The sequence below is a fragment of the Nomascus leucogenys genome, chromosome 17 (genome assembly GCF_006542625.1).
Source record: "Nomascus leucogenys isolate Asia chromosome 17, Asia_NLE_v1, whole genome shotgun sequence".
NCBI lineage: Eukaryota > Metazoa > Chordata > Mammalia > Primates > Hylobatidae > Nomascus > Nomascus leucogenys.
The window spans coordinates 94,302,447-94,361,862 of NC_044397.1; the positions used below are offsets into that span (position 1 = coordinate 94,302,447).

The following is a 59,416-nucleotide window of genomic DNA, read 5'->3' on the forward strand; positions in this document are numbered from 1 at the left end:
GAAGCAGGCTAATGCAAATAGGCCAGACTAGTTCGGGCGGGAGGAGAGAAAGCACTGTGGTCAAGGACAAGCATTTCTGGTGCTTGCACCCATCCTAGCCATGTGGGTGGACCTTGAGTGGGTGAATTAACCTCTGGGCCTCAGTCTCCTCATCTGTATTATGGGGCTGGTCGGCACAGCTGGGATTCATGCCTGATTAAATGGGACGGTGCCCTCGTAGCCCCTCCCCCAGGCCCCCGGCACACGTGGCGCGCAGGTCTGGTCTGGGTTAGCTTTATTGGAGCCTCCTAGCAGGCCAGGTGTTGCAGGCACCAGTAGTGCCGCAGGCACGGGGGCCTGTGGTGAGGCCAGCTGCAGGTGATCTCGGTGGTGGACTCCGAAGTGTACTCTAGAGAGGTCCCGGAGTGGCAGGGGACCAGCTCGGGCACTGAGGCGCTGTTGGCAGGCTGTTTCGAGGATTGCTTCTGGCGCTGTCCGCTGGTCTTGGGGGCTGCGTCCTCTGGCTCGCCAGAGGGCTCGCTGGGGGGCTGCGTGGGGATGTTGCTGCTGCTGGGAGACTGGACCACGGGTGAGACCGGGCTGGAGGTGACGTTGGGTGGCTGCAGGGGCCCCGAGGACGGGAGGGCTGACTGGGAGGGGCCGGAGGAAGTACCAGGCGGCTGGGTGCGTTGCCGAGACCAGTGGGAGCTGCCCCGTGCCCGACGCTGGCCCTGGGCCTTGCTGGACAGGCGGGAGCCACGGCCAGAGCCGGAGGGCAGCTGGCCCTGGGATCCAGAGCTGGGGGTGGCCGAGGACTGGGACTGGGACTTGCCCGAGGTGGCATTTAAGGAGACCTCCAGGGTCTTGCCTGGATCCGAGGGACTGGCGGGGGCTGCTGGCGGGGGATGTGCTGAAGACTCTGTGGAGGCCTGAGAGCCTGGCACAGCCCCCTCTTCACCAGCCAGGAGGTCCTTGCGAGGCCCAGGGGGCTGCTTCACTTGTCCTTCGGCTGTGGGGTCTGGCTTGGCTTGACTGCAGAGAGAGGGGTGGGCGGGGGAGGGCGGTGAGGCAGGCCTGGGCTCCACTGAGCTGCTCGCAGGCGGGACTGAGGCTACTGGTAGTGAGCAGGGAAAGTCGAGGGGCCAGGCAGCCACCCTCAGCAGAGACGGTGTCGACCACATGCGCGCTTTCATGGTCAGCCATGCAGAGGGGTGCACACAGAGCACGCACATGTGCAGCCATGCACACATACACACGCACTCACACACACACGTGCACACGTGGTCACACGCACACAGATGCACACGTGGTCACACATACACTCAGATGCACACGTGGGCGCACACACACATGCACACGTGAGAAAACATGCTCACTCCCTTGCTCACTAATACACCATACACCTGAGCCCATGCACACACACTCTCTTGCACATGACAAAACATGCACACACAATAACACGTGCACACAGCAAACATACGCTCAAACACATGCACACACACACATGCACACACAGCTCCTATCTCCCCACAGGGGTTACGTACGGTCAGCTTCCAGGGGAGTGGAGGGCCCGGCCACAGCCGCTGGGGTGACGCCTGCCCGGCTACGGGCCAGGGCCTGCAAGACTGGTTCCCGGAAGCGTGAGAGAGAGAGGCAGACAGTGAGAGGGGGTGGCCAAGATGCCAGACAGTGGGCGGTCAAAGTCAGAAAGGGAGGCAACGTGGAGAGAGACAGGTCGAGACCCAGGAGATGGCCTGAGGCAGCCGGCCGCCTGCGAGCACCCACCGTTCCTGGTTATTCCGGCCGCCGCGTCCAGGGCTCGCCCGCTGAGGTTGTTCATGATTCTGTCCACAGCGCCGTGGTGCCTTAGGAACATCGGGCGCACGACGCGCTGATACAGCATGAGAGCCCCGTTCCAGGGCCTGGGAGCCATGCAGAACAACAGGAAGGCGCACTGCAGGGCAGGGCAGGAGTTACACGCGGCCCCACCCAGCTCTGTGCCCCTGGTGGGGAGAGGGGCTGCACCCTCTACCAGATGCCCACCCTGGACAGGAGCTGGGTCTCCACCATCAGACACCCTTTAGGGTGGGCCCTCCACCATCAGACACCCTGTAGGGTGAGCCCTCCACCATCAGACATCCTACTGGGACAGGCCTGGGTCTCCACCATCAGACACCCTTCAGGGTGAGCCCTCCACCATCAGACATCCTGTAGGGTGAGCCCTCCACCATCAGACATCCTGTAGGGTGAGCCCTCCACCATCAGACATCCTGTAGGGTGAGCCCTCCACCATCAGACATCCTGTAGGCTGAGCCCTCCACCATCAGACACCTTCAGGGTGAGCCCTCCACCATCAGACACCCTTCAGGGTGAGCCCTCCACCATCAGACATCCTGTAGGGTGAGCCCTCCACCATCAGACATCCTGTAGGCTGAGCCCTCACCATCAGACATCCTACTGGGACAGGCCTGGGTCTCCACCATCAGACACCCTTTAGGGTGGGCCCTCCACCATCAGACACCCTTCAGGGTGAGCCCTCCACCATCAGACACCCTTCAGGGTGAGTCCTCCACCATCAGACATCCTGTAGGATGAGCCCTCCACCATCAGACACCCTTCAGGGTGAGCCCCCACTATCAGACATCCTGTAGGGTGAGCCCTCCACCATAAAACATCCTGTAGGGTGAGCCCTCACCATCAGACATCCTGTAGGGTGAGCCCTCCACCATCAGACATCCTTTAGGGTGAGCCCCCACCATCAGACATCCTGTAGGGTGAGCCCTCCACCATCAGACACCCTTCAGGGTGGGCCCTCCACCATCAGCCCCCGGACAGGACCCGTTTCCCTAGGCAAGGGACTGAGTCTTCCCCTCACATCCCCCATCTGGTATCCTCCAGACCTTCTGGCCCCAAGGCCTCCCAGGAGTCCCCGAGCCCCGTGCGCTCCACGGCTGCGCCCGCCCTGGCAGGGCCCACCTTGCCCACGTAGTAGAAAGGGAACCAGGACAGGAGCAGATCGCTGAAGAACTCGGCCAGCCCGAAGAGGGCGTACACCACCCAATAGGTGAGCCACACAGTATCGTCGTCCTTGCTTGGGCTCTCGATAGCTTTGATTCTGCGGGGGAGGGGGGGCGCAGCAGGGTCAGGGGCTGCCCGGGAGCCCCCAGAACCCCCCACGTGGGCAGCCAGCCGTGCACTCACGAGGCATATGCGGGGTAGACAAATCCGATGACATTGCACAGCAGAGACGCTCCGTAGCCGAACAGCAGATACAGGCTTAGCAGAGTGACGGCTCCTGCCGGAGAGAGGCGGTGGTGGGCCAGGGCCGGGGACCCACTGAGCCCCCACGACGGTACCCAGGCCTCCTTTCAGTCGACGGAGACTGCAACCGTCACCTCCTCCCAGGAGCCGCCTCTAGGATGTGTCCACTGCCCCCGATGTGCCTGTGCATCCCCCATCGTGCCCCTAGGCCCCGAGCCTTGTGCCTGTAACTGGTCAACGTGTCCACGTCCCCCACCGGGGTTGAGAGCTCCCCAAGGGCAGGCAGGAGCTCGACGCTGGACAGTGCGGGTGGATGCAGAATAGCTGCCCAACAAAGCATTTGCGGCCGGGCGCGGTGGCTCACGCCTGTAATCCCAGCGCTTTGGGAGGCCGAGGCGGGTAGATCACGAGACCATCCTGGCAAACACGGTGAAACCCCGTCTCTACTAAAAATACAAAAGATTAGCTGGGCATGGCGGTGTGTGCCTGTAGTCCCAGCTGCTGGGGAGGCTGAGGCAGAAGAATGGCGTGAACCTGGGAGGGGGAGCCTGCAGTGAGCCGAGATCGCGCCACTGCGCTCCAGCCTGGGCGACAGAGCGAGACTCCATGTCAAAAAAAAAACAAAAAAAAAACATTTGCTGACTGAATAAGTGTAATCTGGTCGGACACAGTGGCTCACGCCTGTAATCCCAGCACTTTGGGAGGCTGAGGTGGGTGGATCACCTGAGGTCAGGGGTTTGAGGCCAGCCTGGCCAACATGGTGAAACCCCGTCTCTACTAAAAATAAAGAAATTAGCCAGACTTGGAGGGCGCCTGTAATCCCAGCTACGAGGGAGGCTGAGGCAGGAGAATTGCTTGAACACAGGAAGCGGCGGTTGCAGTGAGCCGAGATCGCATCAGTGCACTCCAGCCTGGGTAAGACTCCATCTCAAAAAAAAAAAAAAAAAGTGTAATCTGCAATGATAGCCATCTCATTCCAGGCCCTGTGGGAGGTGCTGGGAAAACAGGCCAGTGTTTCAATGTAAGGGATGGCAGAAACCTGCAAGGGAGGCCAGGCTGTCATGAAGACTTGATTCTAGAGCTGAGAAAGGCAACTGTTTCATCTGTTATCTTAGCGCAGGGTTTCTCCGCCTTGGCACTGCTGATGTTCGGGGCTGGGTCATTCTTGGTTGTTTTCGGCGGGGAGGGGGAAGTGGCTGTCCTGGACACTGCAGGGTGCTGAGCAGCGTCCCTGGCCTCTGCCCACTCCATGCCATCAGCTCCCCAGTCATGACGACCACAGATATCTCCAGACATCACCAGTGTCCCCTGGGGCAGGGTGGGGGGCAGGGCTACCCTCTTTGAGAACCCCCTGTCTTGGATGCAGCAAACCCCAGCATCTTGATCCCCCAGGTGGCGGAGAGCCCTCTGGTCGGCTGTGTACTCGCCAGCTGGCACTGAGGGAGGCTGTGGCTGCATGGAGCCTCAGTTTCCCCCTTGGTAAGTGGGAGTAGTAATGGCCCCTGCCTCCTATGGTTACAAGTTAACAGAGAGCACGCCTTTCTGCACGTTTATTTGTATTTATTTATTTTCGAGAGGGAGTCTTGCTCTGTCGCCGGGGCTGGAGTGCAGTGGCGCAATCTCAGGTCACTACAAGCTCCGCCTCCTGGGCTCAAGCGATTCTCCTGCCTCAACCTCCTGAGCAGCTGAGCGCACCACCATGCCCAGCTGATTTTTGTATTTTTAGTAGAGACGGGGTTTCACTATATTGGCCAGGCTGGTCTCAAACTCCCGACCTCAGGTCATCCGCCCGCCTCGGCCTTCCAAAGTGCTGGGATTACAGGGGTGAGCCACCGCCATCAGCCTTTCTGCACATTTATTAAGTGCCTTCAGGCAACTATAACACAGTCCCAGCAAGGCGGGTGTTCAGAGAAAAACGTGGGTGTGTGTGTGTCCAGCTCAGCCCCAATCCTGAACCTGGCTCTGAAAAGAATGATTACGACAGCTGCATTTATTAAGCACCTACTGTGTGCCAGGTTTTGTGCTTTCCCTGAATTATCTCATTCAACATCCAGAACTGGGGGTGGGTGGGTGTTGCCCAAGGTCACACAGGGAACCTCTGTGCTCCAGAGAGCTTGGACAGCCTCCTTCCTCCTCCCCTGGGGCTGCTATCTGCAGAGTGAGATACAGGCCACTTCTGGACCAAAGGGCAGAGGCCCAAGTTCCCCCAGCCCCTCCCATCTGCTTTAGTCTTTATCCAAAAGCACCCGAGGTCAGGGGTAGGAGGAGTCCCCCAGCTGGTCCCAGGAGGCTGTGTGGCCTCCCAGTCACTGTCTCCTCTGTTTCTTCGTGTGTTACCCAGGGGTGTGGGATTTGTCGATTTAAAGGAGGTGGGAGAGGGGGGATGAGGGAATGCCATCTCTCCCCGGGCCTGGCTTGTGGGGAGGAGTGACTCTCCCAGGGCGTCCCTCCCCTAAATCCCTTTTCCTGCAGCTTCAGCGACGGGAGGATGACCTTGGACATCAGAACTGTGGAGGGAGGCCCAGCCCCCACGATTAGCAGCAGATGGGACTGGGGGTGGGCGGGGTGGAGGGGTGTATGCTTCAGACAGAACAGGCACAGTGGCAGCCCCTGCTTCCCTGTGCCTCAGTTTCCTCTCTGGTGACAAAGTGCCCCAGCCAGCCCCTCCCTGCTGCCTGCCTCCTGGGCGCTCTATGACCTAAATTCCTGCCCACTGGCCCCAGGGATGTGGAAAGGGGGGGCAGAGGTCAGGGACCTGCTCCCAGAGGCAGGCACAGCCGGGCCATGCCCATGCCACCTGCTGCGCTGCACATGCGACCAGGCACCTGGGGACCTCCAGGGTCTAGGCACAGATTTCAGACTGTTCTGGGGCTGCCTGGCATGGGAACCCCCAGATGGTGGGAAAACTGGAGGGGAACTGGACTCTTGGGATCCACCTGCAGAAGGTGCTCAACAAAGTGACACTGTCCTTCACCCAGAACACCCCAGGCCCAGAGCAAGGCCTTGTGAGTCATTCCGCAGAGCTTCCTGGAAGAGAAGGCAGAGCCAGTGGGGCTGGGAGCACCACACAAAGGGAAGAAAGGCTGGGTGCAGTGGCTCCCACCTGTAATCCCAGAGCTTTGGGAGGCTGATGCAGGAGGATCGCTTGAGCCCAGAAGTTTGAGACCAGTCTGGGTAACATAGTGAGACCCTGTCTCTTAAAAAAGTTAATTTTAAAAAGTTTTAGGCCAGGCAAGGTGGCTCACGCCTGTAATCCCAGCAGTTTGGGAGGCCGAGGTGGGCGGATCACCTGAGGCCAGGAGTTCGAGACCAGCTAGCCAACATGGTGAAACCCCGTCTCTACTAAAAATACAAAAGTTAGCCGGGCATGGTGGCGTGCACCTGTAATCCCAGCTACTTGGGAGGCTGAGGCAGGAGAATCGCTTGAACCCAGGAGGCGGAGGTTGCAGTGAGCCAAGATCACGCCACTGCACTCCAGCCTGGGCAGCAGAGCAAGACTCGGTCTCAAAAAAAAGTTTTAAAGGTGGGGAGGGAGGCATTTAAGAAGCGCTTACTACATGCTCTTGCTAGAGTTTTGGAAAGGGGAAGGGGAGCGCAGCGTCACCAAGGGTGAAAGTCCCGGAAGAACTGTAATGGAGTCACAATCGGGGTGCCTGGATCTCCGGCTCTGTGGGCCCCAGTCCAACCTCCCCACATCACAGCCGTCAGACAACCCAACTCCGTCTTAACAAATATTTACGCGCGGTGGCACTAAGCCACTGAGCCGGCGGAAGGTGAGCTAGGGCAGGAGAAGAGGAGGAAAGGAGGAGGGTCCTGGGCAGCCCCCCAGGACGGTCCGTTCCCCTCCCCGCCTGGAGCCTCCCCCCAGAAAAACGGAAAGATCTCTACTGTTGCAGCCAGGCCGGGGTCCACGGGGGGAGGAGGACGGCGAAATGCGCAGGACACTGGCATCCCGACCCCTCCGGGGCTACTGGGCAACTGGAAGAACCGAACTTCGGCATGGCAGGCACCCAGCGCCCGGAAGGAGGCGGTGGGGGGCGGCCAGGGGCGGAAGCTAGAGAGGGGTGGCCCGGGAGCAGGGTCGCAGGGCGCGGGCAATGGAGGGGCTGCGGGCGGACCGCGAGGTCCCGGTCACCCCGCGCGCTCCACCGGCCGGACCGGACCCCGTAGCCGGGGAGGGAGTCCGGTCTGCGACCCCTGGGCCCATGGCCTCGGTGTGCCCGTCGGCGAAACGGGCTAGCGCCGACGGCTCACCTGCAGCCAGATACCGCTTCTCCACCCCGGTCTTGGCCTCCAGCGCACCCAGCACGTCGGTGACCAGGTTCCTTTGCTCCAGGAAGCGCTCCATGCGCTGGCTCAGGCCGTCCATGGCCCCGACGCGCCCGGGGTTGGCTGCTCGAGCTCGCCTGTGGACCAGAGCACCCACCCGACTGCACGCGCGCCGCTTTCCCGCAGCCTGAGCCGCGCCGCTCCGGCCCGGCGCCGGTGTCCGGCCCCGGCCCCCCACTCGGACCAATAGGAGGGCAGGGAGGACAAAGGAGGTGGGGCCTGCCCCGTCTCCCCCGCCTCATAGCCCTCGGCCGCGGCCGCCTCTGTCCAGACCCCGCCGGGAGAGGGCGGGGCGCGCCGGTCCAGGGCACCGATTGGCCGGGCCGGTGCGAGACGTAACTGATTGGAACGGCGGTGTCAGGGGACGGGATTATTGGCTGCGACGCTGAGGGGGTGGAGCCAGGGCGAGAAGAGGCGGGAGGTGGGGGGGGGGTGGAGCCGGTGGGAGGGGCTAAAGAAAAATCCGAGCCGATTGGAGAAACGGGACGCGATTCATTGGCGAGATCAGTGGAGGGAGGGGCTGATCACAAAGGAGGCAGGGCGGAATAGTAGGGGCGGGAACGGGGCGGGGCTTATCGGAGCAGGCGTGATTACGCGAACGATTCTGATTAGGCCGGATAGGAGGCCGGGCTGCTTCTCGAAGGAGGGGTGTGTTGGAAAGTGGGCGAGGCCAAAGAAAGGGTAGGACGCATTACCGCAACAGTGAACCCGCTTCTCTAGGTTAGAGTCTTGTCGTTGTACAAATGGGAAAACTAAGGCTCCCGAGGGTGTAGGTCTGCGGAAGACGGGCAGACGTGCGTCCCTCCCCCGCTTCTCTTAGATTCTCGACCTCCTCTTGGCTGAGTAGCCGCAAGGCCCCCTGGGAGTCGAAGCCTTCTGCGTTGCTATGGCGCCGGGGGCGGGGCGGACGCCTGGGCCCACTCGGCGGTTTGGTGGGAGGGAGTGGCTTTGCGCAGGCCCCGCCCCCTCCCCGCCTCCATGCTGCCCGCCCCGATTGCGCTGTGGCTGCGCCTGGTCTTGGCCCTGGCCTTCGTTCGCCCCCGTGCTGTGGGGTGGGCCCCGGTCCGAGCCCCCATCTATGTCAGCAGTTGGGCCGTCCGGGTGTCCCAGGGTAACCGGGAGGTCGAGCGCCTGGCACGCAAATTCGGCTTCGTCAACCTGGGGCCGGTGGGTGGAACCGGGATGGACGGGAAGTGGGGGCTTGGAGGGAACTGGACGAACCTAGACCCCTCGACGAGTGGGAGGGAGCCCACAAGGTCTCCTAAATATCAACAGCCCCAGCCCACCCCTGCCTCAGCCAAGCTCAGCTTCTGGGACTCCCAGACAGCACCTGGTGGGGGAAGGACAAAGAAGGGGGCTGTTACCGGCCCTCGGGGGCTCCACCAGGGGAGCCGGTCCCATCGGTGTGGCCGTTTCCCCACATCCCCAGATCTTCCCTGACGGGCAGTACTTCCACCTGCGGCACCGGGGCGTGGTCCAGCAGTCCCTGACCCCGCACTGGGGCCACCGCCTGCACCTGAAGAAAAACCCCAAGGTGAGCCTGGCCTGGAGGCCACACCCCCCTGCCGGGGTCTCAGCCGCCTCCTGGGGCCACTAGCCATCGTCTGTGGTTCTCGTGGTTGTTATGAACAGCTGTGCTTTCTGTGGCTCAGACCCACCCGGACCCCAAGTCTATACAGCAGGAGGAGGCAGGGAGACCCAGATACGGAAATCATGTTGCCTGCCAGGGCCTGGTACACAGTGGGCACCTCTTGCTCTCTCCCTCCCTCCTCTGGGCCCCAGGGGCTCTGGTAAGGAGGGACAGACGGCATGCCTTCCCCACCATCTAGGTCATGGGATGGAGGGAAGTGGATTTGATGACACCGTACTGGGTTCCAAAGAGTAGGAGGCTTGGCCGGGCGCGGTGGCTCACGCCTGTAATCCCAGCACTTTAGGAGGCCGAGGCGGGCGGATCACAAGGTCAGGAGATGGAGACCATCCTGGCGAACACGGTGAAACCCCGTCTCTAGTAAAAATACAAAAAACTTGGCCGGGTGTGGTGGCGGGCGCCTGTAGTCCCAGCTATTCGGGAGGCTAAGACAGGAGAATGGCGGGAACCCGGGAGGCGGAGCTTGCAGTGAGCCGAGATCGTGCCATTGCACTCCAGCCTGGGCGACAGAGCGAGACTCCATATCAAAAAAAAAAAAAAAAAAGAGTAGGAGGCTTAAAGTCACCCAGTGGCCCTCAGTACGCAGTGTCTGGGCGCTCAGAAAGGGGCCTGGGTCCCATCGGGCTGGGCCCTGTCTAGAAAATGCCTGGGATGTCCAGCTGAGGGGTTGAGATGGAGCCTGGGAAGCCCTTGGAGGCCAGGAAGTGCCTGGAACAGGACTGGACAGCTGCCTGCTTATAGCACCGGGAGGGAGAGCAGTGGCCGGTTCCTGATGTGATTTGCAAGAGAGAAGCCAGGCCTGGCGTGGTGGTTCATGCCTGTAATTCCAGCACTTCATGTCTGTAATCCCGGCACTTTGGGAGGCCGAGGCAGGCAGATCACTTGAGCTCAGGAGTTCGAGACCAGCCTGACCAACATGGCGAAACCCCATCTCTACTAAAAATACAAAAATTAGCCGGGCATGGTGGTGTGTGCCTGTAGTCCCAGCTACTTGGGAGGCTGAGGTAAGAGAATCACTTGAACCCAGGAGGCAGAGGTTGCAGTGAGCCAAGATTGCGCCACTGCACTCCAGCCTGGGTGACAGAACAAGACTCTGTCTCAAAAAAAAAAGGAAGTGATGCAGGAGAGAGATAGAAGGATCTAGAACAGGGATGGGGGAGGGAGTGGGGTGGGGACCTGCAGTCACCCGGGGCAGTGGCAACGCGTCTGTGGGCCCAACGACAGGTGGGCCTCGGCTACCTCTGACTGGCCTCGGCCCCCTCTGACTGCAGATAGAGCCCCAGGCACATGGGGACCCTGGAGAGCAACCCCCACAAACACAGGGTCCCAGGGCACGGGGCTGCCTCACTCCCTGAACCACGAGGGGCCCCAGGGGCAAGCAGGGGACAGGCCTGATGCACCCTCTGCCCTGCAGGTGCAGTGGTTCCAGCAGCAGACGCTACGGCGGCGGGTGAAACGCTCTGTGGTGGTGCCCACGGACCCCTGGTTCTCCAAGCAGTGGTACATGGTGAGCAGGCAGCCAGGGTGGGTAGGCGGGGACAGGGCCGCTGGCACCCTCAACCCCAGGCCCTCACAGGGTCACAACCCCGCCTCTCCCTGCAGAACAGTGAGGCCCAACCAGACCTGAGCGTCCTGCAGGCCTGGAGTCAGGGGCTTTCAGGCCAGGGCATCGTGGTCTCTGTGCTGGACGATGGCATCGAGAAGGACCACCCGGACCTCTGGGCCAACTACGTGAGACAGCGGGTGGCTGGGGGCGAGGGCTGCCCCAGGTGCCAAGGCTGGCTCCACCCTAGGGACGCCTCCCAGCCCCCTCATATCCCCACCTGCCCCCAGGACCCCCTGGCCAGCTACGACTTTATTGACTACGACCCGGACCCCCAGCCCCGCTACACCCCCAGCAATGAGAACCGGTGAGCAGGGCTCCCACAGCACACGGGGGAAGCCCCAGTGTCTGGCAGGGGGATGGAGGCCATGACGGGAGCCCTTCTTGGCCCTGGCACCAGGCATGGGACCCGCTGTGCTGGGGAGGTGGCCGCGATGGCCAACAATGGCTTCTGTGGTGTGGGGGTCGCTTTCAACGCCCGAATCGGAGGTACCCGGGGTCCCCCACTGGCACCATTCCAGGACAGAGAGGGAAGGGGGTGACTCTGGCGGGGAGCTGGGCCCACAGACCAGGGGAGGACTCGGGAGCCCACCCTCTCACTGCTGGGTGGTGCTAGGGCCCCAGACTCCAGGGCTTGGGGGGTGCTGAGCCAATACGAATGATCCCACTCCAGGGAGCAGAGAGAGGGCCCAGGTGGGGCTGGGGAGTGTGTGGAGTGGCGTGGGGTGGGCTGGGGTGTGGGGAAGGGCAGGGCCGGTGGCAGGGCCCTCCGGCCCTGGCTCTGCAGGCGTGCGGATGCTGGACGGTACCATCACCGATGTCATCGAGGCCCAGTCGCTGAGCCTGCAGCCGCAGCACATCCACATTTACAGCGCCAGCTGGGGTCCCGAGGACGACGGCCGCTCCGTGGATGGCCCCGGCATCCTCACCCGTGAGGCCTTCCGGCGTGGCGTGACCAAGGTGAGTGGCAGCCCGAGGAGGGCAGGGGTGGCAGGCCAGGCCGACGCCCCCTCCCCACCCCTCCTGGTTTCCCAGGGCCGCGGTGGGCTGGGCACGCTCTTCATCTGGGCCTCGGGCAACGGCGGCCTGCACTACGACAACTGCAACTGCGACGGCTACACCAACAGCATCCACACGCTCTCCGTGGGCAGCACCACCCAGCAGGGCCACGTGCCCTGGTACAGCGAAGCCTGCGCCTCCACCCTCACCACCACCTACAGCAGCGGTGTGGCCACTGACCCCCAGATCGTGAGTGCAGCGCCCCAACAGGGTCCCCTCCCCAAGCCCTGCCATCCCAGCCCGGCCTCCTCACCTCCCTCCTGTCCCCACCACTGTGACTTAGCACCCTCCCAAAGCTGCTTTGAAAATGCAAATCCAGGCCGAGCAAGGTGGCTCACACTTGTAATCCCAGCACTTTGGGAGGCCAAGGCAGGCGGATCACAAGGTCAGGAAATCAAGACCATCCTGCCTAACATGGTGAAACCCTGTCTCTACTAAAACTACAAAAAAAAAAAAAAAAAAAAGGCCGGGCACGGTGGCTCACACCTGTAATCCCAGCACTTTGGAGGGGCTGAGGGGGGCAGATCACGAGGTCAGGAGATCAAAACCATCCTGGCTAACACGGTGAAACCCCGTCTCTACTAAAAATACAAAAAATTAGCTGGGCGTCGTGGCGGGCGCCTGTAGTCCCAGCTACTCAAGAGGCTGAGGCAGGAGAATGGCATGAACCCGGGAGGCAGGGCTTGCAGTGAGCCGAGATCGCGCCACTGCACTCCAGCCTGGGCCACAGAGCGAGACTCCGTCTCAAAAATAAATAAATAAATAAATAAATAAATAAATAACCCAAATCCAGGCCAAGCACAGTGGCTCACGCCTGTAATCCCAGCACTTTGGGAGGCCAAGGTGGGTGGATCACCTGAGGTCAGGAGTTCAGGACCAGCCTAGCCAACATGGCAAAAACCCATCTCTACTAAAAATACAAAAAAAATTAGCCAGGCATGGTGTCAAGCGCCTGTAATCCCAGCTACTCAGGAGGCTGAGGCAGGAGAATCGCTTGAACCCAGGAGATGGAGGTTGCAGTGAGCCAAGATTGCACCACTGCACTCTTGTTTAGGCCACAGAGCGAGACCGTGTCTCAAAACAAAACAAAACAAAAACAAATCCAGCCGGGTGCGACAGCTCACTTTGGGAGGCCAAACTGGGAGAATCACTTCAGCCCAGGGTTTCTTTTCGTTTGTTTGTTTTTGAAGATGGAGTCTCGCTCTGTTGCCCAGGCTGGAGTGCAATGGCGTGATCTCGGCTCACTGCAACCTCCACCTCCCGGGCTCAAGCAATTCTCATGCCTCAGCCTCCCGAGTAGCTGGGACTACAGATGTGTGCCACCATGTCTGGCTAAGTTTTTTTTTTGTGTGTATTATTAGTAGAGACAGGGTTTCACCATGTTGGCCAGGCTGGTCTCAAACTCCTGACCTCAAGCGATCTGCCCGCCTCAGCCTCCCAAAGTGCTGGGATTACAGATGTGAACCACTGTGCCCAGCGAGCCCGGGGGTTTGAGACCAGCCTGGGCACCACAGTGAGACCCTATCTCTACAAAAAAATAAAAAAATTAGGCTGGGCGTGATGGCGCACATCTGTGGTCCTAGCTACTCGGGAGGCTGTGGTGGGAGGATTGCTCTAGCCCAGGAGGTCGAGGCTGCAGTGAGCTATGATCGCACCACTGCACTCCGCCTGGACAGCAGAGCAAGACCTTGTCTCAAGAAAATAAATACACAGATGAAACCCAAATCCGACCCCACCAGCCCAATCACAGCCCTCCTCTGGCCCTCCAGGGTTCTTAGATGAAACTAGCTCTGGGGCCTCAGCCACCTCTGTGCCGTCTCAGCCCCTTGAGGAATGTTCCCCCTCATTTCTCCAGGCCCCTTCTGCCTCAAGTTCTCCTTGGGGAGGCTCCTGTGCCCGATCACTGCCCCTCTTCTGCCCCTGCTGACTCTTCCTTCAGACCCCCACCTGGGGCTACTGCCCCCGGGAAGTCTCGTAGGCCTTTCCCCACCTCATACACTTGCCTCCCAGTGTTTGAGAGTCCCTGAGGTAGTGACCAGCTCCCCTGCAGGGCTCCTCAGGCCATAACCAGGAGGGCCTGGTTCCCCTCTCAGGCTCCGGGGCCAGGCACATAGCAGGTGCTTCCCTGAACACCTCCAAACCCAGGCGAGTTTCTGCCAGGGCTGCCTTGTGGTCCTACTGCTGCCGTCCCATCACTGACCTGCACATCTCTCAGGCAGGGCCGGCTTCCAGGCATATGACGCAGCAGGTACCTTTTGAGCTCAATCTTTAGTATTTTTCTTTCTTTCTTTCTTCTTTTCTTTTTCTTTTCTTTTCTTTTTTTTTTTTGAGACGCAGTCTTGCTCTGTTGCCCAGGGTGGCGTGCAGTGGTGCGAGCTCGGCTCACTGCAAGCTCCGCCTCCTGGGTTCACGCCATTCTTCTGCCTCAGCCTCCTGAGTAGCTGGGACTACAGGCGCCCGCCACCACGCCCGGCTAATTTTTTGTATTTTTAGTAGAGACGGGGTTTCACCGTGTTAGCAAGGATGGTCTCGATCTCCTGATCTCATCATCCGCCTGCCTCGGCCTCCCAAAGTGCTGGGATTACAGGGGTGAGCCACAGTGCCCAGCTCTTTCTTTTTTCTTTTGAGATGGAGTCTCGCTCTGTCACCCAGGCTGGGCACAACAGAGTGAAGTGGCATGATCTCGGCTCACTGCAACCTCCACCTGCTGGGCTCAAGCAATTCTTGTGCCTCAGCCTCCTGAGCAGCTGAGACCACAAGCATGCCACCATGTCCTGCTAATTTCTTTTGTATATTTTGTAGAGATGGCATTTCACCATGTTGGCCAGGCTGGTCTCCAGCTCCTCAGCTCAAGCGATCCACCAGCCTCGGCCTCCCAAAGTGCCGGGAATAGCAGGCCACGCCACCATGCCCGGCTAATTTTTTTGTATTTTCAGTAAAGACGGGGTTTCGCCATGTTGGCCAGCCTCTTCGTACTTTTTGAGCTTAGTCCTTGTTACTTCTTGAACTCTTTCTTTGGAGTCCTTGGTACCTTTTTTTTTTTTAAATTTTTTTGAGACAGAGTCTCACTCCGTCACCCAGGTTGGAGTGCAGTGGTGCAATCTTAGCTCACTGCAACCTCCACCTCCCAGGCTCAAGCGATCCTCCTGCCTCAGCCTCCTGAGTAGCTGGGATTACAGGTGCACACTACCACACCCAGCTAATTCTTGTATTTTTCCTGTAGAGACGGGGTTTCACCATGTTGCCACAAGCTGGTCTCAAACTCCTGAGCTCAAATAATCTGCCCGCCTCAGCCTCCCAAAGTGTTGGGACTACAGGCGTGAGCCACTGCGTGGCCAATCCTTGGTACTTTTTGACCTCAGTTCTTGGTACTATTTTTCTATTTTTTTATTTTTTTTGAGATGGAGTCTTGCCGTGTTGCCCAGGCTGGAGTACAATGGTGTGATCTTGGCTCACTGCAACCTCCGCCTCCTAGGTTCAAGTGATTGTCTTGCTTCAGCCTCCCAAGTAGCTGGGATTACAGGTGCCTGCTACCATGCCCTGGTAATTTTTTTGTATTTTCAGTAGAGACAAGGTGTTGACCAGGCTGGTCTCGAACTCCTGACCTCTGGTGCTCCACCCACCTCGGCCTCCCAGAGTGCTGAGATTACAGGCATGAGCCACCGCGCCCACCCAGTCCTTGGTACTTTTTGAATTCAGTCCTTAGTACCTTTTTTTTTTAAATCCAGAGTCTCGCTCTGTTGCCCAGGCTGGAGTGCAGTGGCGTGATTTCCACTCACTGCAACCTCCGCCTCTCGGGTTCAAGTGATTCTCCTGTGTCAGCCTCTGGAGCAGCTGAAACTACAGGTGCCCGCCACCATGCCTGGCTAATTTTTGTATTTTTGTAGAGATGGGGTTTCACTATGCTGACCAGGCTGGTCTTGAACTCCTGACCTCAGGCGACACGCCCGCCTCAGCCTCCCAAAGTGCTGGGATGACAGGCCTGAGTCACTGCGTCCGCCCAGTCCTTGGTACTTTTTGAAGAAGGGCTGTATTCTCACTGTGCACGGCCCCCTGAGTCCCACCCCCCTCTGCCCTCAGATCACCACCGACCTGCATCACCGGTGCACGGACCAGCACACGGGCACCTCGGCCTCAGCCCCACTGGCGGCCGGCATGATCGCCCTAGCGCTGGAGGCCAAGTAGGTGACTGCGGGGCCCCGCCCAGCGCCCTCGCCCCCAGGCGCGGCCCCGCGGCTCACCCGCCCCCGCCCCCCGCAGCCCGTTCCTGACGTGGAGAGACATGCAGCACCTGGTGGTCCGCGCGTCCAAGCCGGCGCACCTGCAGGCCGAGGACTGGAGGACCAACGGCGTGGGGCGCCAAGGTGCGGCGGGGCCGGGCGGGGGCGGGGACCCCGGGCCCACGGGGCGAGTGACGGCTGCCCTTCCGCGCAGTGAGCCATCACTACGGCTACGGGCTGCTGGACGCCGGGCTGCTGGTGGACACCGCCCGCACCTGGCTGCCCACCCAACCGCAGAGGAAGTGTGCCGTCCGGGTCCAGAGCCGCCCCACGTGAGACCCCTGCGTGCCCCTCCGCTATCACCGCTGGGGGTGTGGGGGGGCAGGCCTGAGGCCTCAGTTTACCGATCTGTAAAACGAGGGCTGGACCCCGTGACCTCTGAGCCCCGACCTCGCCTGCTGGCCGCCCACCCACCCACCCACCCCCCAGCAGGCCGCAGGAGGGTCCTCACCCCTCGACTCCCGCAGCCCCATCCTGCCGCTGATCCACATCAGGAAAAATGTATCGGCCTGCGCCGGCCGCCGCAACTCCATCCGCTCACTGGAGCACGTGCAGGCGCAGCTGACGCTGTCCTACAGCCGGCGCGGAGACCTGGAGGTCTCGCTCACCAGCCCCTTGGGCACGCGCTCCACACTCGTGGCCGTACGGTGAGCGGCCCGCAGAGGGGAGGGGGCGGCCTCATGCCCTGTGGGTAAATGCTGCCATCTACCCGGAGTGTCCTCAGGAGTCGCACCGCAGCCTAGTGGGTGGGACCCCGAGTCACGCCCTCACCCACACCCAGAGGACACCCGGCCACCAGCACGTGCGGTCAGACACTTCATGGAGCTCTGCCGGCTTCACAAAGCCATCCCTCTTGACACCCCCACCCCTACCCACCCTTCTGTCCCAGGCCCTTGGACGTCAGCACTGAAGGCTACAACAACTGGGTCTTCATGTCCACCCACTTCTGGGATGAGAACCCACAGGGCGTGTGGACCCTGGGCCTGGAGAACAAGGGCTACTATTTCAACACGGGTGAGGGCGGGGCGGGGCTGTGGTAGGCGGGGCTTGGCTCTCCAACCTCCCCCCAGGGGCTCTGGAGCTAGCCTTGGTGACCCCACTGCGAAAGGGGTTCCCAGTGGCCTTCTCCAAGAGAACATGCACACAGGTGTGCAGTTACCCGGGAGATGGTGTGCAATGACAGGCACACAGTAGGTGTGCGGTAACACAGTAGACGTAGGTGCCCAGTGACAGGCGCACAGTAGGTGTGCAATTCCCTGAGAGTTGTGGACCAGTCCAGGGCCCCGCGTGGGAGCTGAAGGGGAGGGAGCCCGGGGACTCCCAGGACCAGGCCGCCAAGAGCCTCCTCCTCCTGTGCCCACCCGCGACCCCTGTCCAGGGACGTTATACCGCTACACGCTGCTGCTCTATGGGACGGCCGAGGACATGACAGCACGGCCTACAGGCCCCCAGGTGACCAGCAGCGCGTGTGTGCAGCGGGACACAGAGGGGCTGTGCCAGGGTGAGTGCCAGCGGGGCAGGGCCCACTGCTGGGAGGCGGTGGCGGCCACCGTGGGCAGCGTGCATGTGGCCCCAGGCGGGCGGGTGGCGGGTAAAAGGCTGTGGGTGGCGAGCTGACATGCGTGCGTGTCCCCGAGCAGCATGTGACGGCCCCGCCTACATCCTGGGACAGCTCTGCCTGGCCTACTGTCCCCCGCGGTTCTTCAACCACACAAGGCTGGTGACCGCCAGGCCTGGGCACATGGCGGCGCCCGCGCTGAGGGTCTGCTCCAGCTGCCACGCCTCCTGCTACACCTGCCGCGGCGGCTCCCCGAGGGACTGCACCTCCTGTCCCCCGCCCTCCACACTGGACCAGCAGCAGGGCTCCTGCGTGGGACCCACCACCCCCGACCGCCACCCCTGGCTTAGAGCTGCTGCCTGTCCCCACCACCGCTGCCCAGCCTCGGCCATGGTGCTGGGACTCCTGGCCATGACCCTAGGAGGCCCTGTCCTCTGTGGCATGTCCATGGACCTCCCACCATACGCCTGGCTCTCCCGTGCCAGGGCCACCCCCGTCAAACCCCAGGTCCGGCTGCCAGCTGGAACTCGAAGTTGTCAGCTCAGAAAGCGACCTTATCCCCGCCTGGGTCCCTGACGGGCACTGCTGCCCTGCTGCCTCCCCAGGCTGGCCCCAGAGGAGCAAGCACCAGCCCCCGACGCCTGGCCTGCCAGGGCTGGGCCCCGTGGAACCCCGCAGCCTGGGGAGAGAGAGAAGTCTCCCCTGCATTTTGGGTTTGGGTGGGAGTGGGCTGGGGGGAGAGGCTGGAGCACCCCAAAGCCAGGGGAAGGTGGAGGGAGAGAAACGTGACACTGTCCGTCTCAGGCACCGCGTCCAACCTCAGAGTTTGCAAATAAAGGTTGCGTAGAAGGTGCTCAGTCTGTGGCCTCCTGGCCCCAGGGCTCAGGTGGTTTCTGCTTGGGGTCCCCGGATATCAGCCCATGGAGAATGCGGCCGGCCATGGAGAAGGAGTCCGCCCAGGCCCAGGGACCCCAGGCAGTGGGGACAGCAGGGAGCGGCTGGGGGTCAGCACTAATGTCCAACCCCAGAACATGGCTCACCATGGCCCAGATCCTCTCCTGCCATGGTTCCTTTGTTTTTTTTTGTTTTTTCTTTTTTTTTTTGAGACGGAGTCTCGCTCTGTCGCCCAGGCTGGACTGCAGTGGCGCAATCTCGGCTCACTGCAAGCTCCGCCTCCCGGGTTCACGCCACTCTCCTGCCTCAGCCTCTCCGAGTAGCTGGGACTACAGGCGCCCACCACCACGCCCGGCTAATTTTTTGTATTTTTAGTAGAGATGGGGTTTCACCGTTGTCTCGATCTCCTGACCTCATGATTTGCCTGCCTCGGCCTCCCAAAGTGCTGGGATTACAGGCGTGAGCCACCGCGCCCGGCTTTCTTGTTTGTTTTGAGACAGGGTCTCCCTACGTTGACCAGGCTAGAGTACAGTGGCGCAATTGTAGCTCACTGCAGCCTTGAACCCTGGCTTCAAGCAATCTTCCCTCCTTGGCCTTCCAAAGTGCTGAGATTACAGGCGTTAGCCACTGTGCCTGGCCCTTTCCTACCTCCCTTCCTCCCTCCCTCCCTTCCTTTTCTTTACTTCCTTTCTTCTCTTTCCTTCCTTCCTTCTTTCCTTCCTTCCTTTCTTCCTTCTCTTTCCTTCCTTCCTTTTCTTTCCTTCCTTTCTTCCTTCTCTTTCCTTCCTTCCTTTTCTTTCCTTCCTTCCTTCCTTTTCTTTCCTTCCTTCCTTCTCTTTCCTTCCTTCCTTCCTCCCTTTTTTTTTTCTTTTTGAGACAGAGTCTTGCTGTCACCAGGCTGGAGTGCAGTGGCGCCATCTCAGTTCACTGCAACCTCCACCTCCCGGGTTCAAGTGATTCTCCTGCCTCAGCCTCCCGAGTAAGTGGGATTACAGGCGCCCACCACCATGCCCAGCTAATTTTTGTATTTTTAGCACAGATGGGTTTCACCATGTTGGCCAGGATGGTCTGGATCTCCTGACCTCGTGATCCGCCCACCTTGGCCTCCCAAAGTGCTGGGATTACAGGCATGAGCCACCGCACCTGGCCTCTTCCTTCCTTTCCTTCCTTCCTTCCTTCCTTCCTTCCTTCCTCTTTCTTTCTTTTCTTTCTTTCCTTTCTTTTTCTTTCTTCCTCTTTTTTTTCTTTCTCTCTCACCTTCCTTCCGTTCTTCCTTCCTTCCTTCTCTTTCCTTCCTTTCTTTCCTCTCTCCCTTTCCTTCCTTCCTCTTTATTTCCTTTTCTTTTTTCTTTCTCTCTCCTTCCTTCCCTTTTCTTCTCCTTCCTTCTTTCCTTTCTTTCTCTTTCTTTCCTTTTCCCTCCCTCTGTCCCTTCCTTCCTTCTCTCTCGACAATTTTTTTTTTTTGAGACAAAGTCTCACTCTGTCGCCCAGGCTGGAGTGCAGTGGCGCGGCTCACTGCAAGCTCTGCCTCTCGGGTTCATGCCATTCTCCCGCCTCAGCCTCCAAAGTAGCTGGGACTACAGGCGACCACCACCACACCCGGCTAATTTTGTTTCTTTTTTTTGTATTTTTAGTAGAGACAGGGTTTCACTGTGTTAGCCAGGATGGTCTGGATGTTCTGACCTCGTGATCTGCCCACCTTGGCCTCCCAAAGTGCTGGGATTACAGGCGTGAACTAACGTGCCCAGCCTAATTTTTGTATTTTTAGTAGAGATGGGGTTTCACCGTGTTGGCCAGGCTGGTCTCAAACTGGCCTCAAGTGATCTACCCGCCTTGGCCTCCCAAAGTGCTGGGATTACAGGCATGAGCCACCGGGCCCAGGCTGAATTTACAGTTTAAACAGGAGAATTTGGCCGGGCGCAGTGGCTGACGCCTGTAATCCCAGCACTTTGGGGGGCTGAGGCGGGCGGACTCCCTGAGCTCAGGAGTTTGACACCAGCCTGGGCAACACAGTGAAGCCCCATCTCTACTAAAATACAAAAAAAATTTGACGGACGTGGTGGCAGGCGCCTGTAGTCCCAGCTACTCGGGAGGCTGAGGCAGGAGAATTGCTTGAACTCGGGAGGTGGAGGTTGCAGTAAGCTGAGATCGCGCCACTGCACTCCGGCCTAAGCGACACAGTGAGACTCTGTCTCTAAAAAAACAAAACAAAACGAAATAAACAGATGAACTTTATGGTATGTAAACTGCATCTCAAAAAAGTTCTTGAGACAGGAAAAGGGCCCTCTGTTCTCTCTGCCTTTCCAGGCGTCAGCGGAGGGGACAAGGTGACCTCCAGCACCGCCCCCGAGGTGGGAGGACCCGCCTTGGCCAGAAGTGGAGGCGCCGCGACCGCCCCGCCTCCGCTGTGTCCCGGCCGCCGAGTGCTCATGCACCACCAGGCTGCCTTAGGTGGACAGTAACTTTGTGCTCCCGTCAGCCACGTGGGTGGCGTGTCCCCCGGTGGCGTGTCCCCCTTTTCAGAAAGACGAGCCTCGGATGCTTTTCTACCCAGCCAGTGGAGCCTGGACTCGAACTCGTTCTCAGCGCGTCCAGGCTCGGGTTCGCCTGAGAGGCTGAGATCCGATTCTCAAGGGCACTATCCCTTTAAGACGGGGCGGAGCCCCGCGATCAGCGGCGGGCCGGCGCGAGAGGAGGCCGGAAGTGTGTGTCACGTGTTCGGGGACGGGGCGGTACTCCGACCGGAAGCGGAAGTGGCTGCATAGCCGACGCTGGGGGTTCGCGTCCTGCGCCCAGGTGGGAAGAGGCCGGCCCCTGGGGTGACCGCGGGGAATCTGAGGCAGAGGTTGAGCCAGACCCTGAAGCCTTGGCCACCGTGTTGTTGGGCGGAGGGAGAGTCAGGGCTTGGGGCGAGCCCAGAGGGGTGGGACAGGGCGGGCTTCCCCGGGAGCCGGGCCGCGACGTGTGCGTACGAGTTCGCTGGGCGGGAGGAGCAGCCCGGTCAAGGGCGGAGAGGTGGACGCCCCGGTCAGCGCTCCCTTCCCCGCCTTCAGAGATGGGCTCCAAGGCTAAGAAGCGCGTGCTGCTGCCCACCCGCCCAGCGCCCCCCACGGTGGAGCAGATCCTGGAGGATGTGCGGGGTGCGCCGGCAGAGGATCCAGTGTTCACCATCCTGGCCCCGGAAGGTAGGGGGAGCCCGGTCCCGGGGAAAAGCCGACCTGAGACCCCGGCAGCAAGGGGACGGGAGAGAAGCACACCCCTAACTCCTGACCCCACGCCCTGGGAACCCCAGTAACGTAGGCATGATCCATATCCTCTCCGAGCCTCCTTCTACTCCGCTGTAGAGTGGGACCGATTTTCAGAGGGTTCTTCTGACAGGAGAGGAGGCCGGGCGCTGTGGTTCAGGCCTGTAAACCCAGCATTTCGGAGGACGAGGCGGGAGGATCGCTTGAGCCCAGGAGTTCGAGACCAGCCTGGCCAACATGGTGAAACCCCGTCTCTGCTAAAAATGCAAAAAAAAAAAAAAAAAAAAAAAAGAGTTAGCTGGGCATAGCGGCAGGCGCCTGTAATCTCAGCTACGCGGGAGGCTGAGGCAGGAGAATCGCTTGAACCCGGGATGCAGAGTTTGCAGTGAGCCAAGATCGCACCACTGCACTCCAGCCCAGGTGACAGTGGGAGACTCTATCTCAAAAAAAAAAAAAAAAAATTACTGAGTGTGGTGGTGGACACTTGCAGCCCCAGCTTCTTGGAGGCCAAAGTGGGAGGATCCAGCCTGGGCAACACAGCCAGACTCTGTCTCAAAAATAAATAAGTGGCCGACGCGGTGGCTCACACCTATAATCCGAGCACTTTGGGAGGCCGAGGTGGGTGGATTACTTGAGGTCAGAGGTTCGACACCAACCTGGCCAACATGGTGGAACCTTGTCTCTGCTAAAAATACAAAAATTAGCCAGGTGTGGTGGCGTGGGCCTGTAATCCCAGCCACTCAGGAGACTGAGGCAGGAGAATCACTTGAATCTGGGAGGCGGAGGTTGCAGTGAGCCGAGATCACGCCACTGCACTCCAGCCTGGACCACAGTGAGACTCTGTCTCAATAATATAATAATAATTAATAAATATAAATAAATAAATAAAGTAAAACAGAGGTGGTAAGGTAGGGCCCACCAAACCCTGCCCCTGGCTGTTTTTGTAAGGTCTGGGAGCTATGAACGGACTTCACATTTTTAAATGGGGGTGGGTGAAAAAGAACATTTCTGACCCTTGAAAGAGGAATGAAATTCAGCTTTCAGTGTTGGTAAGTAAAGGTTTACGGCACACAGCCACGTGATTCACATGTGGTTAGTGGCGGCTCTCACGCCAGAAGAGCGGAGTTGATTAGTGGGAGCAGAGACTCTAGCCTTTGGCAGGAGAGCTTGTCCACTCCTGATTTACGGGGTGGAAGCTAGTCAGCGACCAAAGGGTTCGGCCGTGCAGTTGGGTGAATTTTGTGTTCTGGATGAGGCTCATTCATTCATTCAACAAGTCTTTTCTTGAGCACCTGCTTTGTGCCGTGCTCTGCACTTAGAGCACTGCCAGTGGACAAGTGAACAAAAGAAACAAGAATGCCCGCCCCCGGCCGGGCGCGGTGGCTCACGCTTGTAATCCCAGCACTTTGGGAGGCCGAGGCGGGCGAATCACGAGGCCAGGAGATCGAGACCACGGTGAAACCCGGTCTCTACTAAAAATACAAAAAATTAGCCGGGCGTGGTGGCAGGCGCCTGTAGTCCCAGCTACTCGGAGAGGCTGAGGCAGGAGAATGGCGTGAACCCGGGAGGCGGAGCTTGCAGTGAGCCGAGATTGCGCCACTGCACTCCAGCCTGGGCGACAGAGCAAGACTCCGTCTCAAAAAAAAATAAAAAAAAGGAATGCCCGCCCCAGGCTGTTCTCGGGGTGGCGGGAAACATTAAATGAAGATGAATCGGCCAGGCGCAGTGGCTCACACCTATAATCCCAGCACTTTGGGTGGCTGAGGTGGGCGGATCATTTGAGGTCAGGAGTTCAAGGCCACCCTGGCCAACATGGTGACACCCCGTCTCTACTGAAAATACAAAAACTTAGCCAGGCATGGTGGCGCATGCCTGTAATCCCTGCTACTTGGGAGGCTGAGGCAGGGGAATTGCTTGAACCCAGGAGGTGGAGGTTGCAGTGAGCTGAGATCGCACCACTGCACTCTAGCCTGAGCGACAGAGCAAAACACCATCTCAAACAAAAAAAAAGAAAAAAGAAAATGAGTCATGTGGAACGATAGAAACTGCAAATTTCTATGGGAACATTTTTAAAAAGTAATATTAGAAAATTCTGGGGCCAGGTGCAGTGGCTCATGCCTGTAATCCCAGCATTTTGGGAGGTTGAGGCAGGAGGATGACTTGAGGCCAGGAGTTCAAGACCAGCCTGGGCAACATAGTGAAACCCATCTCTACCAAAAATACACAAACTAGCTGGGTGTGGTGGCATGCACCTGTGGTCTTAGCTACTCAGGAGGCTGAGGCAGGAGGGTTGCTTGCGCCCAGGAGTTGGAGGCTCCAGCCTGAGTGACAGAGTGAGGCCCTGTCTCTGAAAAAGAAAAAAGGAAAGAAAAATTGAGTTGCTTTTTCCATTTAGACATATTTTAAGTGCCCAGGAGCCACACATGGCTGGTGACTGGTGTGGACCAGCATCGGTGGGAGGTGTGCGCCTCATCTGGAAGGTTCTGTGGGCCGGTACCGGTCAAGGTGCATGAGTTGGGTTTATTCCCAGCATGCAGTTCGGTCATCTGAGGGTGCTGGGGCTGTAGTTTCAGCATCATGGGCGCAGGTCCATGGCCGTTGAGTGTGGCGAAACTGAGGCACGCTGTGCGGGGGAGGGGGGGCGCTCACAAAAGGTAGGGGGCCTCCTGTGCTGGCCTGCCTTCATCCAGGCACTGCCCGGCCTTTCCCACCCTGTTGCTAAAACAGGTGGTGACAGGTGATTTGATCAGCCCCGGCCTGTGTGGCACGTGGAGCCCTCGTCAGTGGGAGACCACACTGCCAAGGGGCAGGCCAGAGCCGAGGGGCCCCTGACGCTTCTCTGAGTGACCCTGAAGTCTGTGCTGCTTCAGCCCTGCTGCACTGGGCTTGCACACCTGGGGGAGCAGGGAGCCATACGTAGTTTCCACTGTATGTGGGAATCACCAGGATGTCAGTGCCCACCTCTCAGCCTTGCCACCCCTGCCTTCCTAAGTGTGGGCTCCAGGAGGTTGCATGGCCCCTGGAGAGGTTTTCGGTGGTGGGCTTGTTGTGTCTCTGGCTTCCAGAGGCAGCAGGAATGAGAGCCAGGCCGGCTCAGTGGAGCCCATACGGTGGGTGCCACGGCTTTTGCAGGAATGGAAGCCCCGCCCCCAGGAGGGCCACTGCTGGCCAGGCTCGAGCTCTTTCTGTGACCCGATCCCCCTGGTCACACGCTTTGCTAAGTCAGGTAGCCTAGAGCTGGAAGCCCCTCGTGCCACCCAGCCGCTGTGCCTCTCCCAGCTGATGGACCAGGAAGCCTCCATTATTTGATTTTTATTTTTATTTATTTATTTATTTATTTTTGAGACAGGGTCTCATTCTGTCACCCAGGCTGGAGTGCCGTGGCACGATCATAGCTTCTTGCGGCCCCGGCCTCCCAGGCTCAAGCGATCCTCCCACCTCTGCCTCCAGAGAGGTAGGGACCACAGGTGTGTGCTACCACGCCCAGCTAATTTTTGTATTTGTATTTTTTGGTAGAGTTGGGGGTGTCACTATGTTGTCCAGGCTGGTCTCTAACTCTTGGGCTCAAGTGTTCCTCCCGCTTCGGCCTCCCAAAGTGCTGGATTACAGGCGTGAGCCACCACACGTGGCCACTTTCATCACGTTAAGAAGACCCTGGCCAGCAGCTCACTTGGGGACTGCAGGGAACCCTGCCCTTTGGGGGCAGTAGTGAGGGGTGCCCAGGAGGATGCCCTCCAGGGTTCCCTGGTCGGCAGGCAGTGATGCTGCTGTGTCCTATCTCAGACCCCCCAGTTCCCTTCAGGATGATGGAGGATGCGGAGGCCCCGGGAGAGCAGCTCTACCAGCAAAGCCGGGCCTACGTGGCTGCCAACCAGCGGCTGCGGCAGGCGGGCGATGCGCTGAGGCAGAGGTGTGAGCTCCTGCGGCGAGCCGGCGAGGACCTGGAGCGGGAGGTGGCCCAGATGAAGCAGGCAGCACTACCGGCGGCCGAGGCCGCCTCCTCAGGCTGACTTCTCGGGGCCCGCAGGCCTGGGCAGCACACGAGGTGGCCTGCGCCTGGGCTTTCCCTGGGGGTCCGTCGGCCCCAGACTGGCATTCGCGGGGTCCCAGCCCACGTGGGCGTCTGACACAGGCGCCCCTCGTGATGCTGGGGCTGCGGTTCATCCGTCGTCCCATTCATGCCGAGTTGGTGGGACCCACCCAGCTGGCTCCGTCCTGCGTGACCTGAGGGCCCACTTGGGTTCTGGAAGAGGATAGGGACATTACTGCTGTCCTGTGATTCTGTCCTCAGCTCACAGTGGCCGTGCTCTGCAGTGGGGCCCCTGGGAGCAGGCGCCACCTCCTTCCTTCCCCGGGGCAGGCACTCGCCTGTCCACTTCTGAGTCCCGGTGTCGGGATCGAGGTGTTAACTGTGATTCCATCCAGTGGGTGCCCACCCAATGTCAGAGCAGCCCGAGGGCCAGCACGAGCCCCTGACCCCACTTCCTTCTGGGCTCCAGGCTCCTCCCACGAGCCACGTTGATCTTCACAACAACCCTGGGCCGCTGGGGTCACCCAAGAGAAGCAGCCCTGAGACCCAGCCAGGGTGGACCCAGCTCCACGGCACGCGTGTTTCCCAGCCCCTGCCCTTGCTGGAGGACTGCTGTGAGTCACTGGCCAGGAGCCCAGGGTGTCCGGGGTCTCACAGCCACCCTGCCGGCTGGAGCAGGTCCTGGGCCTGCTTCCCTGCGGGTTCTGGCCCTGGGGGAAGGGGGGTTAGTGCGGCGGAGGGTCTTGCCAAAGGCTTTTCATCCTAAATAGCAACTTGAGTGGAAACCTGGGCAAGGCGGCCCAGAGCCTGGGCGCTGCACATAAACGCTTTTGTGTGTGTCTGGCCGGCTGAATGGTGCCTCTGTGAGCGGCTCCTTCCCGGGGCCCCGGAAGCTGGGGAGGGATGGGTACCGGCGACCCCGGGAACCCTGCTCAGTCCTGCCTGGCACCGCATGCAGGGACCGTCTGCCTGACCCAGAGACCTGGGGCTGCCTCGCCCTCTCTCCAGACCCACAGCCAGCTTTGTTTCTTGAATGTGGAAGATGTTTCTTATTCCCTGAAGAAAGGGGGCCTGCCACACACAGCCTGGGAGGCTCCTCATCCAGAAACTGGGACTTGGCTAGCCCAGCCTGGGCCCTAGGGACTTCTCACTGGTCACGCCTCTGAAGCTGCTCACCTGGCTGAGGGAGGTCCGGGCAGGGTCCCAGGGTGGAAGGTGGGGAGGGGGCCGGCTGCTGCCATCCCTTCCCGCCCTGCACTTCTGTGCTGCTTGCAGTCAAAGCTTTCCTCGTCTCCCTGCTGGGCCAGTGCTGTGCTCCCTGAAGTGGCTTTGACGTGGGGCCGTCCCAGCTACCGCAGCCCGTCCACCGTTGACTCTCCCCGGTACTGGGTGCTATGGCTGCCCCATCCCAGCTGTTGCACCGGCCTCAGCTCCTAGTGGCTCATGGGTGCCTCCTGCCCCACACTGGGGCCTGCCATAATAACGCCCAGGTACCAACGCCCAGGTTGGACCCCCTGTCTGGGGTGCTATGCACCCCCTGGAGCCTGCCCTCCTTTGGGCCAGGGGGAGACTCCTGGCCTTACCCAGCGCCTCCCCTGCCCATCTGGGTGGGGTGCCAGCAAGTAAACCCTGTTCCCCCAGTTTCTGCTTTCTGGCTCTGCTTCCAGGGATCTAACCTGGGGGGGTCTCAGCAATTCTGCAGCAGCACATAGCGATGAACCTGCCCCACCCACAGCCCATTTGAAGAACGGGGGTGATGGCGGCAGGCAATTCAACAGCTCAGTTTATTAAATGTGCGCGAGAGTCGGACAGCTGACGGTGTCGTCCTTATGCTGGACAGATGGCTTTACATTTAGGGGAGGACAGGCTGTCACTATTTACCACTATTTACATGTCCGTTTAACACTGCAGAGACCCGGTACAGAAACGTGGGGTGGCAGCTAGGGGAATCAGACAGACCAAGCACGCGCCCGCGGGGCTGGGGCGGGGTGAGGTAATTGCTGTCGGAGCTCGGGAGGACCACGCCGGTGGGCACGGTGCCCCGAGTTCAGCACCCACGTGTGGTCATGTTGGGGGCCAGTGGCGGTCACTGTCCATCAGCCTCAGGACACCTCCACCCTCCCTACGTCCTCAGACCCTCAGTTCCTTAGGACTGGCCCTGGAGCATCGGGGGGCAGACAAGGACCCCTTGTCGCCCTGGTGCAGAGAGGCCAGGTGGCCAGGCAGGGGCCGCGGTGGGAGGGAGGCCTTGCAGTGGGCATACCTTGAGTTGATTGTCCAGAGACCGCGGACTGCCTGTCCCCTCCTGGAGACAGCTGGACTGGGCGGTGAGGTGTGGCTGTGGCCCCCACGGCAGGGGATGGAGAAGGCGAAAGTGAGCTCAGGACTTGGGGTGGGGGTGGGAGGTGGGGCTGGCAGCCATGTTGCGCTCCCTGCTGCTGGGCAGGGCGGCATGGGCAGGAGCCAGCCAGACCCAAGTTCCATGAGCAGCACCAGGCACCTCCCCATCATCGCTGCCGCCACGCTCCCCCAAGAGGTAGCTCTGGGAGTTCTCCACGGCCCACATGGGGAAACAGAGGCAGGGAGCCGGGAGAGCACCACCCAGAGACTGACATGCGTGGAAGGTAATGCCGCACCTCCTTCCTGTACAACCCTGGCCCTGTCACCAGCGACCTGGTGGCTGGCTTCGCCGTTTCCCTACCCCTTGGCGATCAGGGGCGCGGTGGGCCGGGGCGAGCATGAGGGTGAGCACGTGTTTGGCATCCCCAAGTCCAAAAGCTCAGAAGAGACCACCAGGTTCCCCCTCAGGCCATGGATGGGGACAGCAAGTGTGAGACCCCCGCTGTGTCCGGAAAGGGGGCTCCTGGCAGGCAGGAGGTCGCCCCACTCAGCCTGCATTCTCCCCGCTCTCTGCTTAGCCGTCCATGACCCCCTCTTCCCCCAAAACAACCTGACAGCTTCGCCTGGCTGCGAGGTCCTAGGAGGGAGAGTTGGGCACCTCCAGCACCTGCCGGGTGGCGCGCCTCGGTGACTTACGGACGTCCTGCCTGGAGCTCCTTGTCCTGCAGGGTGTGGGCCCGGAGCATGGGGTGCAGCGTGACATGCATTCAGAGAAGCAGCAGTGTTAACTGGGGGTAGGGGCTGGGGTCAGCTTTGCTCACAGTGGCCCTGAGTTGAGGACAGCTCCTTCTGCCAGAAAGGCTGGACTTGCACACGCTGGGGACGGGACGGGAGGGATGGTGTCATCCGTGGTGGGGCTGGGGTTTCCTTCTGAGCTCCATCCACCGAACCCTCAAACCCTGCTTCGTTCTTCCTGGAGTAGGCACGTGGGGCATTGAGCGTGTGCCTTCGGCCTGGTCAGATCCCTGGGTGAAGGCAGCACCTGCTCGAGCTGGGATTCTGCAGAAAAGAGGTCGTTGGCTCCCTCTGCAGGACGAGGCGTTGCCCCAGTCACAGAGACCCCGCCCCTGCGAGCCCCACCCCACGCAGGAGGCCCTGCTCCCAGCCTCTCCCGCCAGGGGATGAGGCAGCCGAGCCCCTCAGGCCCTCCTATCAGCTTTCACCTCATCTGGCACCGAATACTCTCCGGCCCTGCGTTCACCTGCCGGAAGGCCCCTGGACCTCCCGCCTTGTCCCAGAGCCTCGGGTGGAGGGCAAGGCTGGGTCCCCGCCCCAGCTGTGCTGTCTCTGGAGTTCTAGGGCCTAGCGCTTTATGCATCATAAACCAGAAGGGAATTGAAAAGGGACAAGATGAAAAGCGGTGCAGTCCTGGGCACTGACCACGCCCACATGTGTTGGTCTCCGTAACGTGCAGGCTCCGCTGGAGAGAGGCCAGCGCGGGCTCCAGCTCCCAGGGCCTCGGGCTCACTGCCGGGACTCCCCTCAGTCTCCTTCCCATTGGCCTCGCCCGCCGCAGCTGGGCCGGGCTGGGCCGATACTGACTCCAGCGACCCTTGGGGTCGCCCCAGCTGGTGGCCAGCATCTCCTCTGGGATGGGGTCCAAATGTCAGCCGGCCCGGCGTCTGCACCAGGGTCCCATCCTACGCAGCCCGCTGCCTTCCAGTCTTCCGCCAAGGGGTGCAGCAGGCAGGGGGATCCGTTGGCCTCTGCCCCTCCCACCCCCACCCTTTTGGGCTCGGCCGGAGCGCTTGGGCTCCGGGTTCCCTGAACACCGTCTGGGCGGGGCTTCCTGCCGGGGCTCGCCACACCCCCACCCGCACTCCCACAGCTGGGGCTGAGAATGAAAACAAACCCTGCAAAGCCCTCATTAGCGAATTACCAGCGGCTGCAGTGATTACAGGCTTCGCCCCTGCGCGCCGCGGAGGCCCCCAGCTGGCAGGCCCGCCGCGGCGCCGCCCTCCCCCAGCCTCGCCCCACCTGTGGCGGGCGCCGTCGCCTCCCCAGCGCTGCCGCTGCGAAGCAGCGGACCCAGACCCGGACCCGGAGGCTACCGCCTCTCTCGCCCGGGGTCAAGCAACGGCTTCCGACAGGGGAAGGGCCGCGCGCTCAGGGCTGGCCCAGGGCGCCCTTGCCAGCGCTTCACGGTCGGGACTTGAGGCCCAGCGGCCGCCCCGTTTCCTCCTGGACCCCCGCGGCACAGAGGCAAGGTCTTCCGGTGAGGCGTGGGGTCGCCGTGCGCTGGGTGGGGGTTCTGAGGGTGGTGGGGCTCGGGTGGGCAGAGGCCCTGGGGCGACCTACGGGGGACATCTACAGCGCAGGCCCATGGGGCAGCCAGACGGGGCCGCAGGGCCGGGAGAGAACGTTCCAGAAGGCTGGCCTAGGCCACTATTCCAGGAGGGTGGCGGAGGCAGTGGCCGGGGCTTTCTCCGCGGCCGAGTCGGTGGTGACTGCGACCACCATGGGGCTGGGCACATAGTTGAAGGGGGGTACTCGGGCCGAGCGGCTGGGGGAGCCGTGCCGGCTGGCGGGGAAGCCCCCCACGGCGACCCCCAGGCCCTCGTGCACGAAGGGTGCGGAGATGGGAGCCTTGGCGAGGCTGGGACCGTCCACGTCGCTGCCGAGGAGGGAGAGCTGGCCGCCGGCGGGGGCCCCGGGGGGCTCCCTGCTCTCCAGGCTTGGGGACGTGCTGGAGTTGGTCTTGGGGGCAGCGACCTCCTCGGTCTGGACCACGGCGTCGCTGGTCTTGCGCGGCGGGGGCCCGGCCGGGGCGTCCTCGGGCGTGGAGCCCCGCAGTGGCAGGGCCGTGGCGGGCAGCGTGCTGCGCAGGATGTGGGGCACGTCCTCATCTCGGATGCGCCGCCACGTCGTGCCCGGCGCGGCCACCCTGGGGAGCGGCCGGGGCTCCCCGTCGCTGCTGCGGCGCCCGGCGTCGGCTGGGGCAGGGGCCGCGGGGACGGCGCCGTCGGGCCTGCGGGCCACGCTGATGTGCGGCAGCGACGCGTAGCGCTTGACAGTCTCCGGCCGGGCGACAGGCGCGCGCACAGGCAGGCGGGACGGGCTCTCGGAGCTGGTGCGCCGGGCAGGGCGCTCGCCAGGGCCGGGTCGGGCCGCTGGGGGCCGCTGCCGGGCCGGGGCCTGCCGGGGTGCCGCTCGGAGCTCTTCGCAGCGCGAGGAGCAGAGGAAGACGGCGGGCAGCGCGGGCCGGCCGCGGCGGGGCGAGGCGCCCTGGGGGGCAGAGGCCGCGGACGCCGCCGAGGACAGCTCGGAGCGGCGCCGCCGCAAGCCCGGCGACTCCTTGATGAAGGTCAGCTGTCGCCGGAAGCCCGAGCGGTCGGAGGACTCGCTGCCGCTGGAGAGGGCTGAGGCCACGCGCACCAGGCCCAGGCGGCCCCCGCGCGCCCCCGGGCCCGCCTCGGTCCCCGCCCGGCCCCTGGGGCCCTGCTCCGGGACTGCCCGAGCTAGCGGTGGCGGCCCACGCCGGGCCGGCCTCTGCATGAACGGGATCCGCACGGGCGACCTCTGCGTCTTGTGCTGCTTCGCCAGAAGGGTGCGCGCCGGCGTCTTGGGCACTGGGGAGGCCCCGGGGCCGGGCAGGGGCCCTGCAGCCTGGGTGACCGGGGGGCGCTTTCTGGGCAGGGGCTGGGAGGCGGGCGAGGTCTGGGAGGAGCTGGAGGAGGGGGTCTTGGCGAGGCGGGCGGGCGGTGTGGCGCTTCTGGGGGGCTGGCTCAGCGTCGCCAGCTCCGTGGTTTTGCCAGGCCGGTGTAGGCTCCGCGACCGCTGCTGTCCGGGGCTGGGGACTTTGGCTGGAGCCGCGGGCTGTGCCAGGCAAGGGGGCGCCACCTTCCGCGGTGTGGCGCGGGGGCCGGGGGTCCCTTTGGGCTGGGCACGGGGTGCCGGACTGGGCACGTAGATCACTGTTCGTCCCCGGAGCACAGCTGGCACCCCGGGCGTCGTCTTCTGTGTGCCACGTGGCTTCTCGGGGCCTGCAGGGGAACGGGGGCTCCCGCTGGTCTTGGCTGACGCTGCGCCCCTTTTCTCTGGCCGCCGGGCACTGCCAATTTCGCCCTCCGCCTGTCGTCCCTTCCTGTGCTTGGGGGGCTGTAGGGTGGACCCCACCGACAGCCCGGATACGAAGGATAGGATGGAGTCGGACTCAGACGAGGCCTCTCGCGTGGCAGCTGCTGCCTGGTGCAGCCACGTGACGATTGAATTGGCGCCCTCCTGGATGGCGCGCCACTCCACGCTGTCCAGGTCGGAGGCCCGGTCCGAGCCCGCTGCCTCCTCGCCGCGTTCCCGGGACCCCTCCGCGGGCCGCTCATCTAGCCTGGTGGCTCGGGGCTTGCGGCGCCGCAGGCTAGACACAGGGGGCCGGCGCCTGGGCAGGGCCGAGCTGATGCACCGCTGCAGAAGCTCCTCCGCGGCCCGCGGGCTGGGTGAGCTGTCGCGTCCGCCTCCTGGGCCCGGGTCCTTGGTGACCGCGGGCTCCCGGCCTCGTGGATGGACGGCCGGCGGCTCCGAGGGCTCGGGCTCGCTGAGGGAGCTGGCGGAGGAGCTCAGGGAGTAGCAGGGCGGGGTCTCGTCAGCAATGAGGCTGGGCTGGGTCCGGGCGGGCGGGGGGGCGGCTGGTGCGGCCTTGGACGGGGCAGGGGCCTCCTTCCGGCCCTGCGGGCGCTCCCGCCTAAAAGCGCGGGGGATGGCCGATGTGCGCCGGTGGGTGGGCGTGGGCGCGGCCGCAGGGGGCTCCTCGTCCGAGTCGTTGCCGTAGAAGCAGTACACGGCCTCCTCGGTGGGCGTCGTGAGGCACAGCGACTGGAGCGCCCCGTCCCCGCGGGTCCGGCCGGGCTTTGAGCCGTCCTTGTCTGCGGGGGCGCTCGGGGGCCGGCCCAAGGGCAGCTCCAGCCCTGCTCGGTTCTTGCCCGCGCCCTGAGACTGCTCCGCGCTGCGGCCGGCGCCTCCCGCCTTGTGCCGGTGCCCCACGGCCTGCCTGGCAGAGGTGGGGCGGCCGGTGGGTCTTTGCCTGCCCGCTGGTCCCTCGGGCTGGTCCCTGGGGGGTCCCTGCAGCGTCTCGTCGCTGAGCGAGGCGGCGCTGGAGAAGTTGACCGGCGTGCCCTCCGCGGAGTCAGTGCAGGAGTCATCCTCCTGGGCTGGGGCCGGGGCCGGGGCGGGCACCAACATGTAGACGGGCACGGGGAGTGCGCGGCGACCTGGCATCAGCGCCGAGGCCACTTTGCGGAGCCGGGCAGGCACGGCGGCTCCCAGGCACTCCCGCAGCAGTTCCAGCTCCTGGTCCGCGGCGCCGCGGGGGCGAGAACCCGTGGGAGCCGGCCCCTCCTCCCGCCGCCGGTGCCCTGCAAAGTGGAGGCCGGCGCCCCCGCCGCGCTCCGGGCAGGCCGAGGGCAGCAGCCGCAGCTCCACGTCCTGCTGCACGTAGTGCTCGTGCAAGGCCAGCGCGCTGAGGCTGGAGGCGCACGAGAAGTTCTCATCTGGCTTCTCCACGGTAAAGCGCACGCTGCCTGCATCCAGCTCAGATGGCAGCCGGCAGCGCTCCCGGCAGTCGGCGATGTCCAGAAAGCGCTTCACGTAGCTCTCCCACTGCAGGCTGAACTGGCTGGCCTCGGGGGCACCCTGTGGCGCGGGCGCCAGCGGCGGCGTCTTGCTCCGGCTGGGAGGCATGGTCTGCCCGGGGCTGTCGGGCAGCTCGCTAGGGCTGATGGTGCCGCTGCCCTGCCCGCTGCAAGGGTCACTGGGGATGGAGCTGGCAATGGACGGGCTCTCGAAGCTGCCCAGCGAGCTCACAGAGCTGCAGCGGCTCAGCACGAGCGGCGTCTCCTGCACGTAGTTCTCCGACGAGCTGGAGGGCGTGGCGTCCTCCACCCCCAGGCCCCGGCCTCGGTTACGCCGGGGAGCCGGAATGGCTACGGGCAGCGAGGTGGCCCCGGGCGCCCGCCATGCGCTGTCCAGCTCAGCCTCGCCGGGGCCGGCCTCCTCCAGCCCCTCCAGGGAGGAGTCACTGTCATCCAGGTCACCGCCCTCGCTGGGGCCTGGGCGGCCGGCCGAGGACAGCGAGGAAAGGGAGCTGCATCGGGATAGCGAGAGCGGCCCCTCTTGCGCCACCAGTTTCTGCAGCGCCTTGCTGGCCACGGACAGCGGGGCAGCCACCAGCTTCTCGGGAACCTTGCTCAGGTGGTCTGCCGGCAGCCAGGCCTGCTTCCGGGCCCCTGGAGAGGTTCCAGGCCCCGCGAGGGGCTCTGCACCCGCCCTTGAGGCACCCTCGAGCAGTGGCACGTGCTGATAGGTAGGCGACAGCTTGATGGTGCGCACGCGGGCGTCGGCGGATGTGGCCTCGCGAGCTGGGGGCTCGGCCTGGCTGCCTGGCAGGTCAAGGTCAAGCCGGCTGGGCCGAGGCTGCCCACACCTGGGGTCCTCGCGGCGCGAAGCCAGTGCGGCCAGCGGGCAGGGCAGCATATGTTCGCGTGGGCAGTACCCGTCGCTGGCACTGCCGCTGTTGAGGCTGTCGTTGGAGAGGCTGGCTTGGGCCGCCTTGAGCCGCAGCAGCGGGTGCGCCCGACTTCCTGCCTCTCGCCGCCCGCCCTCTGGGCCGCGGCATGGCGAGCAGGACTGGGCGCGGCCCTCCCGTGGCGCCTCCTGCCCCGGGTCTCCAGAGCTGAGGCTGAAACTATCGTCAGACGAGGTGTGCAGGGCGGAGATGTCCTCCACCAGCTGGTCGATGCGCGCCACTGCAAGCGCCAGCTTGGCCTTGGCCTTGGCCGCCACGGCTGCCTCCCCACTGCTGTCCTTCTCCGCCTCCTTGCCGCCTCGGCGGGTGGGCGGGGTGCGAGCCAGCGCCTGCCCCTGCAGGAAGGGGCTGCCCAGGAAGAGGGACAGCGCGGCAGGGCTGGCTGGCTCCCCGGTGGCCGCGGCCGCAGCCAGGGATGACGGTGCATCGTCGTCGTCAAAGCAGCCCGAATCGGAAGCATAGTCTTGGGCCAGGCCATCCAGGTGTCGCAGGGGCGGCAGCGGCTTCTTAGTGGCGGCCTCGGACGCCGGCGGGCCCTGCTTCTCCAGGTGCTCCAGTGCTTGCGCGAGGTGCCGTGCGTCCAGCTCGGCCTCCAGCGCCCGCTGCTTGCGCACGTATAGGCTGGGCACGCAGCTGCCTGGGGACACGGCGGTGGCAGCCGCCTGGTGCTTGGCGGGCCGATGGGCCAGCAGGTTGCGCAGGGCGGCGGCGCTGCCCATGGCGATCATCTTGTGTTTGGAGTGCACCAGATTACGCAGCATGCCCACAGCGCCCAGGTCCCACAGCAGCTCCTGGTCCCGGGCGCTGCGGGCAGACAGGTTCCAGAGCGTGCCGCACGCGTTGCTCACGATGGTCAGGCTGTGCGAAGTCAGGTGCTGCAGCAGCGTCTGCAGACAGTTGTGATCCCGGAGCACCTGCCTGTAGGCACAGGGCGGGTTAGCCTGGGCCACCCCCACCCTCCCCTGCCCACCCAAGGATGGGGACGCCGGATGTGGTAGGTAAAAGTAAACGCATCTCGTTAGGTTTGGATCTTGGAAAGACTAATTTTTGGTATAAGTATATCCCAAAGATTGCATGAGACTAAAAATAAATTATTTTATTTTTTTTGAGATGGAGTTTAAAAAAAAAGTAGGCCGGGCGCAGTGGATCACACCTGTAATCCCAGTACTTTGGGAGGCCAAGTGGGGCGGATCACCTGAGGTCAGGAGATCGAGACCATCCTGGCCAACATGGTGAAACCCTGTCTCTCTTAAAAATACAAAAATTAGCTGGGTGTGGTGGTGAGCATCTGTAATCCCAGCCACCCAAGAGGCTGAGGCACGAGCACTGCTTGAACCTGGGAGGCAGAGGTCGCAGTGAGCCGAGATCGCGCCACCGCACTCCAGCCTGGCAAGAGACCAAGAATCCGTCTCAAAAAAAAAAAAAAAAAGTAAAAAACAGCATGAATATATCTCATGTGATGTCTGGGATATACTTAGATGGATTCTGTCTATATCTATCTATCTATCTTTTTTGAGAGAGTCTCGCTCTGTGGTACAGCGTGGAGTGCAGTGGTGCAGTCGTGGCTCACTGCAGCCTCCAACTACTGGGCTCAAGCAATCTTCCCGCCTCAGCCTCCCAAAGTGCTCGGATTACAGGCGTGAGCCATGATGACCAGGTAAAAATAATATTTTGTGTTTTCATAAATAACATGTAAATATTTTTATTTTAATAAATATTTCTTATTTAACAACATTTTTATTTTAATAATTTTTTTTTTCTGAGATGGAGTTTCACTCTTGTTGCCCAGGCTGGAGTGCAATGGTGTGATCTCGGCTCACTGCAACTTCCACCTCCTGGGTTCAAGCGATTCTCCTGCCTCAGCCTCCCAAGTATGTGGGATTACAGGCACCCACCACCCTGCCTGGCTGATTTTTATATTTTTAGTAGAGACGGAGTTTCACCATGTTGGCCAGGCTGGTCTCAAACTCCTGACCTCAAGTGATCCACCCGCCTCGGCCTGCCAAAGTGCTGGGATTACAGGCGTCCACCACCCCGCCTGGCTAATTTTTGTATTTTTAGTAGAGACGGAGTTTCACCATTTTGGCCAGGCTGGTCTCAAACTCCTGACCTCAGGTGATCTGCCCACTTCGGCCTCCCAAAGTGCTGGGATTACAGGCGTGAGCCACCGCATCCAGCCAATAAGTTAATTTTTAGTATATCCCATGCGCATTTGAGATGTACTTCAATTAAAAATATTATTTATCTTTATAAATAAGTATTCTCTATTGTTTAGTAAATATTTTAATGAAGACAATTATATTAATATGATTTAAAATAAAATTGAGACAGGGTCTCACTCCCATCACCCAGGCTGGAGTGCAGTAGCGCGATCACAGCTCACTGCAGCCTCAACCACCTATGCTCAAGTGATCCTTCCACCTCAGCCTCCTAATGTGGACGCTAAGCCAAGCTAATTTTTCTTTCTTTTTTTTTTTGAGACAGTTTTGCTCTTGTTGCCCAGGCTGGAGTGCAATGGCATGATCCTGGCACACTGCAACCTCTGCCTCCCAGACTCAAGCAATTCTCCTGCCTCAGCCTCCCGAGTAGCTGCAATTACAGGCATGAGCCACCACACCTGGCTAATTTTTTTTTTTTTTTTTTTTTTGAGACGGAGTCCCCTCTGTCGCCCAGGCTGGAATGCAGTGGTGTGATCTTGCCTCACTGCAGCCTCCGCCTCCTGGGTTCACGCCATTTTCCTGCCTTAGCCTCCCGAGTAGCTGGGAGCACAGGCGCCCGCCACCATGCCTGGCTAATGTTTTTGTAATTGTAGTAGAGACGGGGTTCACCGTTGTTAGCCAGGATGGTCTCAATCTCCTGACCTCGTGATCTGCCCATCTTGACCTCCCAAAGTGGGATTACAGGTGTGAGCAACAGTGCCTGTCCCACACCTGGCTAATTTTATATTTTTTAGTAGGGACAGGGTTTCTCCACGTTGGTCAGGCTGGTCTTGAACTCCCAACCTCAGGTGATCTGCCCACCTCGGCCTCCCAAAGTGCTGGGATTACAGGCATGAGCCACCGTGCCCAGCCTGAAGTGATTTTAATGTAATAAGTAAGTCTGCATTGTAGTGTATCTCACGCAGTATTTGGGACGTATTTATGCTGCAAATAGCAACCCCTGGGGAAGCCTTGGGAGCATCCATTCACGGGAGGACAGTGCCCAGCCCAGCCCTGTGCCCGCCCCGAGCGCAGCTGCCTGTGTGCGGGTGCGGGGCTGGGGGCCGACCTGTAGTCCTCACGGGTGGCGATGAGGCTGGACACGTTGCGGAGGATGCCGCCGCCGCTCTCGATGATGGCCAGCGAGTTGCTCTGGCACTTGTAGGTCAGGGTGCTCACCAGGAAGCCCAGGGCGCCATCCACCTGGCAGATGGCCGCCTTGTTCTCTGTGCTGTGTGCAGACAGATTCCACAGGGCGCTCAGCACGCTCTTCAGGGTGGACTCCTGGACGAGGGGCGGGAGGGAGGCGGGTCAGGGCTCAGTGGCCTGGAGGACACGCTCCCACACTCACATTCAGTGGAGTTGTTTTTTTGTTGTTGTTTTTTTTTGAGATGGAGTCTTGCTCTGTCACCCAGGCTGGAGTGCAGTGGCGCGATCCCGGCTCACTGCAAGCTCCGCCTCCCGGGTTCACACCATTCTCCTGCCTCAGCCTCCGGAGTAGCTGGGACTACAGGGGCCTGCCACCATGCCTGGCTAATTTTTTGTATTTTTAGTAGAGATGGGGTTTCACCGTGGTCTCGATCTCCTGACCTCGTGATCTGCCTGCCTCGGCCTCCCAAAGTGCTGGGATTACAGGCGTGAGCCACTGCGCCCGGCCCAGTGAGGTTGTTTTTTTTGAGAGGCAGTCTTGCTCTGTGGCCCAGGCTGGAGTGCAGTGGCACATCCTCCACCTCCCAGGTTCAAGTGATTCTCCTGCCTCAGCCTCCTGAGTAGCTGGATTAACAGGTGCCCACCACCACACCCGGCTATTTGTTTTTAGTAGAGATGGGATTTGACCATGTTGGCCAGACTGGTCTCGAACTCCTGACCTCAAGTGACCCACCGCACCCAGCCTACATTTGCTTTCAAAGAGCAGTGACACGAGGAGTGAGCCCCAGCCGGTCTGAGGCTGGACCACCTGCTAAGCAGTGAGCTGTTCAACTTGATTTCCTCTCAAGTCGGAGAGCTCGCCCGCTGCCGCCAGCAGCCTCCTTCCAGTGACTGAAGAACCATCCCTGCCGCCCACCGGGTGCCCACCTTGGTGGCCCGCAGGACACACTGCACCAGGGCAGTCACGCTGCCCGCCTCCCTCAGCACCTTCTTGCTGTTGATGTCGGCTCTCCAGGACAAGTTCCGAAGGATGCTGGACACCACCTGGGTGGGGTGAGGGGCAAGCGTGGTGGGACTAGGGTCCAGGCCCCCCAAACCCCCCAGCAAATGTGAGGCTGCAGAGAGTCGGACGGGACATCCCCGCCAGCCCACCACACCCCTGGGGAGGGGCCTCTGCCTGTCAGGGACACCCTGGAAGGCTTTCCCAGCAGCCCGCCCCGTACCTGGTGAAGCTCCTCACTGTCGGAGGCCAGCTGGGCCACGATGGCCTCCATGCAGCCGCGGCGTGCACACAGGGTGGCCTGTTGGGGGTGACGCAGCCAGGGTCACGGGGTGGGGCAGGAGGGAGACTGTGCCCCTTACCTCCCAGCTCTGTCTGTGTGCTGCAGCTGCAAACTCAGACCCCTGCTGATCCTGACCACTACAGGGGACGGCTACCCCATGCTCAGGTCAGGAAACTGAGGCCCAGACAGGGGCAGACACCCAGCTTCGGGGCCCTGAGGCCCCCACTACAATGAGGGCCATTTTCTGCAGAGGCAGCAGCAAGATGGGCGTGAGGACACCACCAAGTGGGGAAGTTCACCACGGGCTCCTGTCCCCCCACACTGCACTCTCTGGGCCTCAGTCTACCCGTCTGTAAGTTGGGGACAAGTGGCCCCAGCTCTCAGGGCTGTTTCGAGGCTGGGATGAGTTGGAAGGAGGCTCAGTCCCTGGAAGACCGGATGAGGAAAGTGCCAGCCCCGCCCACCCACTGCCCCCGGGCACCTTGTTGGCAACGTCCCCAAAGGTGAGGTTGGTGAGGGTCATGCCCGCGTAGCGGCGAAGCGCCAGGTTCAGCGGGTCCCGGGTCATCTTGTGCATCTCGTAGTCAACCTGCAGCAGCTCTGCCACGGCCTGCAGCCCACCTGTGAGGACCCGACAAGGTTGGTGGGTGGCGGGGACGGCCCTGCCTGCTGCCCAGTGCCCCACCTCACTCCCTGCGCCCCAGACCTGCCCTCCTCAAGTTCCCCTTCCAGGCCCAAGTCTGAGACCTCCAGGAGCCAGTATGGCCTCACCCTGCTGCCAGACCCACAGGGGTACCCCCCTGTGCCCTGTGACTGCTACCCCTGCCTCCTGTCAGCCCTCGGCCCTGGCTCACACTTCCTCCAGCCGCTGGGCCTCTGCACCTGTCGTGCCCTCAGCCTGGAATGCTGTTCCCTGCCCTGTTTGACAGGTGCCTCAGGGAAGGCCCCCTGAGTCCTCTAATAATCCACCCCAAGACCATCAGATGGAGAGCAGCGTCCCCAGCATAGACAGGGCTGTGGGGATGGGTGACGGCCACACGCACCGTCTTCACTCCACCGGCTTCCCCATTACAAAAGGGGGAATCAACGGGGAGATGGCGCCTGTGAGTCAGAGGGAGAGGACTTGCCACCAAAACACTTTTCTCCCCCTTCAAAGACAACGGAGGCAAATGTGACTGTTCTCAGGGCAGGGGTGGGTCAGTGGAGACGCCCTTTGGGGAAGTGAGTTAGGAACATATCTCAAAAAACTTCCAGACTGAAACTCATACATCCAGGTTCACCACAGCACGATTCACAGAGCCAGGAGTGGGGAGCAGCCAGAGCATCCATAGGAGGACAAGTGGGTCAGCCCAGCGTGCCCCACGCACGCGATGGGATGTCACGCAGCCTCAGAAGGGAGCCAGGCTTTGGCCGGGTGCGGTGGCTCGTTCCACCTGCAATTCCAGCACTTTGGGAGGCTGAGGCAGGAGAATCGCTTAAACCCGGGAGGCAGAGGTTGCAGTGAGCCAAGATCACGCCACTGCACTCCAGCATGGGCAACAGAGCAAGACTCCGTCTCAAAAGGAACAAGGCTCTGAAACAGACTATGGTGTGGGTGCACCTCGAGGATGTCACGTTCAGTGGGAGAAGCCAGGCATAAAATGACAAATCATGTGTGATTCGATTCCACTCCTAGGAGGTCCCTAGCTCCATCAGATTCACAGAGACAGAAAGTAGGATGGGGGTGGTGCCAGGGGCTGGGGACAGGATGGGCAGGAAATGTTTCACCCGGACAGAGTTTAAATTTGTGAAGATGTAAAGTGGCCGGGCGTGGTGGCTCGCGCCTGTAATTCCGGCACTTTGGGAGGCCGAGGTGGGCGGATCACCTGAGGCCAGGAGTTTGAGACCAGCCTGACCAACATGGTGAAACCCCATCTCTACTAAAAATACAAAAATTAGGTGTAGTAGCAGGCACCTGTAATCCCAGCTACTCGGGAGGCGGAGGTTGCACTGAGCTGAGGTTGTACCACTGCACTCCAGCCTGGGCAACAGAGTGAGACTGTCTCAAAAAAAAAAAAAAAAAAAAAGGTTATAGCAAGACTTTTCTTTTTGAGACAGGGTCTGGCTCTGTTGCCCAGTCTGCAGTGTGGTGACATGATCATAGCTCATTGCACCATTAACCTCCTGGGCTCAAGAGATCCTCCCACCTCAGCCTCCCCAATAGCTGGGACTAATTTTTTATTTTTTTGTAGCTATGGGGTCTCACTATTTTTGCCCAGCCTGGTCTCGAACTCCTGAGCTAAAGTGATCCTCCTGCCTTGGACTCCCAAACTGCTGGGATTACAGGTATGAGCAGCCTCACCCGGCCTCAATTACTTTTATATTGACAAAGAGAAGATGTTGCAATGTCCTCAAACATAAAACACCCCCTACAGTTCCAATTCTGGGCCTGTCTTGTATCTTTGCCCTTCTGGTCCACTCCCTGTTCTGAGCCCCAGGGAACTTAGGGCTGAAAGTCACCCCCGAGGCCTCAGACCAGATCGGGAGGCCACACGCAGCTCATGGGGACAGAGGGCCCAGCGTAATGGTCCACTCATGAGAGGTGCTATGTGACACCAGGGAGTCCGTCCCTCTCCAGGCTCCAATCCCCAGCCCTGACCACACAAGATCAGATGACCCAGCCTCTGTCCCTTTAGCGGCTGAGGAGCCACCACCTGTTTGGGGGCTGGAGGATGGCTCCCCCGAGGAGCTGGGACACTCACCTAGCTCGTTCATGGCACGGCGGTACTCCTCGTCAAAGGACAGCTTCATAACAGCACAGGTGGCCTGGCAGATCTGCGGCTCGATGGGGATCGGGGCTGTGGACACAGGGACCAGATCAGAGCCCCCATTCCCAGGAAATGTCCCCGGTGACTCCGGAAGGTCCCCCCCAACCTGCCTGCCCCAGGCCTGAAGGATCCCAGTAGCTTTGCAAATGGCTGCAAAGCTGGGACTTCCTTTCCCAGCCTCTCTAAGATGGGATGGTGGGGTGGCCTCCCTCACTCAGCTTTGGGAAGGGCGGTGAGGTCGTTCCTGGAGCACCACACCTTTTAGCTGTGCTTCAGTCGTTTTTAAAAATAAAACTGACGAGACAAGGTCTTGCTCTGTTGCTCAGACTGGAGTGCAGTAGCATGATCTCAGCTCACTGCAGCCCCAAATTCCTGGGCTCAAGCAACTCTCCCGCTTCTGCCTCGCCAAGTGATGGGATCACAGGTGTGAGTCACAGCGCCCGGCCCCCATATTAACTTTGCGATCAACTGCAAAAAATGAATCTCAAAGTCTGCACCAACTTTCCGGAGTTGCCCACGATCCATCCATGCATTCAGCGACTTCCTGAGCGTTTACTCTGCGCCAGGTACAATCATGGACGGGTCTTTTCCCAACGTCAAAGGCCCCCACAGGCCTCGGCCAGAGCCTGGTACTGCAGCCTCCAACTCCAGAAGGCAGGCAGCAAAGGCTGGAGGTCCTAGCCGCCCATCCCCCGGGAAACCCTAGCTGCACGTTAACTGCGCGGAGGGGGCCCACCAGTCCAGGCACTCACCGCTGCCGTTGCCGCCTCCCTCGGGCCCGCCGTCTCGGGCCTGCAGCCAGTCCCAGCAGGTCTCGCAGTAGGCCCGGATCTGCTCCAGCACGTGCAGGACGCGCATCTCCTTGCGAGCCAGGCCCTGGTCCGGCTGCGAGAAGACGATGTTGTGCAGCGCCGCGTTGGCGCGCATGCGTGCGTCCTTGGCGCCCGGTGCTCCTGGGGCCCCGGCGCGGCCCCCGGCCGCGACCTCGGTGCCGTGGAGGATTTGCAGCAGCAGCGGCAGACAGCCCGAGCGGCGCATGGCCACGCAGCTCTCAGGCGAGCTGGACATGGCCAGCAGCGTGCGCGCTGTATCCTCCTGGTCGCGCGTCGCCAACATGGACAACAGCCAGAAGACCACCTCCACCTGGGGGGGTGGGGGGGGGTGGCAGGGTCAGGGTGGGGTCCCTCAACTGCCCCAGGCACAACTGGGGATGGATGCGGGGGGGACGCCAGGAGGCTGCACACGTGCTTCGGGGAGGCTGGCCCCCCTCACCTGGCATTCCTAGGGTGGCAGCGCACAGCCAAGGGGCTCCACGGGGACGTCTATGGTGCCCCGCTCAGCCCCCGCTACGGGACGTATTTCCCCATCCACCTCGCCAGGCCCGCAGCTTCTCCATGAGCCGCACTCCAGGGGGGCCTTCCTACACCCGAGGGGGTGCTGGATGGAGGCATGGGAGGGCACCACAACTGGCGAGTACGCAGACCTGATCCCCCTTCCAGCCCAGACAGCTGCGCCCGCCCCTGTTCCGCCCTCCCCATCACCTTGCTGTTGCCCGGCTGAGGGGTGCCATCCTCAGGGTGTGTGGGGACCTCTGTCTCGGGGTCCTCGTCCACCGGCACCGACTTCACCGCCAGCAAGGCCTGCAGGGAGAGCACCAGGGTCGGGGGTACAGTCCCAGAGCACCCAGCCTGCTCACCCGTGACAATGTGGGCGGGGGCGGGTAGGACTCGAGGAGCCCTGTTCTGCCTGGGCCAACACCACCCCTGGGCCCTAACTCTGCCCCACCCGGTACCTGGGGCTCCGTCTGCTGCACTCGGTCCTGCGCCTCCAGCAGCTCCTTGTCAATCTGCTCCAGGCGCGAGGCGCGGATCTGCTCAGGACAACACGAAGGGGGAGTGCTGGGGCTGGCCCCGCCCCCGGCTCTGACCCCACCTCTCCCCGGGATGACCTCGCCCTGGGCTCCCACCTTGCCTCTCCCTGGGATGACCCCACCCCGGGCAAACCCCACCCTGGGCTCTGACCCCGCCTCTTCCTGAGATAACCCCGCCCCAGGCCCTGACCCTACGTCTTCCTGGGATGACTTTGCCCTGGGCTCTGACTCTGCCTTCTCCCTGATCCAGTCCTGCCTGCTCCCTAAGCCCTGCCTCCTAAGATATGACCCCACCCACTGTCTAAACCCCGCCCTTACCTAGCCCATCCCAGGCTCTGACTCCTCCCACTTCCCATTTGGGCTCCACCCAGAACCTAGACCTCGTCCTTCTAGGCCCCACCCACCTGCTGATCTGGCCCTGCCCACAGGCCATGCCACCTTCCGCTGTCCCACCCCACCACCCTTGTGCTCAGGCTCTGAGCCTCCTCTGACTCCACCCACCAACACCTCCAGCTTCGGGCCCCGCCTCCCGAACCAGACCCCCCCCCCCCCCAACCCAGGAGGCATAAAACTCCTCCCATTACCCCAGACCCCGCCTATAATCTCTGCACTCTGATTTCCCCACTGGCGCAGGGCCCCGCCTACCGCCGCGCCGCGCCACCCCGCCCACCGCCGCACCTGTGCCCGCTGCACCATCTCGTCCGAGGTGCCGAAGCGCTCCTCCATCAGCGAGCGGATGTGCTGGGCCTCGAACTCAAGCTGCTGCCGGATCAGCTCCATCTGCATCGAGAACTGCTGGGAACGGCAGGCGGGCGGGCCACGGTGAGGGGCGCCCGGGCCAGGCCCCGTTCCTCCCTAGGCCGCTTCCCTCACCCTGGGTGGGGCGGGCGCGCTGCCCCGTGGCTCCCCGGCCCGCTCACCGTCTCCACGTGCGGCAGCTCGTCCAGGCGCTTGGACAGGCCCTGCAGCTGCGAGTAGTACCAGAGCTTCTCCTTCTCCTCCTTCTCAATCTCATTCAGAAGGAAACACCTGTGGGAACAAGTCAGCGGGGGCGGGCTCAGAGGGCGGCGCCGTGTGTATGTGTTTGATATTTGTAATCACTTCTTGGCGCTTACTGTACGCCAAGTTTAACAGGCAACATGGCAACGTCTCTCCCGTTGCGCTCCCAGAGCTAGGGTGGGGGTGGGTGGCTATTGAAATTAATTGGGGGATGCAAAAAAAATTAAAGGAGAGAAAACAGTGGGCAACATAGCGAGACGCCCTCTCTGAAAAGGAAAAAAATAAAAATAAAAAATATAAAAATGGCCGGGCGCGGTGGCTCACGCCTGTAATCCCAGCACTTTGAGAGGCTGAGGCGGGAGGATGACCTGATGTCGGGAGTTCGAGACCAGCCTGACCAATATGGAGAAACCCCGTCTCTACTAAAAATACAAAATTAGCCGGGCGTGGTGGCACATGCCTGTAATCCCAGCTACTTGGGAGTGTCAGGCAGGAGAATCGCTTGAACCAGGGAGGCAGAGGTTTCAGTGAGCTGAGATCGCACCATTGCACTCCAGCCTGGGCAACAAGAAGGAAACTTTGTCTCAAAAAAAAATAGCCGGTCGTGGTGATGGGTGCCTTTAGTCCCAGCTACTCAGGAGGCTGAGGCGGGAGGGTCACTTGAGACTGTAGTGAGCCATGACTGCACCACCACACACCAGCCTGGGTGACAGCGAGACCGTATCTCAATGAACAAACAAAGGCCAGGAGCAGTGGAGGTGGTTGCGGGCAAATTGCTCGCTTAAGCCTAGGAGCTCGAGACCAGCCTGGGCAATATAGTAAAACTCCCATCTCTACAAAAAGTACAAAAAATTGGCCGGGCACGGTGGCTCACACCTGTAATCCCAGCACTTTGGGAGGCCAAGGCGGGCGGATCACGAGGTCAGGAGATGGAGACCATCCTGGCTGACACGGTGAAACCCCGTCTCTACTAACAATACAAAAACAAAATTAGCCGGGCGTGGTGGCAGGCACCTGTAGTCCCAGCTACTCAGGAGGCTGAGGCAGCAGAATGGCGTGAACCCGGGAGGCAGAGCTTGCAGTGAGCCGAGATCGCGCCACTGCACTCCAGCCTGGGTGACAGAGCGAGACTCCGTCTCAAAAAAAAAAAAAAAAAAAAGTGCAAAAAATTAGCCAGGCACGATAGTGCGCACCTGTGGTCCCAGCTACTCCCTGACATGGGAGGCTGTGGGAGAATCACCTGAACCCGGGAGTTCGAGGCTGCAGTGAGCCATGATCATACCACTGCACTCCAGCCTGGCTGACAGAGTGAGACTCTGTCTCAAACTATATGTATTAAACAGAAAAAAGAGAGAGAGAGAGAGAAAGCAATTCCTCTCGAAATTCTCCTCCTTGAAGAAAGACTGAGGGAGGCTGTTCTGCCTCTAACACTTCTCCCATACTTGCTAACCTCCCTCCAGCTTACAAGGTAGCTTCAGGCTCAAAGTGCCCCAGGTGCAACAGAGGTTTCCCTTAACCCCATGGGAGACATGGCCATTCCCGTTTTACAGGGCAGGAGTCTTAGGCTGGGAGGGTTTAGGGGAGCTGAGTGAGGTCCCACAGCAGAGCACAGACAACTCCATGCTGCTCTTCAATGGCCCCATCTGACCCCACATGACCCCTCCCAGCTGCACAGGGTGCCCGGACCCTGCCTGCCTCTGCTGGCCCTGGGCCCACGTTTCTTGGGCCACAGCTCTCTCTCTACAAAGACTGCTTTGAGCCCCTCTGGCTCCAGGCCTGGCTGAGCCCTGGCACCGGACACAGCCCAGTCCCTGGCGACGCCTGCGTGTCGCGGACCCCTGGGGACGTCTCCAAGGAGCCTTTCCCTCAGCCAGGAACGTCCCCCATCCTCTCTGCACTCCAGCAGAGGTCAGCCGGGCTAGAGACGGGGAGGGAGGCCACGTGGGGAAGAAGCTCCGAGGTGGGCGGGGTTGTTCGGTGGGCGGTGCCATATGCAACCGGGTGGGGCGTGTGAGGTGTGGGCGGAGACATATGCTGGTGGGCGAATTAGAGGGCAGAGCCCGCTGGGGACGGAGTCATGCGCCAGCTGCCCAAGGCTGGGTTCCCACGCCCACTCACCGTTCCCGGTCCAGTTCCTCCAGCAGCCGGATGGTGGCCCGGCTCAGCTCCCCAAAGCTGTCCTTGGAGGGCCCGGAGCCGTGTACTGGGCTGCCCTCGGGGGTGCGGGCGGCAGGCTCCGGGCCCAGGGTGGGCGCCTGGAACTTGAGGTTGTACAGGCTGGTAATGTCCATCTGTAGGGCTGGATGGGCGGGGAGAGCACGGAGGTCAGCGGCCCTGCCTGCCTTTCCCCCCAGCCTCCCCCGCTCCCTCTGCGGGTGGCCCCACCGCTCACCCTTCAGCTGCTCCAGCACCTCCGTCTGCCCCGAGGACACCAGCACTCGGGCCTCCTGCTCCAGTTTTCCCTGTAGGTGCTTCAGGACCTCCTGCAGGGGCGGGAAGGCATCGGCCACTGCACTGGGCTGCCGGGGGCCACCCCCCGGGACCCCAGCCCACCTCCTCCATGTAGGCCCCCACCTTCATGCCCGACGTCTCTGTCTCCAGCTTGGACAGGTGGCTGGAGTTGTCCCTTAGCTCCTGCCTCAGGTGGCTGTTCTCAGCCTTCAAGGCCTCCACCTGCCGCACCAGCTGCTCGTAGGGCGCCACGGAGCTCGCCATCTTCAGCTCCTGCAGCGTCTGGGATCACAGGGTCAGAGGGTTCAGCTGATGGTCTGGGGAGGGCGCGGTGATGCCTTCCTGACAGACGGCCCTGACCTAAGCCCCAGCCCTCCTGCCTGATCCTGGGTTGGGGGTCTCAGGCAGGAGTCACTGGTGTGGACAAGTACAGGCCCATGTGGTGCTGGCCAGGGAATCCGGGGCACAGAGGGGCAGGTGGAGTGAGAGATGGCCCCAATGGGAGACAGAGGGGCCAGCAGACAGACGTACAGACAGGTGAACGTCCAACTGACCAGCCGACCGACAGACGATGGGTCGGCCTCTCCTTCCCAGCCCCCAGGACACATCCTGACAGCTGGACAAACACACAGACAGCTGGGACAGCCTAACCCAGCTAGCCGACTGGCCAGCCCAGCACCCCCAGGCTCACAGCCAGAGAGGGCGACAGACAGACAGACGGGACCCTCCCCCACAAAAGCAAGCCTGCCCAGAGGCTGACAGCCAGACACACGGGGCGGACAGACCACCAGCCGTCCCTGCCGACGGACAATGCAAACGCCATGAAGGCCAGTGGGTGACACTAAGATGTGCAGAAACGGCAGGACAGATGGACCCAAGCCCACTGCCATCACCGCAGCAGCCCACGCCCCCTCCATCGGTGGCTGGGCTCAGGGTGGCTACCTGTGTGGCCCGCACCCCCTGCACAGCCTTCAGCTGGTCCCTGCTGGCACCGGCAGCCCCTGCCCCATCCCTTGGCTCTGCCAGTGCCGCTAGCTTCTTTGTGCCTCTGGCCGTCCTCTGGCTCCGGCCAGGCCTCCTCCCTCTGTCCAGCTGGCCGGCGCCTCCTCCCTCGGCTCGGCCCTCCCGCCGGAGCCCCCCTTCACGCCCCCCTTCCCTCTTTGTTCCTTTCCCATCAGCGCTCGCCTCCTCCCTCCGCCTTTGTCTCAGACGCACCAATGGCAGCCCATCCCTCTGCCACCTCCCCCTGCCAGCCTGAGCCCCCTCCTCACACCGGCCCTATCCGGCCCACCTGCTCCTCCCCTCCCTCCTCCACCTGGCCACATACATGTATTCACCCATCATTCGTTCTCTGACCCCCAGGTGCCCCCCATCCCCTCCCCTCCCACCCAAATGTCACCAGGGGTACAGCTGGGACAGGAGTAGGGGTGGGGGCTCAGTTCCAGGTGGGAGGATGGGTCAGGCTGTCCCGTCCTGCTCAGGGGACCCAGTGTGTGGCTTGCCATGTCATCTGGCTCCTTCTTGGTCTGTCCTGAGTCTCAGGGACCACCATTTGGCTGTTCCCAGAGGGAGAAACAAGCCCTAGGAACCAAGGTCTGGCACCCAGACGCGCCCCAGAGGGGCTGGAATGTCCAGGCTGCAGGCCCGACAAGACCCGCCCCTCTCTGGCCTCAGATTGCCCCTCTGAGGAACCTGCAGGGCAGGAGTGCCCAAGGGCAGGGTGGGAGGGGCACAGGGACTGGAAGTCAGGTGGCAGAGGCTGGCAGCCGTCACCTCCCACCCTGATCCGATGATGTCCAAGGCTGTTCAGGTCCCTGGCGGGGAACAGGCTTGGGGTTTCGGGCTACATACAGGGAGACCCTGGGGTCTGGCTCGAGCCCCATGTTCCAGCTGAGGTCACCATCCCATGCCCAGCCAGGTGGAAGGACCAGATGACGTGCAAAGCAACACATGTCTGCCTCCTGCTCCCCAAACCCAGGCCTCCCCCACATGGCTCTTCTCAGCTGACCCAAGCCAAGCCTCAGACACCTTCCCTCTCCCCACATTCGATGGTCACTTCTGCATCCTCATCAGACTGAGCTAGTCCCTCCAAGCTCTGCCCAGCGGGATCGTGCCTCCCCCAGCTCCTGGCACCCCTCTGTCAGGACATTCTGATCAGCCTCTTCCTGGCCTCCCACAATCCCCCGTGCACAGCCAGAGGGAGCTTTAAATGTCACAAGTCAGATCCCATTTCTCCCATGCTCAAACACCTTCCATGGCTCCCCAATGCCCTCAGGATAAGCTCTGACTCCTCCATGTACACCGCGACTCACTTAGAAGCCGGAGGCTCTCTCCTCTCAGGCCTTTGCACGTGCAGTTGCCCTCCCTAGAGCACCTTTTCTAAGTCCTGCCATCCCACACAGTGCAGCTTCTTCCACGAAGCTCTTCTGCCTACCTTTCACCCCCAGGTTGCATCGTGCAGCCTCCTGGGGGCCTTCCTGAGAGATCACTCCCTGAAGGCACCATGACTGGGGGCTGGTCTTATTGAGTGGGCTGCATTTCAGGAGAGGGAGGCACAGGTGTGGGAAGCCAGGCCCAAAGGGGCCTTTCTCCTTCCTTTAATCCAAACCCCCTCTTTCCAGAAAGGGAAACTGACGCCCAGAGAGGTGCAGCAACACCCCTGAAGACACACAGCAGGCCTGCCCATCCCTCCCTCGGATCACCTCATGGAGGTCCGGATGATGAAGCCCGTGAGTGGGTGTGTGCGCAGGACCGGCTGCAGAGACGCTGACGCCCAGCTCACCGGGACTCAGTTTCCCCTCCAGCTCCCACCCTGGGGAAACGGAGGGTCCAGAGTCTGTGCTGACGGGCAATGCCGAGAGACGGGGATGGAAACTCCGACGCGAGGTGGAGGTCGCGCCCCCTGCCCTCCTCCCCGAGGACACACACCCGCTTACTTGCAGCTGGGCTGGCGGGGCGCCCGGGTCTGGGGCCTCCTCCCTCTGCGCAGCTCCGCGGGCCCCACCGGAAATCCCGGCCCGGGGTGGCCTCGGAGCACGCGGGCTCCGGGGTCTCCGCGGCGCGGGCAGGGGCTCCGGGGCGGACAAAGCCCGGTCCCGGCCTGGGCAGGCGGCGCCGCTGCTCCTAGCGCTGGGCGAGACCACCGCGAGCGGGGGAGGATGCGGGATGAGGGATGCGGGTGAGACAGCCAATGAAGGCACGGGAAGACGGGCTGGTGCCATGGCAACAGCCAATGGCGGCCCGGGGCGGGGACCGGCGGCGGCCGAGGGGCGTCGGGCCTCCGCGCGGGCTCGGGCTGTGAGTGCGGGGGGAGAAACCCCCGAGGGAAGGGGGTGCCCCGAGGGCCAAGATTCCTGTGTCCCCCACTTTATTGCAGGATGCAACGGCCTCTTAAAACCTCCTGCGTCTGGATCTGCAGAATTGGAGAGTAAAACATCAAATCCTGGATGTTACATCAGCATCTTGGCGGGGGAGGGGTTTCCAGGGCAGTGGCCGGGCTTGGGCCAGGTCTGCCCCCACCCCACAGGTCCAGCCTGGCCTGGTGCAGATGCATCAGGGTGGGACAGGGTTTGGGTCCAGGCTGGAGCTCCCTGAGGGTCCTGCCTGGTGGGGACGGGAGAGGGGAGGAGGGGCAGGGCCACTGGGGAGCACCTGCGACGCTGCATCTCCCCACATTTCTCCCTGTCTCCCCAACGGAGCGTCAGGTCCTCCTGTAACTCCGTTGCTCTTCAGGTCCCTCTCTCTGTCTGTCTCCCCCTCTGTTCTCTGTCTCTCAATCTCTGTCTCCATGTGTCTCTGCCCCTGGTCGGTTGCACACATAATTCACCCTCGTGGACCGAAGGCCAGAGGAGGGAAGGGCCAGGGGTCCCAGGAGTCGCCATCTCCAGGTGTCCTGGATCCTCCATGGGTCCCTGGAAGCCATTTGAAGGTTTAACGCACAGAGCCCCTACCTGCAGCTCGGACACAGACTCACAGCACAGAAAGGGAGGCGACTGGGGCCAGAAGACGTGATTTTTTTCCGTGCTGGGCAGCCAGGGCAAATCATTCGCCGCTCAACTCTGTTTCCTCCTCTGTAAAATGGGGAGGAGGCGGAAGGTTCTGCAAGGGCTGGTGCAGGGAATGACAGGAGAGGGTGGGAAGGTCTGAGCATTCAAGGCCCCGCAGACAAAGGCAAGGGAGGACCTATGCTGTTTCCTGTTGTGCCTTGAGCTGAAGACCCGAGGGCCTTGTCCTAGGCCAGCATTGCCGGGGGCTGACAGCACTTAGGCCTGGCTGTCTGGGAGCCCCCAGAGCTGGACGCAGCTGTGCCCACTGGTTGGGTCTGGGGAGGCAATGCAGTGGGCAGACACAGGGAATTTTCTTTTTTCTTTTTTTTTTTTTTTTGAGATGGAGTCTTGCTCTGTTGCCCAGGCTGGAGTGCAGGGGCTCTATCTCAGCTCACTGCAAGCTCCACCTCCCGGGTTCACGCCATTCTCCCGCCTCAGCCTCCCCAGCAGCTGGGACTACAGGCGCCCGCTACCTCGCCCGGCTAATTTTTTGTATTTTTAGTAGAGACGGGGTTTCACCGTGTTAGCCAGGATGGTCTCGATCTGCTGACCTCGTGATCTGCCCGCCTCAGCCTCCCAAAGTGCGGGGATTACAAGCGTGAGCCACCACGCCCAGCCTTTTTTTTTTTTTTTTTTTTTTTCTGAGACGGAGTCTCGCTCTGTCCCCCAGGCTGGAGTGCAGTGGCCCGATCTCGGCTCACTGCAACCTCCGCCTCCTGGGTTCAAGTGATTCTCCTGCCTCAGCCTCCTCAGTAACTGGGATTATAGGCACGTGTCACCATGCCAGCTAATTTTTGTATTTTTAATAGAGATGGGGTTTCACCATGTTAGTCGGGCTGGTCTCAAACTCCTGACCTCATGATCCGCCCGCCTAGAAGGGGATTTTTTTTCTGGAGGCTAGAAGGCTGCCTTGAGAAGTGAACAGCAGTGATCAGGAGGAGAGGTATTACAGGCTGAGGGAAAATCAGTGCGTGCTTGGGACACAGGGGGTGTCTGGTGGAGCCATGGGGTAGGGCGCGTGGCGGGGTTTGACAGGTCAAGCCAGGGCAGAGCTGGGCGAGGCTGAAATGGGGTGGGGGATGCAGAGCCCAGGGCCCTGGCTTCAGGTCAGCCTTGCCGTCCCTGTGTCCCCCTGGGCATGTCTCTCTCTGGCCTCAGTTTCCAGTCTTGTTTACTGGAGGGTGGGTTGGATAATCCCTGCCTCTCCCCAAAGAGGAACTAAGTCCCACCTCCCTGTTTAGTTTCAGATGTCTCAGCTCCCCAGGCCTCCATCAGGCAGGGGTTTGGGGGATCCAAGGTCAGTCCTCTCCTTGTATACTTGGGGAAACTGAGGCCTAGGCCAGGGAACACGTTGCCTGAGTTCACCTGTGCCAGCTAGGCCTCCGGAGTCACACTGAGCCTCCCTCCATATCCCTCTGGGGGTGGCCAGGGCCTGGAGGGCTGAGGGTACACGGGGGCTGACACCCCAAGACAAGATGCCCTTGGCCCCAAATCTCCAAAACAGTATGTCCCTGAACAATCCCCCCCACACACTAAAATCCTTGACCCTGTAAATCCTTGAACCACAGCCACACTCAGACATCACTAGACATTTTAGAGCCACAAGAACCCCCCACAGCCCCCTAGGACTTCAGGAGGCTGAGAGAGGTCTCCCCCTTCTCCCATTGCAGAACGCAGGGCCTAGCCCAAGACCCCGGCCCAGGCTCCTCCCTGGGGTCCTCCACGCCCCCTACTGCTGCTGGGCTGAAGGGGCGGTTCCGTGAAATGCTCACTCCCCCACCCCTGTCCTGTGACACCTCCCACAAGTCCGCAGCCTGGCACAGAGCTCACTCTTGGGAGTGTCTTTGAGCCTTCTGAGTCTGACCTCGAGCTGTCCCCGCCCCCTTGATGCCTCCTCTGTGCCCCGGGCTAGAGGCAGAAACAGGGGCGGCCCCCATGGGGAGCTGGGTGGGGACAGAGAAGGCACCAGGTCATCGCGGGAGGATAGACACGGGCCCGCCGCCCGCTGGGTGGCCGGGCAGGGCCCTGACCGGTGAGGAGGCCACTGGAGGTGGGGGAGGGGTGGGGTAGGCCGGTCCAGGCCGCGCCCTGAAGCCTGACCGCCGCTATGGGCCTCAGTTTCCCCGGCGGCGCGTCGGCAGACGTTCGCCTCCGTCAGCACCGCGGACAGCTCCCCGGCCCCTGCCCCGCGTTCTCTTGTGCGCGCCTTCGCTCCGCAACGAGGCTCCGGCCTCGAAGCGTGACCTTGGGCTCCCCGCTGCACTCCCAAGCCTCAGTTTCCCCTCCAATGAGGGATGTCAGCGCCGCAAAATTCAGACGATTCCGGAGGCTGGAGAAGCGCTGGGGGTCGGGAGCGGACGGATACGAACAGCAGCGGCGGCAAACGTCAAAGCAGGCCATACGCTCGCGCCCAGAAGGGGAAACTGAGGCCCAAAGACGCTCAGGGCGTGGCCCAGGCCCCCACCCTGCGCAGGGCCGAGCCTCCGCAGGATGCCCCCGCAGCCGCCGCAGCCGCCCCCGCCGCCCCAGCTGGCGCAGCCTCGGCGTCGGCGCAGTGAGGCGGGGTCCGAGGGTCTCCTGCAGAGGCCGAGGGCTGGGCTGGGCGAGCGCTGCGCTTGCGCAGACCCGGGGGTGGGGGTCGCAGCGGCGCACCAGAGGGGCTCCCATCCCCGCCAACCTCCCGAGGCGGTTTCCCCGGCAACGGTCTCTACGGCGACGGCACAAGACCCCCGACTCTGCAGCCTCCGCGCTCTCGCCCCGTGAGACCCCGCCGCCGCGCCCGCTGTTCCCGCGGTGTGGACCCCGCCCCGTTCCTGCGCGGCCCGGAGCCCTCCCCAGCGGCCCGACCCCCGCGCCCTACCTGGTCCCCGAAGAAGGCCGAGTGCAGCAGGCTCAGGAGCCCCAGGAGCCCCATGGAGCCGCGGCCGCCCCGGACCCGCCGCGCCCCGCCCCTCGGCCGCCAGGGTGGGGGTGCGGGACGCGGCCGGGGCCGCTCTGCGCCTGCGCGGAGAGGGGCGGGAGGGGTCAGTCCGCGGGCCCGGGGCGGGGCTCCTCCCGAAAGGGGCGAGGGCGTCCCGTGGGGTCTGGAGGTGCTCGCGGGGGCTGGGGAGTCTCGCGGGACCGAGGCTGCGGAGGGGCGGCGGGAGTTCCGGGGATAGGAGAGAGGGGAGGGGAGTCGCGTGGGCCGAGCGGCGCCAGGGTCCGGGTCCGACCACGGTGGGGGGTTCTAATGCGGAGGAGGCTGGGGGGCCCGAGGCGGCGGAGAGGAGGCCGGGTGGGGGTGGGGGCACGAGAGGTCCCACGGGGAATGGGGGTTGCGAAGAGCCAGAGGCGGCGTTGCCCTGCGGCTGCGGTCCGCTGCACGCGGACGGTCACCCAGCGGAAGCTCGGAACCACCCCCGAATCAGCCCGGCCTGGCGCGCTGAGGTTCATTAGTCATTCAGCAAACATCACCTGCGCACACAAGGCTTGCTGGGCGCCGAGCTGGGCGCGCGGGGAGCCGCCGTAAGGGGGCGACACCGAACGCGGACATTCATGCAAAAAGCATTTATTAAGCACCTACTGTGTGCTGGGCCCCCTGCAATGAACAAAACAAAATCCCGGCCCTTGGGAAGCTGACGTGAACTAGGGGACTGCAGCGGGCTGGGAGAGACGCCAGCGGGGCGGGCAGGGCATGGGGAGCTGCTGGGGAGGCCGAACAACCCTGGGGAGTGTTGGGGGAGAGTGCAGCCCGCGAGGGCAGTGAGGGCTGGGAGGCCCCGGGGCAGGTCGCGCAGGCCCTGCGGGAGGTGGGAGCCTCCGCGGGCTGTGGGCAGAGCAGGGCCGCGCCCGGCTCCAGGCTCGCGGGCGCCCTCTGGCGGCTGCGGGAAGAACAGGCCGTGGGCGGTGCCGGGAGAGGAGGGCGCAGGCGGCTGCGCGGGTCGAGGGCTGGATGATGGGGTGGAAGATGGGGCCCGGGCAGGATGGGGGCTGAGAGGGGTGTTATGAATTGTGTTAAGTTCCTGGAAACCAAAGAACGAGCGGCCGGAGAAAGGGGCGCCGCTTTAACAGGGCGGCGGGGACAGGCCGCCTCCAGCAGGTGCCTCAGCTGAACCCTGGAGCAGGGACGAAGGCGTGCGGCTGCGGGGGAGGCTTCGGGGCCACCCAGGACTCCTGCTTCAGAAGTCAGGGGAGGGCGCCGGGTTCAGTGTAAACTGCCGTCCAGGCGGGAGGCCGCGGGGATGTGAGAAGCGGCGGGCCAGGCGGGAACCCCAGGACCTGAGGGGCCCTGGAAGGCCAGGCTGGACCCCGCCTAGCGGCCCGGGGGGCTGGCCCAGACCGACTGGAACACTGATGGAGGGACCACGGGAGCCTGGCCTGCTCCTGGCTCGCTGAGGAGCGGGCAGAGCGGATGGCCCTGCCTCAGCCGGCGGCCAACTCCGTCCGAGACATGGTGGCAGAGACAGGCCTGGCCAGTGGGCACCGTAGGGCTAGTTAGAGGCTCCCACCCCACCTCCTGGACACCCCCCAAATGCTTGTGGACCCAGGGCACCACCTGGCCACCAAGACATGTGTCTCTCTGAACCGGGGGTATCTTTTTGCTTTAAATACTAATACATATTTTCCCTGATCACACATGCTGGATTCCAACTGCAGAAAACCAAGGGAAGTACCCATTAGCAGCCACGTGCTGGCCAGGCAGGGGCGTGTGCAGGGAGGGCTTTTATGGACAGGAAACTTCCTGTAAAGGTCCGGACAGTAAGTTTTCAGCGTCTGCCTGGCAGAAGTAATACAGGTATGAATGGGCACAGCTGGGTGCCAGTAAAGCTCTGCAAAAGTGAAGTGAGGCCCGGCACCCATTCCCATTCCGCTTTCCTCAGGGAGGGGCCCTGGGGCTTGTTCCCGGCTAGCTGCCCCATGATGGGCGCGGCCCCACACATCTCTGTGTCATTTGCTCTGCAGATGGACCTGGTAGCTCAAAAGCTCTGTCATTTCTTTTTTTTTTTTTTTTTTTTTTGAAAAGGAGTCTCGCTCTGTCCCCCAGGCTGCAGTACAGTGCAACAATCTCGGCTCACGGCAAGCTCCGCCTCCCGGGTTCACGCCGTTCTCCTGCCTCAGCCTCTCGAGTAGCTGGGACTAAAGGTGACCGCCACCACGCCCAGTTAATTTTTTGTGTTTTTAGTAGAGACGGGGTTTCACCATGTTAGCCAGGATGGTCTTGATCTCCTGGTCTCGTGATCTGCCCGCCTCGGCCTCCCAAAGTGCTGGGATTACAGGTGTGAACCACTGCGCCCAGCTCCATTTGTTTTTTTTTTAGACGGGGCCTCGATAAAGACTTCAAGTGTGCACCACGGTGCACCACTAGCACTTTTGATTTCTAATGCTCAGGGTTGAAAACCATGTTGCAGATAAAGCTGTTTCAGCGGGGCATCCACTCATTTCCCACTTTGCTTATCTGAGGCGAAAACCACCTAACACCTCAGCAATTTTTTTTTTTGGTTTTTTGGGTTTTTTTTGAGACAACAGTCTCGCTCTGTCGCCCAGGCTGGAGCACAGCACTTTCGGAGGCCGAGGAAGGAGGATCACCTGAGGTTGGGAATTCGAGACCAGCCTGGCCAACATGGTGAAATCCTGTTTCGACTAAAAATACAAAAATTAACCAGGCGTGGTGGCGTGCTTCTGTTAATCCCAGCTACTCGGGAGGCTGGGGCAGGAGAGTTGCTTTAACCTGGGAGGCAGAGGCTGCAGTGAGCCGAGATCGTGCCACTGAACTCCAGCCTGGGCTACAGAAGGAGAGTCTGTCTCAAAAAAAAAAAAAAAAAAAAAAAAAAAGGCCGGGCGCAGTGGCTCAAGCCTGTAATCCCAGCACTTTGGGAGGCCGAGACGGGCAGATCACAAGGTCAGGAGATTGAGACCATCCTGGCTAACACGGTGAAACCCCGTCTCTACTAAAAATACAAAAAAATCAGCCGGGCGTGGTGGCGGGCGCCTGTAGTCCCAGCTGCTCGGGAGGCTGAGGCAGGAGAATGGCGCGAACCTGGGAGGCAGAGCTTGCAGTGAGCAGAGATCGCACCACTGCACCCCAGCCTGGGCGACAGAGCGAGACTCCATCTAAAAATAAATAAATAAAAAATAAAAAGAATTCCGAATGCTGACAACGGAGACTACAATGAGCCCTGCCTGCACACGCCTTCCCTCCCTCTCCTCAAGCTGGACCTGGGGTGGGCCTTTGAAGCTGGGTCCCATACAAGCTTCTGCTGTTCACGCTGAAGTGAACCTGGCCAGTGCTGCCCAGAGGCCTCCGGCGGCCACCTAGCAGCCAGACTGTAGCAGGATGAGCTGCAGACAAAACTCCTCAGACACTGAATTAAAGAAGAGGTTTTTATTCAGCTGGCAGCGTCAGCAGACTCACGTCTTAAGAGCCGAGCTCCCCGAAAAAGAAATTCTTGGCCTTTTTAAAGGCTTACAACTTTAAGGGTGAAAGGGTGGTGATACATCAAGCAAGCGTGGGAAACGTGACTGGGGGCTACATGCATCAGCTAACAGAACAAAAAGTTTTACAATAATGCTTTTTCATACAGTGTCTGGAATTTACAGTAACACCAGTAGTTTAGGTCAGGGGTTGATATCATTACTTTTTTTTTAACTCCTTGCACCGGGTGGTGGTGCCAAGATTGTCTGGCTATTTATCTTACTTTTGTTTTTTTCCCAACTTTTTGCATTTTCTCTCCTCCTGTCTCGTGAACTAGGCAAGGTGGTGGGAGGAAGGCAGCAGGAGTAGTAGTGGTCTCCTTCCTTCAGACCACACTCCAAACTTTGGACCGTTGGTTTCAAGCCCAGGTGGGTTCAGGTCAGCCCATAGGTGAATTTTCAAATATTCTACATATCTCAGGAGCTGCCAGCCAAGACTCGCCCCCACTACTGACTACCCAGCCATGTCCAGTGGAGGGCTTGAGAGGCACAGCTGAGTGCAGCACTGTCCCACCGGCTGCAGGCCCCTCTGTACCCCACGCAGGCAGGTCCGGTCCCATCGACTCATGCTGCCTGGGGGGCTCACGCTGTACTGGAGCTGAGCTTATAACCCTGGGCTGTCCTTCCTCTGTCCAATCCACCTTTTCCCAATCAGAGAGAAAAACACGGACCCACACTTTCTCCATAATTTGATTCCAAACCGAGAGGTAAGAACATGAGCAAATCTTATTCTTTTTTTTGAGGCAGAATCTAGCTCTTGTCGCCCGGGCTAGAGTGCGATTTTTCACCTCCTGGGTTCAAGTGACTCTCCCGCTTCAGCCTCTCAAGTAGCTGAGATTATAGCCACACGCCACCATGCCCAGTTAGGCTAATTTTTTTGTATTTTCAGTAGAGACAAGGTTTTACCATGTTGGCCAGGCTGGTCTGGAACTCCTGACCTCAGGTGATCCACCCACCTCGGCCTCCCAAAATGCTGGGATTACAGGCGTCAACCACTGCGCCTGGCTGCAAATCAGGCATAAATTTGAAGATAGAGTCAGGTGCAGTGTCTCATGGCTGCGATCCCCGCACTTTGGGAGGCAGTGGGAAGATCACTGGAGCCCGTGAGATTTAGGCTGCAGTGAGCCATGATCACACCACTGTACTCTGGCTGGGCAACAAATTAAAAAAAGCGGAGAGACATGATAGAAGAGGGCCTACAGGAGGCTGTTGTGGGGCATTTGAGGGTGAAGGTGGGGCTCCTCACATCTCCCCTGCCCTCACCTGCCTGGCTGAGCTCTTACCCTCCTGTCCACTGCCCAAGGGGAGGCCCCCCACACATCCCTGGGCCGCTCTGCTGGGTGCTTAGTGAGCAAAGTTA

General features: G+C 61.3%; 4 protein-coding genes across 12 annotated transcripts; 2 read left to right on the plus strand and 2 right to left on the minus strand.

The window, feature by feature from the left end:
* Positions 1–257: 257 nt before the first annotated feature.
* REEP6 (receptor accessory protein 6) lies at positions 258–7,855 on the minus strand. Of its 2 annotated transcripts, XM_030796725.1 has the most exons (6): positions 7,495–7,855; positions 3,181–3,274; positions 2,956–3,094; positions 1,765–1,933; positions 1,524–1,604; positions 258–1,011 (listed from the first exon to the last, which is right to left on the minus strand). In XM_030796725.1, the coding sequence occupies exons 1-6, from the start codon at positions 7,607–7,609 to the stop codon at positions 974–976; spliced, it is 636 nt and encodes a 211-aa protein (XP_030652585.1). In that variant the 5' UTR covers positions 7,610–7,855; the 3' UTR covers positions 258–973. The 2 variants fall into 2 exon arrangements, with proteins under 2 accessions (XP_030652585.1, XP_030652586.1); XM_030796726.1 differs by lacking the exon at positions 1,524–1,604.
* A 594-nt stretch (positions 7,856–8,449) lies between these two features.
* On the plus strand, positions 8,450–18,570 carry PCSK4 (proprotein convertase subtilisin/kexin type 4). 2 transcript variants are annotated; one of them, XM_030796377.1, is made up of 15 exons: positions 8,450–8,736; positions 8,999–9,103; positions 10,632–10,724; positions 10,820–10,948; positions 11,051–11,127; positions 11,221–11,309; positions 11,608–11,780; positions 11,856–12,068; positions 15,960–16,060; positions 16,140–16,243; positions 16,314–16,431; positions 16,627–16,806; positions 17,049–17,173; positions 17,538–17,660; positions 17,800–18,570. In XM_030796377.1, the coding sequence occupies exons 1-15, from the start codon at positions 8,548–8,550 to the stop codon at positions 18,291–18,293; spliced, it is 2,313 nt and encodes a 770-aa protein (XP_030652237.1). In that variant the 5' UTR covers positions 8,450–8,547; the 3' UTR covers positions 18,294–18,570. The 2 variants fall into 2 exon arrangements, with proteins under 2 accessions (XP_030652237.1, XP_030652238.1); XM_030796378.1 differs by having other exon boundaries at positions 17,538–17,611.
* A 2,302-nt stretch (positions 18,571–20,872) lies between these two features.
* On the plus strand, positions 20,873–27,697 carry C17H19orf25 (chromosome 17 C19orf25 homolog). 3 transcript variants are annotated; one of them, XM_030796385.1, is made up of 4 exons: positions 20,873–21,062; positions 21,166–21,407; positions 21,665–21,796; positions 25,640–27,697. In XM_030796385.1, exons 3-4 carry the CDS (start codon positions 21,667–21,669, stop codon positions 25,864–25,866), a joined length of 357 nt encoding a protein of 118 aa, XP_030652245.1. In that variant the 5' UTR covers positions 20,873–21,062; positions 21,166–21,407; positions 21,665–21,666; the 3' UTR covers positions 25,867–27,697. The 3 variants fall into 3 exon arrangements, with proteins under 3 accessions (XP_030652245.1, XP_030652246.1, XP_030652247.1); XM_030796386.1 differs by having other exon boundaries at positions 21,166–21,456; positions 25,640–26,739; XM_030796387.1 differs by lacking the exons at positions 20,873–21,062; positions 21,166–21,407 and having other exon boundaries at positions 21,458–21,796; positions 25,640–26,739.
* On the minus strand, positions 27,652–54,653 carry APC2 (APC regulator of WNT signaling pathway 2). 5 transcript variants are annotated; one of them, XM_030796381.1, is made up of 15 exons: positions 54,467–54,653; positions 47,684–47,842; positions 47,502–47,592; positions 47,228–47,408; positions 45,031–45,139; positions 44,789–44,905; positions 44,033–44,110; positions 43,782–43,880; positions 42,993–43,383; positions 42,175–42,270; positions 39,915–40,054; positions 39,374–39,451; positions 39,078–39,194; positions 38,071–38,285; positions 27,652–35,721 (listed from the first exon to the last, which is right to left on the minus strand). In XM_030796381.1, the coding sequence occupies exons 1-15, from the start codon at positions 54,518–54,520 to the stop codon at positions 30,672–30,674; spliced, it is 6,975 nt and encodes a 2,324-aa protein (XP_030652241.1). In that variant the 5' UTR covers positions 54,521–54,653; the 3' UTR covers positions 27,652–30,671. The 5 variants fall into 5 exon arrangements, with proteins under 5 accessions (XP_030652241.1, XP_030652240.1, XP_030652239.1 ...); XM_030796380.1 differs by lacking the exon at positions 54,467–54,653 and adding an exon at positions 50,497–51,951 and having other exon boundaries at positions 44,789–44,902; XM_030796379.1 differs by lacking the exon at positions 54,467–54,653 and adding an exon at positions 50,497–51,951.
* Positions 54,654–59,416: the final 4,763 nt, after the last annotated feature.

Bases quoted from the DNA above. Each gene is read 5' to 3' on its own strand.
- REEP6 (XM_030796725.1), bottom strand. From the start codon at position 7,609: ATGGACGGCCTGAGCCAGCGCATGGAGCGCTTCCTGGAGCAAAGGAAC. The intron at 3,095-3,180 runs GTGAGTGCACGG...CCTCCCCCGCAG, and splicing joins GTCTACCCCGCATATGCCTC to AATCAAAGCTATCGAGAGCC. The intron at 1,605-1,764 runs GTGGGTGCTCGC...TCCGGGAACCAG, and splicing joins GGCCGGAATAACCAGGAACG to TCTTGCAGGCCCTGGCCCGT.
- PCSK4 (XM_030796377.1), top strand. From the start codon at position 8,548: ATGCTGCCCGCCCCGATTGCGCTGTGGCTGCGCCTGGTCTTGGCCCTG. The intron at 16,244-16,313 runs GTGCGGCGGGGC...CCTTCCGCGCAG, and splicing joins CAACGGCGTGGGGCGCCAAG to TGAGCCATCACTACGGCTAC. The intron at 16,432-16,626 runs GTGAGACCCCTG...CGACTCCCGCAG, and splicing joins CGGGTCCAGAGCCGCCCCAC to CCCCATCCTGCCGCTGATCC.
- C17H19orf25 (XM_030796385.1), top strand. From the start codon at position 21,667: ATGGGCTCCAAGGCTAAGAAGCGCGTGCTGCTGCCCACCCGCCCAGCG. The intron at 21,797-25,639 runs GTAGGGGGAGCC...GTCCTATCTCAG, and splicing joins CACCATCCTGGCCCCGGAAG to ACCCCCCAGTTCCCTTCAGG.
- APC2 (XM_030796379.1), bottom strand. From the start codon at position 50,781: ATGGCACCAGCCCGTCTTCCCGTGCCTTCATTGGCTGTCTCACCCGCA. The intron at 47,409-47,501 runs GTGAGCGGTGGG...CCGCCCATCCAG, and splicing joins GGTGCTGGAGCAGCTGAAGG to CCCTACAGATGGACATTACC. The intron at 35,722-38,070 runs GTCGGCCCCCAG...CTGTGCCTACAG, and splicing joins GCCACCCGTGAGGACTACAG to GCAGGTGCTCCGGGATCACA.